The sequence below is a fragment of the Hyperoodon ampullatus genome (genome assembly GCF_949752795.1).
Source record: "Hyperoodon ampullatus genome assembly, chromosome: 1".
Lineage (NCBI taxonomy): Eukaryota > Metazoa > Chordata > Mammalia > Artiodactyla > Ziphiidae > Hyperoodon > Hyperoodon ampullatus.
Window position 1 is genome coordinate 31,909,242 of NC_136914.1, and position 72,089 is coordinate 31,981,330.

General features: G+C 39.1%; 1 protein-coding gene across 1 annotated transcript; it reads right to left on the reverse strand.

The window, feature by feature from the left end:
* Nucleotides 1–20,766: 20,766 nt before the first annotated feature.
* On the reverse strand, nucleotides 20,767–52,321 carry TMEM144 (transmembrane protein 144; the record flags this gene model as incomplete). The annotated part of the gene is made up of 11 exons (XM_079713363.1): nucleotides 20,767–20,850; nucleotides 26,596–26,649; nucleotides 28,605–28,702; nucleotides 30,526–30,645; nucleotides 33,874–33,992; nucleotides 36,431–36,507; nucleotides 38,381–38,462; nucleotides 45,204–45,284; nucleotides 46,923–47,022; nucleotides 49,927–50,049; nucleotides 52,213–52,321. The coding sequence occupies 11 exons, from the start codon at nucleotides 52,319–52,321 to the stop codon at nucleotides 20,767–20,769; spliced, it is 1,047 nt and encodes a 348-aa protein (XP_079569489.1).
* Between the last annotated feature and the right edge of the window lie 19,768 nt (nucleotides 52,322–72,089).

Here is a 72,089-nt window from a genome sequence, read left to right on the forward strand (position 1 = left end):
CTGTTTTTTTTTAAAGTATCAATTACGTGTCTTTGGAAAGAATTTTTTCTCTAAAGTTTCAAATAAACCTCGGTCTTGCTAAGGCATCTTCTTAGTAGCCCATAAGGAAATTACCTCTCATGACACTAGGCTAGGAGAATTCTGCTAGTGGACCAATTAGAAGAACTTGTACCTTTCTCAGGAAATTAGAGTTATAAATATAATACTGGGGCTCTTGCTGCAGTGATGTACTACTATAAGTTTTTTAAGATACTGAAACAAGTGAATGAAGTGATTTGACCTGGAACATCATTGTGAGAGCAGCAGCCAGACTCGGCTTGGGCTCAGATTACCGCGTGGTTCCTGAGACACACCATCACTTCTCTTGTAACTACAGGGGCAGGGGTAGCTGTATTCCACGAGAACCAATATAGTGCCTTTTTCAGGGTACACAGTCCACACGTGTGCTTTCTCTCCAACACAGAGAAATGCTCAGGAACAGTACTGATCTCTAGGTGATTTATGTTTGGAAATTTATTTCATTTGAGGCCAAGGAAGCAGTAACATGGTGACAATAAAACAGTATTACTTGTGATATCTGGTTTGATCTGTGTATTTTAATCAATTTTGAAAGCCACTGTCTTTTCTCTGTGTGGAGGAGGTTTTAGAGTTTGCCATGAGCACAGATTCCTCCAAGAGCTGAATATAATTTTAGACCTTAAAAATTTCAACCTATGGAAATAAATTATCTTCAATACGTTTGTGAAACCTAACTAAATTCACATGTAAATTGCTACAGTGTTTTGACGTCTTTCTTCCCCTTTATTGAATTAAAACTATTTTCTACTAAGTTCCTCCCCCCTCAAAAACCCTGGGGGAATGGAAGTGGCAAGTTTGTATCATGGCTTCATAGCTCTTGATTATAGTGTGTTTTATCATTGAATAGTTATATTAAAATATAATTAGGGCTTCCCTGGTGGTGCAGTGGTTGAGAGTCCACCTGCCAATGCAGGGGACACGGGTTCGTGCCCCTGTCCGGGAAGATCCCACATGGCGCGGAGCAGCTGGGCCTGTGAGCCATGGCCGCTGAGCCTGTGGGTCCAGAGCCTGCGCTCCGCAATGGGAGAGGCCACAGCAGTGAGAGGCCCGCGTACCACAAAAAAAAAAAAAAAAAAATATATATATATATATATATATATATATATATATATATATAATTAAACAATCGGGGTTATGTGAGAAAATATGAGAAACTTTAGCAAAACATGTGCCATCACTTCATAGTAAATACTGCTCTGTAAATCAGAGAGAACTCCCCTCCCCACCACTGCTGCAGTAACAGAGTACAACCCTTCACCCTAGCAGCTTCTGTAATAGGGAAGAACCTTTGGGCTCTATCACAAGTTCATCACTAAAGGGATGATGCCTGGAAGCTTCAGTTATACACAATGGCTGGGGACCCTAACCCTAACCCTAACCCTGCTCCCCAGGTAATGAGCATTAAGTAAATACCTTCCTTTAGCTCCCAGGAAACATCCTGACCAGGCACACCGGTGAATGGCCACAGGAAGGGAGAAATTCACACACCTCCTCCAGAGTCTGGCGGAACCAGGATTCCCCTTTCAGTATAAAAGAGTCCTGAATTCTAAGTCGGGGAAGATGGTCCTTTGGGACACTAGTCCACCATCTTCTCGGTCTGCGGGCTTTGTGAATAAAGCCACAACTCCTTGTCCCAAAGCCTTGTCTCTGGATTTACCGGCCTGTTGTGCAGTGAGCACTACGAGCTTGTGCTCAGTAACACTCCTGTTTCCCAGTGAAGGCAAGACATCTCTTACACTCCTTGCCTTGTGTTTTTGTTCCCTGCAAATTACTGGGGTGCTTGTTTTTTTTGTGAATTGTGCTCCGTGCATTTTTCAGAATCTGTGGGACAGGAACTGATTTCTTTTTTTCTGGAAGGCTCGTTTCACATGGTATACAGTCTACTTCTTTCCATTGCACTCGAGATCAAAAGCAAAACTCGGACCCGGGGGTGCCCAGGTGGCTGCCGTGTCCACGCACGGCGTCGGAGGCCGGGAGCGCAGGTCGCGGGGGCCTGCAGGCTGGGCGGGCCGGAAGGACCCCCTGGCTGCCTGCTCGCTCAGGCCCACGTGGCCCCCGCCTGCACGGGCTGCCTGCTCAGCTGCGTGGACACTAACCTCAGTGGGTGGCCTCAGTGTGGGGTTGTGTTGCAAAGGCTGGAAGAAAAGCCAGACCTGCAACTTTTTAAGCAGTAGGAACAGGGGATCTCTGTAGGAGTTCAGCGTGCCCTTGGCTTCCAAGGTTCTGAAGTTCTGCGTCCATTGGCTGAAAGGCTTCTGTTGAGCCGCACGGGCAACGAGGTAGATTGACATCTGAACCAAGGACCAGCCCTGTTGCGTCTACTGGTAACATCGTGGCGAGGTGACCAAGAGGTTGCAGCCGAGGTCGAGCGCTGTGTTTTGTGTCAAGGGGCAGAGGAATGTGTAAGCTGGCCTGCCCTTTGCGTGATGGAAGTACTACGGTAGAGCGCCTGGACATGACACAGCCATTTAAAATCAGTTGTTGCCCCTTTACCTGAAAAGCGTTAACCGGTTTGGAGATTGTGAGTTGCTTATTAAGATTTTGTTTTAAATACATGTGATGCAGATGTTAACCAGAGAGGTATTTCCCATCCCCCGATACGTCAAGAAGCAAACTGAGTCACAGACAGTTGTTCCTAGGTTGATACTTTTGCAAGTTTCAGCCTCCCTGCAGTTTTCTTCCCCCCTGCCCTTTCTTAGGGTTCCAGGCGCTGTTATCTTACAAAGATACAGCAAGAGGCAAAAAAAAAAATCAATTCTTTCTTGTTCTTTGTGACTCATACACCCTTAAGAGCAGTTACTGCTGTGAGTCTCAAAATTGTACGGAAAGTTTAGGGTAGTCTAGGGTAGGTGTGCAAATTTTAATGAGGTTCCTTCTTGCTACTGTAAACATCTTTTCCGAGTGTCCTTTTGCTCTTTGTCATTTTTTGCAGTGTTTAGACACTCCCTTCTTTAACATCTAAATGTGTTAGATTCTGTACTTAGAAAAGTTGGAGTCTGTGCTGTCTTTGTGCCCGGTGTCTGATAGGTACGTTGCTTAGCAGTTGCCGTGAGGGAGGTTGTGGGCAGAGCATTGACTTCCAGGTGCTTCTTGACACTCCAGTTGGTTTACACACTTACTCTTGAGACGACGGCCCTGGCAGGAGAGGAGTGTGCTTTCAGTATCTCAGTTCAGTAGCCAGGAATTTATTTCGAAATAGGTTGTGTTTATTTCACATAGATCCAAGAAAGCTTAGTTGAAGAGCTAGGGTCATGAATAATGCATCTTTGGGAAAATCAGCTGGTTTCTTTGAAGCAGTCTGCCTTTTTTAAAGTTAGGTGACTTGAGGCTACAGAATGACTTACTAGACAGAATAAAATTCTCTATAGTCAAAAGATAAATGATATGCCCTTGCATTGTTTTTCTGCTGGTGAATATAAAAAAAGATCAAAAGAATAATGTTCAAGTCAGAAGATTGTTCCAAATGAAATTGGTATATTGCTAAAAAGCTCTCAGTTGTCGAGGAGAGAAGGCAAAGCTACTTTGTAGGGAAGTGAGAGTGTTTGCTTATAAAATGATTCTTAGTCCAGGAGTTGAGAAAATAATTTTAAGAAAGTTTCTGCAAGGAAACATTTTAAGTATAGATGTTATGTGAAATTTAGATTCTGATAAGATTTCCCTATTAAACAGCCATAGGGATTAGGGCCTCCCAGAATCCACTGTGAATAGAATTTCATAAGATTAAACCCAGAAGGGACTTTGAAACCATCATTTCAGTTCCAGAATGTTTCACTGATCCGTCCCTTTGGGAGAGGCCTACCTTGTTGACAGGTAGTCTCTCGCATCCCAGGATTAGCGATCGGTGCAGTTCCCGGGCCGAGACCCACCTGGCGCCCTCGGCTTCCTCCTCAGCCCTGCCCGTCGTTCTCTGTGTTTGATTGCCAGCAACTTTTGACTCAAGAAGCTTCCTCTGAGGAGGGAGCTACTATGTTTCCTAAATGCAAATTGTTAAATAAAATATTTTGTGCTCTCAAAAAAAAAAAAAAAAAAAAAAACCTCATATACTTTCCATAAAAAAAGTCCACAAACACCATTCAAAAATGAAGACCTTAAAATGTTTCAACTTTATGAAACTTAGGATATTCAAACTTTTTGAATCAAGATGTTAAATTCTCATAAATATCTGTCAAAACTGTGAAAGGTATACACTTATAGTGACTGCAATACATTCACTCCAATAGCTTTGCTGTAAAAAGTGGAAACAAACTTGGCATTCCCCTTCCAAATTGTTTATATTTACCACAGGATTATTCAACATAAGAATTTCCCTAATATAAAAGTGTTGCATATATCTAAACATCTCTGTTGATACTCACACGTGCATGTGCGTACACACACACACACTTTGGGGGTAGAGAGAGAAGGCCAGGCCAGGCCTTAAGTGCTAGGCAGGTGCTGCAATTATGCGTTAGTTGTCTCATAGCTGTCTCTTTCCTGTGCAGTGGCTTCTGCTGTCACTGTGACCTGGACCTGGCAGGGAGCCATGCAAGGGACACACAGTATCTCTGTGTTGGGATAAAACACCAGTGCAGGTTTTACAGATTTGCAAATTAGGCAAAGCCAGTAAGCTGAAGCTGATAAAATCCTCAGGCCAAAAAATCCCTAGAAATGAAAGTGGTTTCGTAAGGACTATACCATCTTTAGTTTTGATCTTAAAACAACCTGGCTACTTCTCTCAGGCACTTGATGCCCTCAGATTTCAGTACCAGTTGGTGAGTCTTGGTCTTGCTGTTACAGGACTTGACCCCGATTCCAGATCTGCCGTTTATAGTTCACCCACGGTGGACACCAAACCTCTCTGAACTTCAACTTCCTATCTGCAAAATGAGGGCTCTGACTGGACTAGGTTGTCTCTAGAGCTGCTTCTCACTCCATCAGTCTCATTTTCTTACTTTGTAGTGGCCGCCCACGGTGATACATGATCCTGCAGGAACTGCATTGTTCCTTTCTGCTCAGACTCTTTCCTCACCATGAACTCAAGGGTCCCAAACTTTCCTGTCTTTCCTTGATGCCCCTATTCCTTCTCTGTCTTATTCACACTCTCCTTTCCCTTTCTGACTCCTTAAATCTTGGCCTTTCCCACAATTCATGCTATGATCCCTCTTTTTCACTCTATACACTCTCCCCATGTGACTCGTAAGCTTGAGGCTATCACTCTGCGCCGTGGACTCCTCCAACTTTGGAGTGTTTACTTACTGTCCACTGTGCATCTTCCGACTTCATGGCAGCTCCAATCAGCATGTCCAGAACGAACTGACCACCTTCCATTCTAAGCCTCCTCCTACTTGCTAATGCCATCAGCATTTACTGGTCATTCCTGGGTTTAGCCTTCACTTTTCCCCTTCCTTCACCGTTCCTATGCTATCAGTTAACTCTTGAGTATTTCACATTTTCACTGCCCTCGTGCAGAAAATCTCAAATGAACAACTGACCCCCTACCCACTTCAGCTCTCCTTGTCCAGGGTCTTGCTCTGTCGTGCAATTCTGACCATCTCTCTCTAGGGTTTGAAAGCTTCATTGACTTTTCATGGACTAGAGTAGAGTACCCAGTTTGTAGCCTATAAACCTTTGATGATATTTTGATATTTTGGTTAATGTTTGCAGATCTATGCTGGGTGCAAAATTTGATTATAATCTGAAAAAATATCCACTATAGAAAATAGTATGGAGGTTCCTTAAAAAACTAAAAGTAGAGCTACCATATGATTTAGCAATCCTGCTCCTGGGTATATATCTGGAAAAAATAAAAACTCTAATTTGAAAATATACATACACCCCAATAATAGTGCTGTAATAGCAGCACTATTTACAATAACCAAGACATGAAAGCAAGTTAAGTGTCCATGGACAAATGAATATGGGTAAACAAGATGTGTTCTGTATATACAATGGAGTACTACTCAGCCATAAAAAGAATGAAATAATGCCATTTTCAGCAACATGGATGGACCTAGAGAATATTATACTTAGTGAAGTAAGTCAGATAGAGAAAAACAAATACTATATGATATCACTTGTATGTGGAAGCTAGAAAATAATACAAATAAGTTTACATACACAACAGAAACAGACTCATAGACATAGAAAACAAACTTATGGTTACCAAAGGGGAGAGGGAGGGAAGGAGGGACAAATTAGGAGTATGGGATTAACAGATACACACTACTATACATAAAATAGATAAACAAGGATTTACTGCATAGGCACAGGAAATTATATTCAATATCTTGTAATAACCTATAATGGAATATAGTATGAAGAAATACATGTAACTGAATCACTTTGCTTGATACTAACACAATTATTGTAAATCAACTATACTTCAACAAAAATAATAATACATCATACATAATTACATGATTGTTTTTCAAAAGTTTGTAGATGCAGGTTATGACTAGTAATATAAATAATAATTTCCTCAATTGTGGTGAACTTGTGGTAATGTTTGACATTGTGTATTTTCTTTTTTTTTAAATGTTGGGAGTAGGAGTTTACTGATTTGTTTATTCTTTTATTTTTGCTGTGTTGGGTCTTCGTTTCTGTGCGAGGTCTTTCTCTAGTTGTGGCAAACGGGGTCCACTCTTCATCGTGGTGCGTGGGCCTCTCACTATTGCGGGCTCTCTTGTTGTGGAGCACAGGCTCCAGACACGCAGGCTCAGTAGTTATGGCTCACGGGCCTAGTTGCTCCACGGCATGTGGGATCCTCCCAGACCAGGGCTCAAACCCGTGTCCCCTGCATTAGCAGGCAGATTCTCAACCACTGCGCCACCAGGGAAGCCCAGACATGGTGTATTTTCGATGTATGTGAATATTAAAAGCACAGTTACCATCATGTGGAGGCCCTAAATTCATCAATGTTAAAAGGGGGTTCTCACATTTGAAAAAGTTGGAAGCCTTTGACTAAATTCTAAGCTTTCTAGAAATGACTTACAGATCCATGACCAGACCCCTATGCTCCTAGTTACCTCTTCTGCCTCATTTTATAACCACCTACCTGGGACACTTAACTCTTTGTGGTCCCCCATTATGCAACATGGTATTTTTCTTTTATGTGCCTTTACAAATGAAGAAGAAACTGAAGCTTAGAAGGCATAATGTACCAGAGTTTACCCAAATACCAAGTGGTGGAGCTAGAGTTTAACTTGGGTCAGTAAAATGCTAGTCTGTTTATGTCAGTCACTGCATTGCACACCCTTTCTTAAGTGGCGCTGACGTATCTAGAAGAAGTAAGCAGCCTAAAGTCACAACAGATCGTTATTCCTTGTGGCTAACTTTGGCATACATGATTGATGGCCCTTGATCTAGTATAAGAACAACTCAGTTGTTATATATTAAAAAACAAAGAGTTGGGGCTCAGGCCAGGCCTCCCCAAAATATGCCACAATTGCATATGGATTACTTTGAATAGAAGTTTCTGGAGAAGCAGCCAATCCACGAAGAAAATTGACCCTTCTCTGTCTCCCAGAAAAGCAGGAAATAAATCTCCCCTGTGAAAGTTGATCTCCCAGCATCTAGAGGTGGAAGGACATCCTTACTGTCAGAGACAGGGAATTTGGGTGGAGAAGCCTATATAAACAAACCATATTTCTTTTTAAATTTATTACCCCAAGTCCAAACACTGTTTAGATTCTTCACTAATTGAGTGCCCAAAGCCTAAGTTTTTTGTCCTGTCAATTCGTCACAAATGTATTGTTTCTTTGTCTAAAAATGATAAAACCTGCCTGCTTTGGCCACTTCTTAGGTCCCATTTCTACGAGACCTCCATGAGCATGAATTAATACTTGTTTTTTAATTTTTTTTCACCTGTTAATCTGTCTTGTGTTAATTTTCTTATTAGTCTAGCCACAAGAACTCAAGAGGGGTCCAGGGGAAATTTCCCATTCCCTGACAAAAGTAAATATCCATCAGAGAAAGTAGAATACATAAAAAGCCTAAATAATAAACAAGTGCTGAGATTTCATGTCTTAATCCTGTTTAATTTATGCAGCAAAGACATCCTCTTAGAATAACTATTAATTTGATTACTAGTTACGTTTATATTTCCTAAGATAATGAGGTAAGTAAAATCTCTCTCCTAAGATACTTGATTAGGGCACTGAAAGCACACTAATGGGTACTTAATGTTACAGGATGTTAGTTTGCATAATAATGTTTTCGTTTGCATTAATCCCTTGTTTCTCCAAATAACTGTGCTAGGCGGGGTTGGTATTTTATTTTATTTTTTCCACATTTTTATTTTATTTTTTAAACATCTTTATTGGAGTATAACTGCTTTACAATGTTGTATTAGTTTCTGCTTTATAACAAAGTGAATCAGTTATACATATACATCTGTTCCCGTATCCCTTCCCTCTTGCGTCTCCCTCCCTCCCACCCTCCCTATTCCACCCCTCTAGGTGGTCACACAGCACCGAGCTAATCTCCCTGTGCTCTGCGGCTGCTTCCCACTAGCTATCTCTTTTACATTTGGTAGTGTGTATATGTCCATGCCTCTCTCTCACTTCGTCCCAGCTTACCCTTCCCCCTCCCCGTGTCCTCAAGTCCATTCTCTACGTCTGCATCTTTATTCCTGTCCTGCCCCTAGCTTGTTTTGAGTTCTGACAGGTACATCATCTTTCTTTTTCTGTGACTTTGGCATGCATCTGAAATTGCTTCTTCATCCTAGCTGTTGCTGCGTTTGCTTTGTCCCTGCAACCCTGTTAACCCAATTTGGGGTTTGGTCTTTTTCTGAGTTCATCCTGGTCTGATGACTGCTGATGCCATTTTGTCTCTGGGCTCATCCTCTCGTTGTGTGACAAGCCTCTGGAACTTTGCTGTCTCACAGATTGTCTTCAGCACTCTGGCCAATAATGTGGCTTCGTAATAGATGAAGAAACCAAGGCTCAGGGAGGTTAATCAAATGATCTAGTACTACACTACTAATAGGTGGCAGAATCAGGTTTTAAACGTTTGCCTCTCTGATATTGTAAGCAGCTTTTGGCAGGAAAGAGCTCTCTGCAGGAGGCCCCTTGGTCTTGTCACTAACCTTAAACCAGGCACCCCATGCTCTACTCATCTCTGGCCCTAGCACACCTTTCAAAATCTTTTGATCACACAATACCTTGCCTAATTTGCTGGTTGTTTCCATAGATCAAAGAAGTAGAAATGGAGACTAAATCATTAATAGAGGACCAGACCTCTTCCCAGCCTCCCCTTCAGTAATCTCATAAACAAGCTGTGCGAACAAGATAGCATCTAAAGAAAGATCACAAGAAGTCGACAGCCTGTACACAGTGGGGGACGGCAACAGCTGTGACCCCCTATCAGTGATTCACTGAGATCGCTTCCCTTTTTGCTTTTAAAAACCTTCACGGCTGAACAGAATCTTCAGAGTTGTTTTGCAGACAGTGAGTCTACCATCTCCCCAGATTGCCAGCATTCTGATTAAAAGCAACCTTCCTGTCCACCAGCATTTGCCTCTCTCTAGTATTGATTTTTGAGAGGCAAGCAGCCAGACCTGAGTTTGGAATAATACTGAAAATTATAGTCTTGAATATGACTGCACAGGGTTTTTGATACCGACCAGGGTTCTTGGCCTCCCCCAATCAATAGAAATTGATCAGAGGCCAGACAAGAAATTCAGGCAGAGCTATGAGAAGCCCGTGCACCACAACGAAGAGTAGCCCCCGCTTGCTGCAACTAGAGAAAGCCCACGCGCAACAACGAAGACCCAACGCAGCCAAAAATAGATAAATAAATAAAAAATAAATAAAACAAAAGCGTGGATTCTGGAGTCAGAGCAGCTGGGCTTGAATCCTGGCTCTGGCACTTATTAGCTGTATGCCCCTAGGCAAGTGCCTTTTTGTGCCTCAGTTGTTTAATCTGTAGAATGGAGAAACTGAGAGCAGCTATGTTGAAGACTTACTGTGAGGATTGTGTGTTAATATGTGAAAAGCATTGGGACACAGATCTGTACATGGGTAAGCACTGAAGAAGTATTAATTACTATTGTACATGAATATGCTAGATTAACATGGCCACTTGAATTCAAAAACCAACAAAAATATATTGAGTCTATACTACATTTACTGAGCTTGACCCACACTCTGTAGTTTGCCCCGTGATCTTATTTTTTCCCCTCTTGCTTATGGATTTAGTAGGCCAATTACAAAGCCTAGACTGACCCATTCCCTAAGATGGGCAAATGGCTGAGAGCTGTGATGTCAAATATGATAACCACTAGCTATCTGTGGCTATTAAAATTAAAATTTATATTACTGGAAATGGAATAAAATAAAAAATTCAGTTCCTTGGTCACATTAGCCACATTTCAAGAGCTCAATGGTCACATGTTGCTAGTGGCTACCATAAGGAACAGTACAAATATAAGCATCTCCAACTTTGCAGAAAGTTCTTTTGGGTAGTTCTGATAGAGTTTGGTAGTGTGCCAGCTCTCTTGTTCCATTCTAACCTATAGCTAATATAAATAGCTTCTAACTTACAAATGAGATGCACACTGAAAGTTCATTTGCAAGTTGGTGGGAACTTTGACTACAGGTCCCTACGGACCTATTATAGTAAGATTATGGCAACATAAATCCTGTGAAGAGGTCAATGGCTACAAACATAAGGAAATATTCAGGCTCATTGAAAATGGAAATTATGACAATGAGCTTAGGTTTGATTATCCAACTGGAATGATTAAAATAGTGTTCACGTTCAATGCTGGTAAATGTGCAGTGAAGCACGAATTTGTGGGTATATATTTTGGTGAAATTTATCTGTAAAGTAATTTGGCAATACATTTAAAAAATCTTAAAATTGTTTGTACTCTTTGGCCCTATAATTCACTCTCCAGGACTTTAATATAAAAAAATAGAGATACTTCCAAGATCTAGTACAGAGGTTCTCATAACAGGATTAATTATAGTAACAGTTGGAAACAACCCAAGTGTTTTACAACAGGGAGAGGGTTAGGTCAGTTATGACTTGGATATATTGGAATGCTGTATATCCATTAAAATGTTAATGTTAATTAAAATGTTGTTCTTTTACAACATAGGAAATACTCATGTAGAAATAAATGAAAAATAATATTTAATACTGCATAGAATGATTAAATAAAATATCCTTAGGAAACAGTTGAAAATAAACTAAAATGTTAATAGTAATAATCTAAGTTTTATGGGATGGTGTGTGATTTCTTTTTTAATATTCTCTTATACTTTTAAGTTGTCTACAGCAGGGGTCCCAAATACTTGTTTAAAGGCTATGAAAAAGACAATAAATAAGGTTGATTTAATAGGTATATGCTGAATTTAATAGTCTGAGAACAGTTATGACACCTTATTTTCAAACATCATTAAGCATTTATAGAAATAAGATCCTATCTTAGCACACAAAAAATTCTTCAGTATATTTTAATAAATAGAAAGAATATAGATTGCATTAATTATGTGAAAAATAGAAAGTAGAAAAATAAAAATTAAAAATTTTAACCACCTGGACATTTTTAAGTGCTGCCTTAATTATTCTTGTGTAAAGCAGGATACTGAAATTGATAGTACAGAATCCCTAGAAAATGAAAATAAAAACTCTAGATATCAAAAATTATGTGACTTGTCTAAAACCATATTTATAGAAAAATTAATAGGCCTAGGAACTTATACTTACTAAAAGAAGTAAAATAAAACATTGAATTAACCACTTAACTCAGATTAAAAATAAAGAGGATTAAAATGATTACAACAGATATATGAAAGATAAGTAGTAGAATTGATAAATAAAACCAAGAACTGGTACTTTAAAACAATAAAAGTAAGATAGAAAATCACGCAGTAGCACAACCAAAATATTTTAAAAATGTGCAAAGATATTAGATGCTCTTGAATAGGAAGACTCAATATTTGAAATTTATATATTGAATTATTTGAATTGTTATTAAAATATGATTCAATATTTGAATTAAATCTACAAATTCAGATGCTATCCAAGCAAAATACAAACAGATGTCTCATTGCTGTTATTTGTGTTTGCTTGGAACTTGATAAACTTATACTAAATTCATCCAGAAAAGTAAGCATGCAAGAATAGCCTGGAATAACCTGAAAGAGAATAACAACAATAATGGACAAGCTAAACAATTTTAATATATGTTATTAAGGCAGTAACTACAGCACTTCCCTGGTGGCACAGTGGTTAGGAATCTGCCTGCCAATGCAGGGGACACGGGTTCCATTGCTGGTCCGGGAAGATCCCACATGCCGCGGAGCAACTAAGCCCGTGCACCACAACTACTGAGCCTGTGCTCTAGAGCCCGCGAGCCACAACTACTGAGCTCACGTGCCTAGAGCCCGAGCTCCGCAACAAGAGAAGCCCCCACTCACCGCAACTAGAGAAAGCCCGCGCGCAGCAACAAAGACCCAACGCAGCCAAAAATAATATAAATAAATAAATAATATAAATAAATAAATAAATAAAGGAAACTTAAAAAAAAAAAAGACCAGTACATTACAACTCGGTGGTCCTAGCACAAAAAATGATTACAGGACCCACAGATTTATTCAAGTACCTACAGGAATTTTGTATTCATTAAAAACATTTCAGAACACCAGAGAAAAGCAGAATTTTTCAACAAATGGTGCTGGAATAAATACCAAGTTGTTATCCAACCCCTCCGCCTCCAATAAAATGCACAAAATCCTATTGGAATATATTGTGAGTTAATTATATATATTTTTTTATCACCTATTTAAGAACTATGTTATATTTCCATGTGAAAGCTGAAGGTTTTATTACTAAGACAACACCTATATGTGATTTTGGAATTTCAGACCTGAGGTCCTCAATAGGAAGCATCACAAGATGATGTAAATGAAGAGACAGGATTCTAAATGACTTCTGTTGTGTAAATGAAGAGAAATTAAGAAGATTCTGGAAAATATCTCCGTTTCTGATTTGAGCATTTTAGACATGTCCAGCTTTCCTATCTCCGTGGAACTTGTTTCACGGTAATTTTCCACCAGGCACTTCAGAGCTGAAACAGACATCAGGCTCATTTGCTACTGCATTTACGTCAAACAATTCACCTTAGTAAGACATCGTTCTGTACCCAGGAAATAGGAACTGAGAACACGCCTTCCACAAGCCAGTCTACCAGTGATGGGAAGACCCTTAAGAATCCATATTTAGAATCCATCCAGATACAGCGTAGGATTTCTTAATAGCCTATTGGGAAAACATTTCTGCCTCTTGGTTGCAAAAAGTTCTTCAAAAATAGCAGGGCAAATAGTCCCAGGTCTCTGTGACCTAAAATGCCTAATGAAGCTGAAGAATTATTAGAGCATCTTAGAGAAACCTGAGGCAATTCAGCCTGACGATTTAGTAATGACGGTTCTGTCACTGGCTCAGAGAACTACGAGACTTCTAGCTCAGTATTTGCTCAGCATTACTCACAGTGCTGGCAGCATGGGCTGCGAGAATTCTTCTAGGTCCTGAATATTCTAAGGCGACACACTCTTCTGTTTGAACAACTCCAGGTGTGGGTTTATTTTGTGATGTGTTCAACTTCTAGGAAACCAAATGATAAAGTCCAAATAATAAAGCTGAAAAGGCGTGAAAACTTACAGACTGAAAAGCAGACGTCACACTGGGGATTCGACTGATACATGTAAGACATAAGGCAGATAGTAGTTTTCTTTCCTAGTTCAGATTTTTAAAGTCCATTGATGGGGCTTCCCTGGTGGCGCAGTGGTTGAGAGTCCGCCTGCCAATGCAGGGGACACGGGTTCTGCGCTCCGGTCCGAAAGGATCCCACATGCGGCGGAGCGGCTGGGCCCGTGAGCCATGGTCGCTGAGCCTGCGCGTCCGGAGCCTGTGCTCCGCAATGGGAGAGGCCACAACAGTGAGAGGACCCGCGTACTGCAAAAACAAACAAACAAACAAAAAAAAAAAACCCCAAAAACCACACACAAAAACAAACAAAAAATCCATTGATGGCAAATTATAGTCATTTCCAAAGAGAGGTGCATGGCAGGGGTGGGGACGGGGAAGAGTGAGGAAGCCCAAACTTAAAAAAATAAAGTTTACACGTTTTAACATAAAGACTATCACAACTAAGCCTATACTGCCTCCTGGTGGTCAAATATGAAAATGTATTTCTACAGATGAATTAAGTGAATGGTTATTTAGCATACGTCAAAATAACTAAAGGTAGAGCAACCAAGTGCCTCACTTTGTATGAATATCTCATTTTCACTAACTCACCTGACTACATTTCCCCTAGTTATTAAGGTTGAATGGCTCTTTTTTGGAGAGGTCCCAATTCTACACTGTTCTAAACTGTAAGTAGTAAATTGTATTGGATAATACTACTTATATACTTGGGATTTAGGTATTTACATATGTTACAATTTATGCAGAAATAATAAGAAAGAATATTTTCCTCGATCTGTTACACTACTTAATCTTAAAAAGTAGACAATGAATTATTTAATGCCTTAAATAATTTTAGCATGCATATTTATCAGACATATTAAAATGAATATTTTATGAACACAGACATGTACATTATTATCACGGTATATCAGGCTATAGTCTCTTAACCCAGCAATCATACCTAGTGCTCTTGGTGGTCAGATAATTTTTCTGATTGACAATTTTAAATTTCTCAAACTTGAACTTTACTAATTGCACAATAAAAAATATTTCTTTAAAAGCAAAAATATGAAATGCAGAGGAATCAAATGATCTGCCCACAGTTTCACTGCTGGTAGTATGTAGGGGCCCTAACACCATCCAGTGATTTTCTCTCTAGTCTTCAAATTATGATATATTTCCTGTTACTAACAAAAATGTAACGTTTCCTCTGAACCTGTTTTTCATTACAATGTGCTGTTCCTCTTTGCTTTCAGTCGCATTTCAGATGCTAATCCCCTTGGGGTGAGTACTCGGGTGTGGGGCTTTAGACCTCCAGTGAGGTCTTAGTTCCCCGACCAGGGATTGCACTGGAAGCATGGAGTCTTTTTTTCTTTTGCGGGGGGGTGGGGGGGTGGGGCGTATAGTTGCTTTACACTGCTGTGTCAGTTTCTGCTGTACCGCAAAGTGAATCAGTTATACGTATACATATATCCCCTCTTATTTAGATTTCCTTCCCGTTTAGGTCGCCACAGAGTACAGTGTACAGTTCCCTGTGCTCTACAGTAGGTTCTCATTTGTTATCTATTTTATACATAGTAGTGCATATATGTCAATCCCAATCTCCCAATCCATCCCACCCTCCTCTTCCCCTTTGCAGAGTCTTAACCAATGGACCACCAGGGAAGTCCTCAAAAGAATTGTTCTTGGGTGCCTTTCCCCAGCATGTCAGTGGGGTCATTTGTGGGTGTCCACTCTTCACTGGGGCTGTAAGACAGATGAAGAAGCTTCTCTGTAGATGTTTATACACTGAAAACCAGTGGAGAGCTGTCTGCAAGATCAGACAAGGGCAACTCCCCCTTGTTCTTTGCTGGCTTCCGTTCCTCATACAGCAGACATTGTTAGGAGCTGCTGTGAAGCAGCATCAGTTCAGTCCACACAAACCGACCTTCTCTTACCCATGGCCTATCACCCAGCAAATGTCACAAACTGCCTCAATAAAAGTAAACCTCAAAGTTTCCCCAAAGTTTCTTTCTCTTCCTATATCATATTTTGAACCAAATAGAAACACTATTTCGAACATAGTCTTACCATGTTTTTCTCCATCAAAATTTATGGAATTTTATCACTTACTAAAACATTGTATGTATTAAAAAAATTTATTGTGAATGAACTGACCACCAAGCTCATAATGCTGTGACCAGTCAAGTAAATGACAACTTACCCTACTCCTTTGTATTTCAACAACTCTGTGTCAGGTTTCAGCTGAAAGATGCGTTACACACATGGAGAGAATCTATTGAGTTTCCTTTTTCAGACTGTGCACAAATTTCTTAAAAGGCTGAACCATGTTTTTTTACATGCTTCCACATGTTTACTTCTATAGAGAGCTTAATTTGACTTCAATATAAGTGAGTGAAATTTGAATTAATGTCAGATCAGGTATGATCCAGAGGAAAACCTCCTAAGAATTGCATGCTCTTTTGTGTGTTTATAATAAACATGTTTTTACTAGAGTCTCAGGCACATCATAAAAATCTCCACATGGTAGTATCACCAAACAGTGGTTTGTTTGTTTTCATGGGGTCTTGTCAACATGAATTGTGTTAGAGATTTTATACTGGAGAAAGAATCAATCTGCATAATCTGAAGTGAAAATAGACTTGGCCACCAGGCAGAGATGATTCTATGTGTGGAAGTTAAATGGTTTGAGCCAAAAAAGAGAATATGATGCTCAGTCATTATTACTGTTATTTTTTGCCAAAAATTCCACTTAAACAGGATGGTTTCAAACATTTCATTTTTTTCTCCTAAAAATCTTCATAAAATTAAGTGGATACTTATTCTTTTATATCTTCTCTCTTTCCTCTAGGAGTGGAAGACAATATTCTTTTTTATTTTGTAATAACCTAGTACTTTGAAATCTTTTAGATAGCAAGGTATAAGTCACAAATAGAAAAAATTTAAAGCACAAGTGTGGTAAGAATCACCAAGAGTACTTGTAAAAAGTGCAAATTCATACTTCCCAGCCCCAGAGATTATAATCCATTAGGTCATTGTAAGAAACCCAAGAGCAGGTGTTTTTTTTCAACATGTAGAAAATGGAGGTCATCTAGTTTAAGCAGTTTATTATCTTACAGTCCCTCAAAAGAGAACATTATAGGGTGGGGACGGACTCAAAGGGTAGCTAAGAATTCTTCTTAACCACACTATTAATTTAAAATGGTGACTTTCTGGAACATGACACATCATAGACTTAAATATAACAATTCCAAATGTTAATCATTTTTGCTTTAGTTGTTATTTTGAATACACACATATGCTTTCTTCCACTAGGGAGGATAATTGAGAATGCATTAAAATTGTTTTAGATCAGTAAAAATTGTTTGAAAATGGCTAGAAGATGAAAGAAATCAGATATGAAGGGTACATTGTATATGATCCCATTTATATGAAATCTTAGAATAGGCAAAAGTAATCTAGAATGACAGAAAACAGATCACCGGTTAGCTACAAAGAGGCAGAAGGGAACTTTGTGGGTTGCTGGAAATGTTCTGTATCTAGGGTGTAGTGGTGGTTCCATGAGAGTATATTTGCTGAAGCTCATAGCACTGTTCACTTAAAATGGGAGAATTTTATTGGATGCAAATTATACCTCTTAAAGTTGATTAAAATAGACTACAAGGTATTTGTGAGGTTTTTTTTGTTGTTGTTTAATGAGGCCAAATTTCTGCAACAATTCTATTAGTTAGCTCACAGAATCTCCAGCAGGACCATGGAATTGGGCTTGGAGGCTCCATGGTCAGAAAAACCCTTAGATCCTACCACAGGGAGGCTAGGAAAGCGAGTTTCTGGCTTCCACCTTTAGGAGGTGGGACTCCCACACTGGAAAATTTCCCAGCTTTGTCTTGATCTTTGTCTTTTTAGTTTGTTTGTGTGTGTGTGTGTTCATTCTTGCTTTGATATTTTAAACAGTTCCTAGTTTGAATTACTTTAACATTTTAGACATATGCTTCTGAGATTTTCTGCCATTGATTCTTTAACACATATTAAAGAACACATAGATGAATTTATTGCCATAAAAATTAGAGTATTACAGGTAATGCTCAAGGTCACCTTGACTTAGTGTCACCATTTTATTCTCACTATATGAGTTTGGTACATATGTTTTTCTACTATGTTGCATAAATATGAATTCACAGAAAATGTACATATTACTTTGATTTTTTAAAATTTATTTAAATGGTATCATACCATGCACACACCTCTACAACTCACCTTTTTTACTCAATGTGTTTTTCAGAAGCTCTCCCAATATTGATACATACAAGGCTAGTAGGTAGCAACTCTATAAGAACAAATCAATCAGTATAACAGGACTAAAAGGAGGTTTGGTAGCTCAGGGGAAAGTCTGTACTATTAATTCTTTAAAACTCATTAGGGATTTTTGGTAATCAGGCATTTTTCTTCTGATAGTAGAAAATTACCATCATCTGGATGCCAGCTTCATTGGGGGCTATGCCCTCCTAAGGTACTGCCTTCTGAACACAGAGACAGAAAGCCAAGCCAAAATTAATGCATACACAAGAATCTGACCACACTAGACAAGGAAAAAGAAAACCCCCAAACTTTAAGAACCGTGGGCATTAACTTCCTAAGGTAAGCGAAGGGAGTGGAGATTTGGAAATTGCCCATTTAGACTAACCTCTACATAAAAAGTTGTTTGTTTGGTAAGCATTTTGAAAAAGCTTGTTCTCTCCCACACTACTGTACTAACATTATAGGCACTATCTGGTAGCAGAAACTATAGAGTGGTAATAAGATTTTTTTCATTTTTCCTCTGCAATTGCTTTACTTCACATTTAAAATTTTGCATACAAACTGGCAACCTCAGCTAAAGAATAATTCAATGCCATTAATATCAATTTTTAAAATATATTTAAACAAGAAAAATAGCTTCATATCGTGTCAGTTGATTCAAAGATATCAACATTTTAGGTTAAAATTAAAATGAATTTTTGGAAGATGTTACAATCAAATATTTATTTATATTCACACTTCAACAATTAAACAGGGACTCCAGTATCACTTTTAATTTGAGCTCATAGAAAGGCATATGGAGTTGTTTGAGTGTGGATGGTGTTGAGAGGAGTAGCTCTTACAAAGTATTCTCCAATCTACAGACACAGGCTTTCTTTCTCAAACAAGACATATTATAATAGCTAAGAATTAGAGGGACTTCCCTCGTGGTGCAGTGGTTAGGAATCCACCTGCCAGTGCAGGGGACATGGGTTCAAGCCCTGGCCCGGGAAGATACCACATGCCACGGAGCAACTAAGCCCGTGCGCCACAGCTACTGAGCCCGCGTGCCTAGAGCCTGTGCTCCGCAACAAGAGAAGCCACCGCAATAAGAAGCCTGTGCACCGCAGTGAATAGTAGCCCCCGCTTGCCGCAACTAGAGAAAAACCCGCTCAGCAACGAAGACCCATTGCGGCCAAAAGTGAATTTTAAAAAAAGAATTCTATATTTGCCAAGCGCCAGACACTCACGAAAATATTTTACAGATTTTCACTAATTTGAACGTCCCAGTAACCATGTGAGATGGATGTTACAATTATCTCCAGTTTACAGATGGGGAATCTGATACAGGGGGCGCAGGATCTTTATCCAAAGTCACACAATTAAGATGAAGCAGAGGCGGGATTTGAACCCATACAGATTAGCTAGGGAGTCACACACTTTCTGCCTGTCCTAGCGGCAAAGTAAAGTGCTTCTAGGAGAGGGAGTGGGTGAAATTGACACAGCACTCTTCCAGGGTTTTTTTTTTTGTTTTTTGTTTTTTGTTTTCGGTACGCGGGCCTCTCACTGTCGTGGCCTCTCCCGTTGCGGAGCACAGGCTCCGGACGCACAAGCTCAGCGGCCATGGCTCACGGGCCCAGCCGCTCCGCGGCATGTGGGATCTTCCTGGACCGGGGCACGAACCCGTGCCCTCTGCATTGGCAGGCGGACTCTCAACCACTGCGTCACCAGGGAAGCCCTCTTCCAGGTTTTTAAATTCGACTATTTTGAGAGTTTGGGAACCATGGTGATAAACACTGTACTAGCAGTTCCATTTCAGTTTTCTTAAAGAACACTATCATTTTCTGTGATTTTCTTTTACCGCCAGTTAAAACAGGAAGAAAACCACCTGTTACAAGAGGGATTTTAGAAAAGTATATTTCAGGGAAAAAAATTAAATTGTACATCTAAAGGAGTGTGTTGGTCCCTTAAAATTCTCACTCCGATAAGCTAGAATCTCACTTCACCAATTCTAGAATCTCCCCCCAATTTGGAGTAGTACATACATATATGCATGTGTATTCATGTGTGTACTTGTTTATGTATGTATATGTGTTACACACATATTCTCAATGGTGGAAGTTTTTGTTCTCTGTGGATGGATTTTATCTGGAGATAATCAAAAGGCACTTTGAGCTAAGTCAGCTGAGTGATGGAGAACTGGGTAACATTAATTTGAGGTTAAAATAAGTCTGGGCTAAAAATAATGAAATGGCCCTTTTCACATTCTGTTACCAGCTCTGACATTTACTTTTTCTTGCAAAGGCCCCAGATATCTTTGGATTCTAATTCCACTATAAGTCTTCTTCCCACTCCTCCCCTCTAAACATTTTTTATGCCTCTCTTCACTAATGAGGTTCATATGTTGGAAATCTGGACATGTACCAAGTTCTTTGTATACGAAATCCACACTGTTTTCTAGATTATGTACCAGTAAATATATATTGTCGTTAAAGCAGCATCCTTAGATGTAATGCTTCATAAATAGTTCATTAGAAGAATTCCTCATTTTTATGCTCGACTAAAAGTGTTTTCCTTCATTCTCACATTTGTGGGGAAAAAAAAATCATTTACCCGAATCCGGGATGGATGGAGATCCATTTGCTGTATGAACATGAACCCTGCTCTCAGCACAGTCTCTGTGTCCAGGAGAGACGTGTTCTCAAGCACTGCTGCCATCTGCTGGCCTCGTGGTTGTTAGATTTTAGAAAAAGCTGTGCATAAGGCTCCAGCCAAGATGATGCAAAATGCAAGTATCATCAGCAGGTAGTTTTGTCGACCCTAAGTAATAAAAATGAATAACTGTCATTAAGAAAGCCTGAACCAAATATGCAAAAATCAGACTCTCAACGTTGCTGTGGACCTTACCAACCATCTGGTCTACCTCCTGTATGTTTTTTTGCTACCCCTCTGCCTGATCTTCCTGACTCTCTGGAAACCCTGCAGATCCTCCATCATTTAACCATTCAGGAAACACATGTGCGCTCCCACGATGCATCCACACTTGCTGGGGTTAAAATGGTGAACAAAAACTTGCCCCTATTCAGCTACTCACATAATATGGGAGACAGGAATGAATAAAATCATTACAGAAAGGCATGTTAAAAGACAGAGAGAAGCTGACAAGCAAACACCCAAGGCTGTTTGTGTGTTACCAAGGAATCTTAAGGTGGGAGGTTTGAGGTTGAGTTGAGCTTCTTAGTATCAATGAACTGAGCAGGGAAGGAGGGTAGCAGGTAGAGATCCTGGGTGGAAGGAGTGTGTGTGCAGAGCTCTGCTGCAAGAGAAACATGGTACTCGCCAGGGATTAAAAGAAGGTCCGAGAGGATTAAAAAAAGGTCCAAGAGGCTACAGCAGTGAGTTAGGTGGAGCTCGCTGAGGTTGGAAGCTATGGGCCTGAGCACACAGGCCTCTTAGAGGCCATGCTCTACTTTTGGTTTTATTTTTCCAAGCAGTGGGAAAACATCGGAGAAATAGGCAGAGCTGGGTGTGGCAAAAAGATGGGATTTGCATTTTGTAAAGCCCACGCTTTTGCAGATGGTGAACAGATTGGAGGGGGCCAGAATGGATGCAAGGGAACCAATGAGAAGGTGATCGCAGTCTTCCTGGGCAGAAACGATGCAGTGCAGATGGAGAGACAGAGACCAGTCTAAAGGGCAAGGGAAAAACAGAGATGGAGTTTACTCGCCCAGCTATGTTGTCTTAAAGATGGAAGCACGGAGGACCACTTCCCACCGCAGCCAGCCCATCTGTACCTTAACAAAGAAATACTGTCCTGTGCGCAGTAGAAATATTGTATTTCTCATAAGTTCCATCTCTAGGGGTACGGATAGATCAATTCTAATCTCTTTTCCACAAGATAAACCCTCAAACATTGAAAAATAAATGTCTTTTATCCCTGAAGAATCTTTTTCCCTGGTCAATATTTTAGCTTCTTTGACTATCTTTCAAATGGAACGGTTTCAAGCTCCCGCACGGTCCTGGATGTTCCCTTCTGAATGATTGCCAGGCTGTCTATATAGCTCTTTAAATATAGACCCAATACTAGGAGGCAAGTAATATAGGGTCTCAATTACACTGAGATCTCCTGGTAGTCAAATCATATGATACTATTACCAGCTTTTTTTTTTAAGATTAATGACAATTAATATATAGTCAAAAATGTATATCCCCTTCTTTTTCATCTTAAAAAACAGGTGGGTTAAAGTGGGTGATTTTGCGTCTGTTTGATGACCACAGTGGTCTTTGCAAGTTGGGTTGGGCTGGTTGAATTACCTGGTTCACTGTCAGCACCAACCCTACCAGAAGTCACTCTAATTCAAGTTCTACAAGTGAAAGACAGCACAAATCCTTGCCAGACACAGGGCAGCCTATTTACACACACACACACACACACACACACACACACACACACACACACTCCTGTATGAAGGCGTTAAGGGTCCCTGACATTTTTTTCTTAGTCTTAAATATTGCAGCCTTTGCCTAGATACCAGTACTGGTGCAGAGTGGGCGCTCAATAAATATTTGTTCAAAGAATCAATACACTCATCAATACACTCAATACATTTGGCAATTTCCAAATGTGCTTTGTGAATTAGCCAATTGATGCAATCACTGAAATAAGAAAAAACAATATATGGGGCCTCACTTATCAGCAATTTACCACCTACTTATGTGAACGCTTCATAAACTCTCTATTTTATTGTCTATGTAGACAGAAGAACAATGTTCTTAAGGGATAAAAATTTTTCCCTTTTAAGGTTAAGAATCTGTCCAAACTGCCTAGTGTCCTAGATAAAAAGACTGATTATATTTAGGCAAAATAGTTTTCCTTTGTCAAAGGTGAATGTTGACTCTTAGAAAGATCATGCTAACATTCCTTCCCAAGCAAAAAAAGTGTTTAACTTGGATTTCTGAGACAGCTACTAAAATGACAAATCATCTCATTCTTTATCTGGGTGTTGCTACGGACCTGTAAATTGCTGTGGTAACAATCCCCTGCATTGGGATTACTGTGGACACACTGACTAAAATGTGTTGCTAAAAATATAATGTCTGTCTAGTTTAAAATAGCTAAATATAAGATTCTAAAACAAACTTCCCAAAGAAGAACAGATATCAGATATAAAAGAATGTCTCAAGGGCAAAGCAGACAAATCAGAGCCCTGATGTCATTAAAATGAAATAAAATCGTTAAACTTTTTCACACAAAAAGTGCTTGGATCTCCGATTAAGTCCTTATTGCTCCAGGTTGTAGACTTTTAAATATGTGTCTTTGAGGACTGCTTCAAGACATAGCTGATAGGACCTATGAGTCATAAAGATAAACGTTTTGGTTTTGTTTTCCTCTACGGTTTTATCTTCTTTTTAAGAAAAATAATTTTAAAAATTCAGATAGGATTTTGGCATCACTGTCTAGTTGTCTTTGTTAAACTCGTTGGCATGGGAAGTATTTAAAACTTTCCTTTAAAGTTGCTGTCAAGAGGCAACTCAGTATCTGCATTGAATAAGTACGCTGGACACACCTTAAGTTCTGTTTGTAGACAGATTTGTAAGGCTTTTTAAACTAGAGTTAAAAGGTCAGCAAAACTCGCTGTGCTTTCAGCTTTGCCCTCTCTCTATTTTTACTTACATACTTGGCCAAACTTTTGCACCCACTCTCAAATCTGCAGATCAAACACACTGAGATTTTATCTGAATTACACTGAATGTAATTAGAGGTGCTGCCTAAACCACAGTGAGCTGTTCCATCAGGGATATCTGAGTCTCCAATTTGTTCTGATAGTTTTTTATGTTTTGTAGTAAATTTCTGCAGTAAAGGAAAAGATTTTATAAATCCAACACATTTCTTGTTAATTATTTTCTTTTATTTTTATAATTTTTGTAGGTATTAATAGCATTTATTTTCCTCTTTTTAATTGGTTCTTGGTGGCATATTGGAAAGCTATTGATTTAATATTTATCCTATATTTCAGTGCCTTAGTAAATGATCTTATTGGGTCTCAAGATTTTCAGCTGATGCTCTTAAATTTTTAAAGAAGAGAATGTTATATGCAAATGACAATTTTCTCTCCTATATCTAGTCCTCTTATTTCTTAATTTTATCTTATCACACTGGCTAGGATCTCCAGAAAATACTGAATAATAGCAATGATGGAAAATCTATGACTTCCAACTTACAGAGAACTCTTATTTTTTCAGTTCTATTGAGATAGAATTGACAGAGAACTCTTATGTTTCACCTTAGTTACGTATTTGCTATTGTTTTTTGATAGACATCTTGTATCAACTAAAGCTTCCTCCTATTTGTAAGAGGTTTCTACTATTGTAAGAGGTTGTTTTCTTAATTAAAAACTGGTTTTTAATTTTAGTAAATGCCTTTTGAATATATATTGTCACAAAGTTTCTTTCTGTTTATCTAATAGTATAATAAATTGCATTAATTAACTTGCATATTATGAACCATCCTTGCATTCCTGAATTAAACCCTACTTGGTCATGTTTTATCATTTTAAAAAGTTCCTCCTCTATTTGGTCTGAGCTGTTTTTTTCAAAGGTGTCTTAAAAAAACATTTCTTTGAATGTGTTTAGTGTCTTTTTAGAGGACTCTGAAGAATTAACATGAGGCCCAATGGTTAGGGATTCTCTCTCTCAAAGGAGTTCTTGTATCTAGGGAAGAAGATTTTAAATTCAGTATCATTATTACTGTGGTAGTGACTAAAATAATTTTTAAATGTTTCATAATAAATCTATTCTTAGTTTGTGCCTATTTATATCTATAGTTGTAAATAAGCTATGGTTACTTACTTGTTCTTTTCTAAGGCTTCAGAGTGTTATGCTGGATAATACTCAATGCTTAAATAGAAATCATTATCCTTCATGAGGCAGATGAAATATTTGCAAAGAGATTTACAGCATGCCTTGGGCATAGAATTACTTTCTGTGGAAAGCAACCCTAACTAAAATAAGTAAGAAACATGTGCACAAAAGTAACTTATGGGTCTATAAATGTTTTAAATTGTCTTGTAAATTTAAAAACACAAAAATTAAGATTGTGATCCAAGTATCTTCTAAACAAATTTATTACTTCTTCAATCTGAAAATCTTACTTGTATTAACATCTTATGGCTTTCTAGGTCAAAACATTTCATTTGGAATGAATGAAATGATGTTTTAAATGTAAAGCTGAAAAATCATTTTAGGAATTATCCAGTGACATGTTCACTTTATGGCTCCCAGAGATTAGCAACATCAGATCTTCTTAGAAATAGGAATTATTTGCTGCTTATTAAGACAAAAATTATTATATCTATGATGGCTTGACAGTGTCTCTAGTTTATATATTTTTTTAGTAAAAACTATTACAAAATATTGGGCTTCCCTGGTGGCACAGTGGTTGAGAGTCTGCCTGCCGATGCAGGGGATGTGGGTTCGTGTCCCAGCCCATGAAAATCCCACATGCCGCGGAGCGGCTGGGCCCGTGAGCCATGGCCATTGAGCCTGTGCGTCTGGAGCCTGTGCTCCGCAGCGGGAGGGGCCTCAACAGTGAGAGGCCTGCGTACAACAACAACAACAACAACAACAAAAATACTATTCACATAGATTGCTCAACTGAAGACTTTTTCCACAAATAAAGGTAAAGGGGAAAAATCCTAAAACAATATTTAATGAGAATACACACACACATCCTAGAACTATTTGATGAATGCAATTTTAAGTCCACACCATTGGGGGCTTCCCTGTTGGTGCAGTGGTTAGGAATCCACCTGCCAACTCAGGGGATATGGGTTCAAGCCCTGGTCCGGGAAGATCCCACATTCCGTGGAGCAACTAAGCCCGTGTGCCACAACTACTGAGCCCCCGTGCCACAACTACTGAAGCCTGTGCACCTAGAGCCTGTGCTCCACAGCAAGAGAAGCCACCACAATGAGAAGCCCATGCACCACAACGAAGAGTAGCCCCCGCTTGCCACAACTAGAGAAAGCCTGTGCACAGCAGCAAAGACCCAACACAGCCAAATAAATTAAAAAAAAAAAAAGTCAGCACCATTTACACTCGAGAGGGAAGAGGTGATTGTCACCTGTTACCACACTGTTTTCCTGTAAAGTTGGTGGTTAGATATGGAGGACCTTGGGGGGCATGAGAGCCAACAGAAAATCTATTCCCAAATTCCATTTGCCTCAGGGATATTTTAATCTTTGGGATAAAAAATCTTTCATCTTGTTTATCTACCATATTTTACACTAGATAAAATTTCCCCTCTATCATATTTTATTGGATTATTTAACCAAAATCTCTTACAGGAAAATAAAGTCAACTAAAGCATTTTTCCCTGAAGTTGGGGTGGAGAAAAACATGTTCATAATAATTGTCATACCGTTAATATTTTCTTTCCTAGTTAGAGATAATAGCACTTTGAGCATCTGACCTGTCAAATTCATTCGTGTTGCATGCAATTTTCAGAAAATAACACATAGTATTAAATACCCTTCTCAACCGGACCTACACGTTTCGTGTACATACCTGTATTTCCTTAAACATGAAGACACCCCACATTGCAGCTATAAATCCTGGACCCTTAAATAAAAATAAGAATTTTATTTAAATTGGTTATTTTTCTGTGACTGTACTCTACACAAATACAGTAAGGTGGAGAGCTGACCTGACACTTTCCTCAAATAAACTTCTATTGTAAAAACAATATAACAATATTGTCAGGAAAAACTATTCATAATCTCAATCTGAGCTCACTATTGAGTTAAACTAAGTAGCGTTAGGTGAAAAAATGAGACTTTTTTCCTTTTTTTTTCCTCTATGGTTTTCATTTTTATTTGATGATGCTATAATATTTTATGCCATACAATGTGTTTCTTTAATGTGATTTATAATAAAATATTTTAATAATCAAATAGTTTGTTTTTTCTAGTGAACTACTTCCTTAGGATCTAGAAGTGGGCTTAAGAGGAAAAAGTGTATGAATAAACTTATAACTTCCTTTGGCATTAGATAATATCATAACTAAAGAAATTTCAGTATGTTCTTTTGGACCTGAAAAATAATGTGCATAGGGCTTCCCTGGTGGCGCAGTGGTTGACAGTCCGCCTGCCGATGCAGGGGACACGGGTTCGTGCCCTGGTTCAGGAAGATCCCACATGCCGCGGAGCGGCTGGGCCCGTGAGCCATGGCCGCCGAGCCTGCGCGTCCGGAGCCTGTGCTCCGCAACGGGAGAGGCCACAACAGTGAGAGGCCCACGTACCGCAAAAAAAAAAAAAAAAAAAAAAAAAAAAAGAATTCCTTATAACTTGCTCAATTTTGATAACATTTTCCCTCAATAGAAATTAAGAATGTCAAAATGTGAGCCCTTTAAACTAATAAAAACCTAACCTATTAAAATAGTTCACTTTAGTGTACCACTAAATTCAAATACAAAATAAAGCCAACGGTTTTATGAACACAGAACTGACAAGATATGCTGTTTGAAACCCAGAATTTAAATTAAAATTTAAGGATGTTTCAAACTTTTATGCAATTGTATTTTAGACCAGACAATGTGTTTAAAAATATCAGTTTTGTAGGCTTGCACAGGTGTGCTGCTAAAATGTTTTAGGCAAATTTTGTTTATGATGATGATTTAGGAAGCAGGGAGGCAGGTAAACAACTTAACAATCTAAGATACTAGAGTAGAAATAAGAGCTCAACGTTAAAGCAATTAATTCGTGTGTGTGTGTGTGTGTGTGTGTGTGTGTGTCTCGGTCCTGGTACCATAAGGAACCTGAAACATTCTAGGATTCTATACTAAAGGCAAAATGTAGCCCTGCATACAAGAAACTCTCTCCTGAGAAGCCCTGAGATGTCCACGTAGCCATGTTCTTTCAGACGACTCTGTCAGCTATTGCCTCAATTTTCTCATCTTCAAAATGGGGACAAGCTTGACAATATCTGTCCTGCCTATGTCAAAAGAAACATTTTTGTTTTTCTGTTACCTATGTGCTACATGATTGGCACCTAAAAAAATCAGATGAAGCAAACTGCATTACGAATGCATGGTAAATGGCACCATCCAGAGACAATACTTTGCTTCAGCACGTTCTGAAAGCCTTCCTTAAAATATTGACGAGCCCTATGAATGGGGGCTGAAATACTTTCTGTCTCACAAGGCTGTCATGAGACTCAAGTGTGATATTACACACAAAAGCATTTTTTACATCTATAAACTGTTATATAGAGATGAATATTGTTATCAATAGCAAATTACAATATATCCCAAATGAAATTAGGTAAACCGACCAAACAAAAACTGCAAGGGTATCAAAGATGAACAAACCTGCTAAAATGAGGTTAGTAATATTCCCTTAGAGATCAAGGACATGAGATTAGAGGGTATCAGTTTATCTACATGAATCTGTTATACTAATTATACTCCTGAAAAATTAAACTCCATGACAGGCTTCAGTAATTCACTAAGAATGCTTGAGAAAAATTAGATTTACGTTTGAAAAACAAAAATTTTCAAAAGCAGTTCAGCTACTTACAGCAGTGATGATTGGAAAACTGACCACAGCACTGAGGGAGTGGTTCGCTATGAACCAACAGCAGGTAGCAATGGCCCAGAGTATTCCAGACAGGAATCCTGAAACACACACACACCACACGTTTACCAACCACCTCCCCTCCTGAAAAATCCACACTCCAGGTAGAGCGGGAATGTTAAAGTTCTCAGATCAACACACTCCTATCAACACTGATGGCCAACATGGGTTTTTTAGCCATGTTTTAGGACCATTTTGGAAACCAAATGATTTCTCTTTTCTTGACTGCTGTGGGTATAAAGATCACCTTTTACCTTATTGACATGAAATCAAGTACCCAAAATAGTAGTTGAGGTAAAGATTGGGTAATGGAGGGGGACCCAGGGAAGATACTGGGTCTGAACATATTCTGCAAACACCATTTACTCTAAACCATGACCATAAAAATCTGTGAAATTCAGAATGATGCTTAGCTAAGGGGAAAAAGACTCCTAGAATTTGAATAAAAATATCAGCTAAAATTTTTGATACTTTAGCTAGGCATTCAGTAAATATTCTACCATTTTCTAAAACGGTATAGTGGTACAGTGGTACTCTTTGGCTTAAATGAATCAGGCACTCAAAGTGAATCTCGGACATATGCTTTATTTTGTTCTTTAAAAAATTTTACTTGTGGATCTATATTCCATATCGAATTATAGCAAACTCTTAAATAAGTGAGAAATTATAACTTTTTAATATATATTCAATTTTTTTACCAGTGCCTAACTGATTAAATCCAAAAGCATGTGCATTTAACATAACTTTTTTTTTTTTTAACACACACAAACGCGAACACACATTTTTAATTTATTTATTTTTGCTGCGTTGGGTCTTGGTTTCTGCGCGAGGGCCTTCTCTAGTTGCGGCAAGCGGGGGCCACTCCTCATTGCGGTGCGCGGGCCTCTCACTATCGCGGCCTCTCTTGCCGCGGAGCACAGGCTCCAGACGCGCAGGCTCAGTAGTTGTGGCTCACGGGCCTAGTTGCTCCGCAGCATGTGGGATGCCCCCAGACCAGGGCTATGAACCCGTGTCCCCTGCATTAGCAGGCAGACTCTCAACCACTGCGCCACCAGGGAAGCCCCTAACATAACTTTTTAAAAATTTAAAATAATTTCCCCTAAATTTTTGGAGAAAATGTTTATTTTCCCAAGTGACTGGAGATTTGTATTTGTTGACACTTTAAAAATATATACTGGACTTCCCTGGTGGTGCAGTGGTTAAGAATTCGCCTGCCAATGCAGGGGACATGGGTTTGATCCCCGGTCCAGGAAGATCCCACATGCTGTGGAGCAACTAAGTCTGTGCACCACAACTACTGAAGCCCACGTGCCTAGAACCTGTGCTCTGCAACAAAAGAAGCCACCAAAATGAGAAGCCCATGAACCTCAACGAAGAGTAGCCCCCAATCACTGCAAACAGAGAGAGCCCGAGGGCAGCATCAAAGTCCCAACACAGCCATAAATAAATAGATAGATAGATAGATAGTTAGATAGATAGATGGATAAATAAAAATATAGAGAGAGCCCCAGGACTCTGACTTTTAATATACATCCTTAGTTGGTGAAGAAGAAATACTAAAGTCTGATCCTCAGTACACAAGATGTTTCAGCAGAGGAAATAATCTTAGATTCATTGTTCAAGTTCTAGGTTCTGTAATAATGACTTGGCATTTCAAACCCAGTTTCATGGTTTTTAAATCCTTCATATTTGGTGGTGAACTGGGCCAAAGTCACTGAGGGAATGAACACCTATGCACACAGACACACAAAAACGGACACACACAGAGAATGGCTTGGTTTCCAGAAGATGATTATTCAAGCTAAATGAATAGGGCATGATACTTTCACAGAGTAAGAAGAGTTTCTGTCATTAATATTCTTACCTGGCAAGACTGCTTTGGGATATAGTTTAGGATTATTTTTCATGGCTATACAGTAGGCCAGAAAGTAGACTGTACTTGCAAGGAAGATGCCGCTGAAGTGTGCAAAAACGTAGTCTAAATCTGGAAATACAGGTTAGAAAACTCTCAAGCATATCAGTTTAGTCATTTCAAATACATCTGGAGTTCTAAGAATAAAACAAACTCACTCAAATCAACCTTAAATGTAAAGGAAGCATTAATTCTATTTTATCATCTACATGTTATTTGTTTATTTGTTTGTTTTTTGCGGTAAGCGGGCCTCTCACCGTTGTGGCCTCTCCCGTTGCGGAGCACAGGCTCCGGACGCGCAGGCTCAGCAGCCATGACTCACGGGCCCAGCCGCTCCGCGGCATGTGGGATCTTCCCGGACCGGGGCACGAACCCGTGTCCCCTGCATCGGCAGGCGGACTCTCAACCACTGCGCCACCAGGGAAGCCCACTACATGTTATTTATATAGAATTTTAATTAACATATTTAAAATAGTAAGAAGTTAGTTACTATAATCAAATCTAAAAGACTGGCTTTTATGATTATCTTGGAAAGCTAAATAAGAAATAACAAACATTATGTGAATATAATATTAATATCTCCTTTTTTTAAATTTAAAAAAATTGTTTTTAACATCTTTTTTGGAGTATAATTGCTTTACAATGGTGTGTTAGTTTCTGCTTTATAACAAAGAACATATCTCCTTTTTTAAGAACAGGTATCAGACCTAATTTTACTGATGGCTATAGCCATTGTAGCAAATCTCCAAGTAGACTGTAGTTGGGGGATGGTGTGTAAAAAAATTTTAGAAGTGCTAATTTTATATGGTGTATTGATCAATCTGGAGACAAGCTTCCAGGTTGCAGATGGCAGCTACCCAGGCAGCTATACAGAAGGATATTCAGGAAGTTATTCCAAAGAGGATTTTATTTGTTTTCTATAAACCTAATTACACGGGGGAGTTAATAACACAGATGGTGGCCCAATATCTGAGAAACCCAACTCCACTGACTATTTAAAGCAGAGGGTCCTTTGGCCAAACAGATGGGTGTAATGCAGGTTCTTGGCTGGGAAGTTCACCCTGGGCTCAATGTTTCTCTCAACTAAATTTGGAGAAAGATGAGTGGCCTTGTTTAGCCAGAAAATCTTGAAAGTCAAAGGGTTTGTCTCTTCTTCTAAAGTCTTAAATCCTACTTCTGAGCCATATCACAGCACATCCACCCAAAGACCATCAGAAAAGGCAGCATAATCTAGCGATTAAAACACTGACAACCTGGTGGGACTCATCAATCCACCACTTGCTAATTTGGAGACTTGAGTAAGTTACCTACTCTCTCTCTGTTTTAATTTTCTCAATTATAAAACCGGAATTATAATGGTATCCAACCAGTAAGGTTGCTAGGAGGATCACTTGAGTTATTACTGTAACTAGAACAGTGCCCAGCACAGAGCATATACCATTTATGTGATTGTTAAATAAGTGACATTAAAAAAATATGCCCCCTTGAATTATTTTTGAATCAATTGAAATAAAGTGTATCTCTATCAGATGACATTTGAGTTGTCATAAGTTCTTGTCCCTAAGAACTGATTGTACTATTTATGGGAAGAGATTGTTGAGGACATTGTTTATTATGTCCCAGTACCAAGAACAACTGTACTCCTGAACAATTAGTTGTTTTTATCTTGTGTTTGCTGAATTCTGGGACTGATCTGATTTCCTTTGTGGCTGTAAGAAATCTTAGAGCCAGATTATGACTCATCACTAGCAAGTGTACAAGTGTAGCACAGTTTTTCTACTCTTTCATGGCTCTTTTCTTTTGTCACTCTTTTTTCCTTCTCTCTTAATTTATCCTATGCTATTCTATTTTTATTAGTTTTTATCCTTTAAAATGAAAAGAATAAAAATACAAAAGGTGTTTGTATAAAATCTTTAAAAAAAGTCAGAAATTAATAAAAGTTTGAGTACTGTTCGTGGGGCTGAATATAAAAAGGAAGAAACAGACCATGGTAGTCACTCAAAGTCTATCTGCTCATTTAGAGTTCAAAAACCGGCTTCTCCATCAATCTTTCCCTCATGACTTGCCCTCCAGAAGTCTCCCTTATCGGATCACAGATGACATTCATTTTCTGTGCCATGGATGTAGAACTGTCTTAACCACGATATCATTCTTTTATTGTTTTGTGGGTGTAAGCCACGTTTCAGTATAATCACAGGATCCTGAATTAGATACTCTCACCTCCTTTGGAGCCTGCAGAAGGCTGTTGCACACTATGTGGAAGTGACGTCTTGAGAGATTAATTCTAGCGCTAGAAACTGAGATAATTTGGAAGCATTACATTGGGCCTTTCAATGCGTTACTCTGTGCTCAAAAAATAATATACTAAGCAGGCCATATTTTGACCTTTATTTGATTTTAAAGTACTATGTGCTACACTTCAGTTTTTTGTTTTTTGTTTTTATTTAAAGAGGGGAAGAATACATATTTTCCTAGAGATCATCAAACTGGAAAATAATCTCCAAATCTTGCAGTAAAGCCAGAAACCATGTGTTAAGATCCAAGTAGCTGAAATGAATCCTGACTAAAATTGATTCTATTTGTATGTTAAAGATCACATGAAAATATTCAAACAGTCTTTTATTTTATTTTTTTTAGTTTCCTGTGCCCTTCTAACTCACCACTTACAATGACAACGTAAGATCAAATCTGATGAAATGAAATTTTATTTTAAGGTGCGACGAGAAAATCTAAACATCAAATTCTCTCTGTGTCTGTCTGGGCTTCCTTCTTCCCTAATGTGAGGTGTGCATCTGCATTACCCTTTAACTGGAGCTTCTCAAAATGGGAGTGCTTGCTTGACCATAACGATCAATTTCTTTTTTGCTTCTGATGCTACCAATGTATAATAACTTCTTAAAAGAAGAGTGTTCTTTCCCAGCTCTGTGGAAGGTCATGGTGACCTGCTGCTCCTTTGTAGCTTCTTACCTGGACTATGTATCCTTGGTGAACTTTATGTAAAATATCAGTATGTCATTTTGATGTACGAACCTTTGTCTAGAAAAAGTATATGACAATGCGTTTGCCTTTTAACAGGCGGAAGGGTTCTCAGAGCTTTCTGAGAGTCTGTCTCCTGGGTTATAATCCTCAGTTTGGCTCAGATAAAATTCCCTTTTTTCGCTTCTTAACTTGACTGTTAATTGAATTTTCATCGACAAATCTATGTACCAATATCTACCACAGTCCCATTCTTTTTATACTCTTAACTAGAAACATGGGTATTGAGTTTATTTATAAAGTAAAATAACTTTTTCCTCTCACCGTTCTGACTTGCCCCTGCATATATGCTATCATTTCTCTTGCTGTGGTCCTTGATGTAAATGATGGGCACAAATGTAGATCCATAGAGTATTCCAGATATTACCGCGAGGCTGCAGCCCCTTAAAAACAAATAAATCACTATGCATCTGGGCCCAAAGCAATGTTTCTGCCAAACGCACACATGCAATCATATCAAAAGCATGCTTCAAAATGGAAATCACAAGGCATTATGTAGCAATCACCCATCTATCTCAAGTGGGGTGACAAGCAAAAGCCCCAGGAGTGCCCTGCAGGGTCAAGGTACCTGATGCCACCTTACTGTGATGCAGCTTCAGTCCTCCACCATCTAATGGTGGAAGGACATGATTTACAGATGCTGCAATGGATTATCATGATAAATTGTCATTACGTAGGTGAGAATATTGCCATCATATTCTACAGGTGACATAAATAAACCTGGCTCTCTCATTAAATTATGCAGTATTTGTAGGCTGACACCGTGCCCGATGCTTCTTTTGTAAACCCTTTGTGACGATAGCACAGATAATAATAATGACTAGAATAGACTAAGGGCCAAACACACGTTTGTTCAAAACAGCTACTGAGATCCCAGACTCGCCTATGTCTTAGGCATGGTCAAGGGGAAGTGCTGAGTTAATAACATAATTTAAGAAACCTTTTTTTTTTTTTCTTTTTTTCTTTTTGCGGTACGCGGGCCTCTCACCGTTGTGGCCCCTCCCGTTGCGGAGCACAGGCTCCGGACGTGCAGGCTCAGCGGCCATGGCTCACGGGCCTCGCTGCTCCGCAGCATGTGGGATCCTCCCGGTCCAGGGCACGAACCCGTGTCCTCTGCATCGGCAGGCGGACTCTCAACCACTGCGCCACCAGGGAAGCCCTAAGAAACCTTTTTTTTTTTTTTTTTTTTTTTTGCTGTGCCGACGACCTGTGGGAGCGTAGTTCCCAGACCAGGGATTGAACCCGGGCCCCCTGCAGTGAAAGTGCCAAGTCCTAACCCTGGACTGCCAGGGAATTCCCTAACAAAATAATTCGAATATTTCAGATAAAACATCACTTTCTGTAAGAAGAAAATGTTTTGCCTTAAGCACTAGGGTCACGTTGATCCCTCAGACTTGGGCCATATCTGCATGAAGCAAGCGTTTCCAATGGTTTTGGTGGGGAGGTGATTAATATTTTGGAACAATCCCTTTGGCTTAATACAAAGGACAATGGCATGAAACAGGAAAGAGTTTTAGGCAAAAACCATACCTTTCCAAGCTTGAAAACAAATGCTTAGGGACTTCCCTGATGGTCCAGTGGTTAAGACTCCATGCTTCCACTACAGGAGGCATGGGTTCGATCCCTGGTTGGGGAACTAAGATCCCACATGCCGCGGGGTGCGGCCCCCCCAAAAAAAGAAGTCTATTTTAGTGGTGTTTTAAGGAATATGAGACTGTAGGCACTCACATGGCCAGTGAGCTCTGTTCATGATGGAAACCCCTGCATCTTGGGGAGGCCTAGACCACCTGGTCCTGGAGGAGGGTCCCAAATGCAGACCAGACTAATAGACTAGGCTGGCCAATGAGACAACTGAAAACATTCTTCTTAACAAATATTCCCTTAACAAAGGCAATGCTTTGTGAAAAATATTTTGTTTGATAGATCTATTTTGTTCCAAAGCAAAAATAGCAACATATTTATTTCTTCCAAAGTGTGTGGGTTAGTTCATTCTTTCATTCATTCCAGTTATTCAAATATTTACTGAGCATCTATTATGTGCCCAGTACTGCCTCTTTCCCACTGTGAGGTCATTGTATATACTAACAGAGGACATGCCTTCTATTCTTGAGGTGTCACTACAGAAAGTCTAAAACAGCTCTCAACTGAAAAATGCAAACTACATACTATTACATATCCATATTTCTTTTATAAAATATACAAAATTTTCATACATAAAGCATAAACATTCTCATATTTCTTTGCCAGCCCCCAAAACCCTAAAATATAAGGGCTGTCATTGAGCCTAACTCTCCTGGTCTTGATACAAAGAATTGGGGGTGGGCACTAGGACCTACACTGACACAAAATATTCTACTATATTTGACAATAAATATCTTGGGATTATAAAACTGTCTGACACACGAGTGGAGGTATTTCCAGTGGAGAGCAACCTGGGTAATGTAATGGAGACGTGGACCTAATTCAATTGGGATGGCTGGGAGCATACTGGCCATTATACTCTGTGACTGATAGTTTTACTTTACTTTTCTTTTTTTTTTTTGTAACTTTACTTTTACTTTAGGCATGAAAGTCCTGTAAAATGAGATTGCTTTTGTCAGCTAATTATTGGCTAGAGACACTGCAGTGGCTTAGGAATTCCTTGGAGCACTGAGACCAAGGCCCTCTGTACCTTAAAATTCAGCAAGCGACTAGAAAGTCTCTCTACCATGGAGCTAGGAGGTCAAAGCTTGTGTTACCATTTTTGTCTTGAACTCAGATGAATATTACTTCACTCTTGCTTTAACCAAATATAAAGCAGAATAAGAGAACCTCTTCTTACACTAAGCGGTTTTGCACTGTAGAAAGTTTATCCACCCAGGAATAATCAGGATCGGGATCTGGAGTTTTGTTAATCACCTATTGAAAACATTGGCAAAAATCAAAAGGAAAACAGCATTCAATGGATAACCACACTGGTGACAAGAAGATTTTCAGTGTTTTTCTCTTCTCTCTCAAACACACTTTAAAATATGACCATGTCACCCTGTATACTGATTCTGTGGGCATCTCTAGACTCAAATGTTTCTGATTCTGTTTCTCTTTCACTCAGAATGGTCTGGCAGTGGGCAACTTCTCTGTTTAAATGTTTTTCACAGTTTATTAAATGGCTATTTTGATACAGCTGTCAAAACTAACAAAATTTATTAATGCTTGCATTCTATTTGCAAATTTTAATAACTTGTAAAGAAATTAGAACTTAGATTCTTCTACTATGGAATACTTAAGATCAATAGGCATATTTTTATCCAGATTCTTTAACTAAATTAGCTAACAAAACATTTCCAGCCTTGTTTTAAGATTAGCTAATATTCTAAGTCAGGAAAAGTTATGAGCAAATTCATAATATTTCTACTATTGAATGTAACCATCTTTGTCTCTTAGTTGAAGTTTACTTGATGCCATACTCCTAATGCTTTCATAAGAGATGAGAAACTGTTGTACATTTGAATTCTTCGTTATGTGCTAAATCAAGCTTTCCTTTGGCAACCATGCTTTCTCACCCCACGAGCAGCTCGTGATGTATCCAGCATCGTAACCAATACATTTTATGTATCTTTAAACTTAAGTTTGCTTACATACTTCCATCTTGATGGAAAAAGCTAAGGCCATTAGCCTGCTCTGTAGCTTTTACCAAGTTGCATTTATCTTCCTTTCTTCCCCCTTTGTTTGCAGGGAAGTTGGTTAGGAGGTATCTGGGTCCCTAAAGTGGGCAAGGAATACCAGCCACCTTCTCCCCGTCTCACTCCTTCATTCTCTCTGAAACATCTCCCTGATCAGAGAGGCCTACGGATCAATACATCTCTTTCCTCTAACACCTAAGCTTCTTATTATTTGACTTTAGTGTCAATTTAACTAAGGTTTCTGTCACCTTAGTTGATAAGAGTTTTGATAGGGGAAGAAGGAAGGGGAAGAAATGATTCATTTTGAAGTAAGAAGTAGAGGCAGCGCCTTTCAGGGAGGCAGCGCCTCAGTGTGTGGGTGGGAGGTGGGATTTCAAGGGCGGCAGCCAGCACTGGGCCCTCGGCAGGTGCACGAGACACTCAGCTTCAGTGGGGCTGGAGTCTGTGCTCATGGCCATGGCGGTTTGCCCTGGAACCACTTCTGTGTACAGAGCCACTGGCCCTAGTGCTGTGGGCTGTCTTGTAAAGGTTGCCCCTGTTTAACCTAGACATGCTATTCCAGACTAATTTATGTTCTTCAGGGTCAAAACAGTGACTCCTTACATATTTCCTGTCTTCACCTTTGAGTGGAATGGGATACAGCAGAAAAGAGAAATAGAAGAAAGTCAAGTCTAATTCCCACTTTCGTGTGATTTGATTTACCCTTTCACTGGCTTTGTCTTATCTGTGGCCCCTGCCCTCCCCCAGTCCTACTTTAAAGCCTCCTTCCTCCCCCTTTCTAAAGTCACTTTCATGTTCCTCTTCAGTATTCAGCATTCCCGTACTGCGGAAATCCTTAAGTTATTCCAAAATATGGGCTTGTGTGCACATCTCCTAGTAGGGATCTACCGTTAATAAAAATAAGTAGACCTCTGTGTTTGTTGAGCATCTTTACTGTGGAAATATTGATTGCTACATAGACCTAGCCATAATAAATATGCTAAAATATTTCAGATAGCCCTGATTTAAAAAAATACCCCATTACCCTCTTATCTGCGTTCAAATCCATGCATTTTCCTTTTGTCTTAACTATATGTTTCAGATCAAGGTGGTTCTCATTCTCTACTCACATGCTCTGTTATTAATGGCGTGGTGTCCACAGAATATGTGTTAGTTGGTATTTTGCTTTTGATGAACAAAAATATGAAAGCGCTGCAAAGAAAAGAAATTTTAGTGACATTTATCACAACCCTGGTTCACATTAAGTTGTCCGAATTTTAAGGGAAAACACAGCTTAAATGAAGTCTTAATGATACGATGATTACTTCCAAACTGCCTCTTCAGGGGTCCTGCCATTTCTCCAGCACAGCCATTCTCTTTGACATCTCTCCTTTTCCTTAATTACAATAGCTTAAAAGCTAGACTCATAAGCTTCCCTCCTAAATCAGATCTTTCTCCTGATTTTCTTATTTCAGTCAATGGCCCCATCTTTCTTTTTATTCATGCTTAACCCTGGAATCACATGGTAAAAAACACAAATGGAAACACCTTGAAATAATATATCTCACCTCTTCTATTGACAAACCCCTCAAAGCTTAACATCCTCAACTGGACAAACTCGAGGAGATAAGTACAACTGGTGTGAGTGCAGAACTGTGTGACCCCTGCAGAGGACACCCTGAGGCCATGTACCAAAGGCATAGGTGTGTCCACTCCTGACCCTACCAGTCCTGCTCTGGGACCTCTAACACAAGCACAGCCACACTCAGGTGAGCCGACCTTCATGATCATCCAGTGGAATATGACACAGCCATGAAAAAGGAATGAGGATGCCCTCTGTGCTCTGATATGGAAAGACCTCCAGAGTATATTTTAAGAGATAAAAACACATGCTTAAGCCTAATGCCTTTTTGCCCTTTAACCTCTCTCTCCCAAGGCACTGACTATTCATGTCCAGTATCTTTGTAACAAATGCCTCACTGACCTTGACTTTTGAACCACGCCAAATCGCTAAAATGTGTTAAAATATTAAATTAACTGAAGGAAACTGACAACTTTGGTATACTTTTGATATTCCTTTTTAAAAACATTTGCATGGTTCAAAAGTTAAAGCAATATAAGAAGTTTTCAAAGCACACATGAGACTGAAATAGTATAGGTAGCTGAGTGCAGACTAGTGAACCCAGATATGCTATCTTTTGTACAAAAATTTAAAATGTCAAGTTAGCTTCCTTAGTTCAGTCTCTTGGCTGCTTTATAAACTTGAATGGTTCCATATTCCCTTCCATAGGAAATTCAAGTTTCGCTTTGATTTTTACTGCTCTCTGCTTCATGCCCCATTCAACCTTTCTCAACATAATCCCCCCAAGGACTTCTTTCCTTGACCAGCCCCTGCTCCAAGCTTGTACGTCGTGCTTGTGAGCCTTCCTTAGCTGGACACACTGTGTCCTCACCTCTTACCCAAACTAGAGGAGACGTGAAGTGCTGACTGTGAGAAGGGAGCCCCACCCCCGGCCGGTCCTCCCCTATCTTCCTCTTCTCTGAATTCCCGAAACACTGAGAATCGTCATCACACGGTCCAGACCATCTGCCACAGGTCCATGTAATCTTTTTTCTCTAAAGACTTTCCAATTCAATAGAAGATAGGAACCACATTTTCCATCTGCTTCAAGGTCCTCGAAGTACCTGACACTCAGTAAAATTGAATGCATAAAACCTGATCATATGTGTCTATCTTAATTGTTAAATAGGCATGTGTGTGCTCTCATATACATGTTAATTCACAAAGCTAACATTAGACACTGCAACTGCATTTTCTTCTCAAAGTTACCATGAAAACCCTCTACTTTGTATAGACCCATCTATTTTTCTAATAGCAATAGAGGATGATATGTTAGAAATATACTTGAAGGACACAGAGAAAAGCCCTAGAGTGCTTCTTCAAACAACTGTGTGACCCTCCAACAAATCACTTAATCTCTCTGACCCTCAACTTTTTTCATCTAAAAAATGGGGAGGGACTTCCCTGGTGGCACAGCAGTTGAGAATCGCCCACCAATGCAGTGGACACGGGTTCAAGCCTTGGTCTGGGAAGCTCCCACATGCCAAAGAGCAACTAAATCCATGCACCACAACTACTGAAGCCCATGTGCCACAACTACTGAGCCCACGAGCCACAACTTCTGAAGCCTGCGCACCTAGAGCCCGGGCTCTGCAACAGGAGAAGCCACCACAATGAGAAGCCTGCGCACCACAATGAAGAGTTGCCCCTGTTCACCACAACTAGAGAAAGCCCGCACGCAGCCAAAAGATTTTTTTAAATAAATAAAATTAAAAATGGAGATATACCCGCTTTACAGAACTGTGATGAGAATTAAATAGTAATGGCTACAAAATTCTCGGGGTACTTTTTGGCACATGATAAAAATCTCAAAATATGCTAGTCAGTTGAGAAGTTTAACTACAAATTGGATGGGAGATGGGGTGCTGAGCATGAGGAAGAAATGAAGACTAAGGAATCAGTGGTCTGAGCCTGTGTACTAGACATAAAATGGGTAAGTCAGAAAGAAGACTCCAGCTCATTTAGGTCAAGAGGGAATCTGGTGGCACTAAGTTAGGACAAGGTAATGAGATGTATCTTATGGATATGAACATAAAGCCAAATAGATCACAAGGTCTTCTGGGCTACAGACTTGAAGAACTTGGTACAGTGTGTCAAACACAAAGTTCCATGATCGAGTCTGTGAATGCTTTCAAAAGCATGGGAAACTTTAAAAATAAATCAATATGTTATACGCAAGGGTACTTCTCTATACTTTCAACCTTTCTAATTTCCCTAGATTTGCAACCCTATACACATTACTATTAGTAAAACTCACGTGTGTGTTTACACTGACAACTGATTTCAACAGCATCTATTATATGTCAAGCACCGTGCAGCGAAGTCTGATAGTGATGGTGGGAGAAATGGTGCACAAAGAAAATAACAGACTTTGTCCTTCAGGATCTCATAGTTTAAGGATAAAGAGGGTTGTCTGAATAATACAACACAGACCCTGAGAATGTGGGTAATAGAAGAAGTGCAAAATACAATGGGAGTTTAGGGGCGACTCATTCTATTGATAATTAGGAAGAAGAAGATCAAGAAAACATCATATAGAATGGGAAATCTTAACTGATATTTCAGGAAGGCAGAGGAAAGGGCTTTTGGGGCTGAAGGAAGTGTCGGGTATGATAAGTAATCCTGGGTCAGTGAACTGACAACTCACGGCGAAACTGTGCTAGGAAGAAGTGTTGAATCTCTAACTGTGGAGGACATGCTGGATTAAGGAGACAGATTTACTCTGAATCCAGTGGGGAGCCTTCAGGGGTTCCTAAATAGAAGAGTGATGTCCTGATTTGAGAGCAGATACAAGCAAGTCATACTAGCAACAGAAAAGAATGGAACTAGGGAACTGAGATGTGAGATTTTTCCAACTGTATACAGGTGGGTAGGTAGTATGGGACCAAGGGAAAGGAGAGGAGGAACCTGTGAAAGATTCAGAAAGAATTTTACAGGATTTGATACAGGGTTGGGTACAAAGGAAAAAAATTCAAGATGCCTGAGGTTCTGAATTTGAATGACTGTGGCTAATACCATCTACGGAGAGAAGGAACGCAGGAAGAGGGACCAGTTTTCAGGGAAGGCTAAAGTAAGAAAAGTAATTCTGATTGGGAAATGTTGAAGGCAAATAGAAAGGAACCACCGGCCCAGGGTTTGTGCAGGGCTGACCTTGTGCCTGACCTGGCAGGGTCCCCTTCCACAGGTAGCCCCACCTGAGATGGAGTAGGAGGCACCCGGGGGACATGCATGTCGAGATGTTTTGCCTGGTCCACAGTTCTATGTAAGGACTGTGGCTCTGAAGAAAGTTAACCGCTAGAATCAAAGATCTGGGTTTCTTCACAACACAACTCTACAGAGGAAGCAAGTTAAGGAAGTAGAGAAAAGAATGGAGAGTAGATTCAAGGATAATTCAAAGCCTTTTTTTAAAATTTTAATTTATTTATTTTTGGCTGCATTGGGTCTTCATTGCTGCACGCTGGCTTTCTCTAGTTGTGGCGAGCGGGGGTTCTCTTCGTTGTGGTGCATGGGCTTCTCACTGCGGTGGCTTCTCTTGTTGCGGAGCACGGGCTCTAGGCATGCAGGCTTCAGTAGTTGTGGCACACAGGCTCAGTAGTTGTGGCTCCTGGGCTCAGTAGTTGTAGCATGTGTACTCAGTAGTTGTGGCACATGGGCTCAGTAGTTATGGCTCGAGGGCTCTAGAGTGCAGGCTCTGTAGTTGTGGCACATGCGCTTATTTGCTCCGAGACATGTGGGCTCTTCCCAGACCAGGGCTCGAACCAGTGTCCCCTGCATTGGCAGGTGGACTCTTAACCACTGTGACACCAGGGAAGTCCTCAAAGCCTTTTTTTAATTGAAAAGGAAATCTGTCTTCTTGTGAACTCCGACTCCTGGATCTTCACTGAAACATGTCTAAGAGAGTGTCCTGGACTTTGTTTCTTGGCATCCGCTCCACTTCCACCCTGAACCATGGGGACTAGGAGACTGAAAATTACATTTGCCCAAACTGTGCCTCATCTCGGCTTTGCCAGCAGTGGGGGTGGGGTGGGGCCAGGTATCATCTTGCCTTGGGTGGCTGCAAGGATGTCAGCAGCTCAGGGCAGACATATTTCTCCCCACAGTGCCAGCTGGAGTGGGTGCCCTGGGGCTTTGGGTGATGCCGCCTTCTCCCTTTGCTCTTTTGGGATTTATAACACTTTTTGTCAACAATTCCCTGTGCTAAATCCTCTGCTGTTTAAGATGCCTGGGGTGGTCTTGGATATGGAGACTGACTGATACTTACCCTGGATAACACGTAGGGAAGACGTAAGGCTAGACATGACCTTAGCAACGCTTTACCATTGACTGTACAGAGGATGGGAGCAGTTGTTTCCATTTTAAAAAGAAAAGCAACATCCTAAACCAATGTAACCAGATTCCAAGTTTCCTTATACTGGCTATGAAACTCCAAGTCATTTCAATGAATTCCCTTCAGAACAAACGGATTTAACGGAGTTAAAATGGAAAGGTTCAAGAAATTCCTTGGTTAAAAATATTAACAAACATAAACTTCAGTTAAATAGAGTCGAGAGACCAGAATGGGGAGCTCACAGGCCCTGTGATCATAGCAGAGCCCAACAGGAAAGAGGCAGACCTCTCTTCCTTCCTGGCCAGGCCTCAGCCAATGCACAGCCATGGACTCCTTGTTTACTATAACCCTCCCAACTTCCCTGTGTCCTCTATAAAGGCGTTCTCCTTCCCTTGATGTGAGGGACTTGTACTGGCTCGCCATGGTTACAGACCCCGAACTGCAATTCTCTGCTGATCCTGAATAAACCCATTTTTGCTGGGGACAATCTGGCCATCTATTTGTTTCAGGTCAACAAAAGAAACTTAGAAGAGAGGCAGGATGCACCACAGAAGAGATCACTGCATTTTCCTGCCTCAGACCAAGATCTAGACTAAGTTGGGTGACTCCCAGGCACGCTAGCTAGTTAACTGTTGAGTTGGACAACATAGGCCCAAAGGGGTAACAGTAACCAAACATGAAATAGTTATTAATTAAAAGAGTGACTATTGTAATTAAAATTACCTACCATATAGAGCATTAGCCATGTATCTAGCACTATACATAGCACTGAACATATTATTTAATCCTCAAAATATCCTATGAGGCTGGTGCAATTATTATCCCCACTTTATCCCCAGATGAAGAAACCAGGGTTTAGAGAAATTAAGTGATTTGCCCAAGGTCACACAAGTAGAAGTGATAGAACGTGAATAATTTGTAATTTTAGAGAACGTACACTTTCTAAAGGAAGAAGGAACATGGAGAAAAACAAAGCCTGATGGACTGGATAAATTGGCCTCAAATTATCATTAAGTCAAGATGAAGGCATTCTACATTCCAATTTTGGGTTGTAAAGAAATGTTTTTTTTGAGAGAGCTCTTCAAAGCTCGAATGCTATGTGAATTGTACAAAATATACAAAATTGCCTCTAACCAAAAATGTCAAGAATCTGCTATTTTAGAATAATCAATGTTATTTCCTCTCCGATTGGCCTGGAAGAACTCTCTAAGGCAACACTTCAGCGACAAAGGGATTGTTCCTGAATGTGGCTGGAGAAAAGCCATCAACCGCAGGAGGAAGGGAAATACAGTGTTCTTTCCCTGAAGAATAAAAAAGTACTAAAATCTTCGCAGGCAATACTATCCATTATGAGAGGTGCTGACAGGAAATACAGATGGACTCTAGAGAGGAAAAGGGACCGAATCTAAGGTGACCTAATTCTGTGATGGTTTTATGGACTGAACACTGCCATTCAGACAGTGAATATAACTAGACGTCCCCAAACAGGTATTTACATGAGTGTGTGTTGTCACAGGTGAGAGAGTGGTTAACTGAGGGGGTTGAGAAGAGCTGAGTGACGTGACAGGAAAGTGGGAACTGAGTGGCAAAGAATACATGAGTAATAAGAGAGAATCAGTGGCTATTTCAGAGCATCAGGAAGCCAGAATAACATTGACTTATAGCATTTTCTAGTTCGCAAAATACTTTAATTCTATTTGATCCTGATTTATGAGCTATGTCTTATGATTTTTCTGAATATTACAGATAATGAAAATGAGCTTCACAGCAGCTAAAAGGTTTCCCAAGGTCTCAGAGTTTTGACCACTGAGGCTGGGGCCCCTGACCCCAGAGCTGATACTTTCTGTCCTCTGAAACCATGCCTGTCAATGTAAATAAAGAATCTGAGAAAAAATCATGTTGATTGGTGAGACGTGGGTGTAAAGCAATGTAAACACATCAGGATCTTTAACAAGTGTTCTGAGTGTTGGGAAGAAAAGTTAAATCATAAGAAATGGCCATGTACCTTACTACTGACAGCCCGGCTCCGATGTAATTGAGCAGTGGTTTTGACACCTCTTCTGCATCCATTCCAAACCAGCCAAACCTGGAAATTGAAAGAGTCATATCAAAGCAGATACTGTTGATTATGTGTTCATCACAGTGTTTAAGGCCATTGACTCGGGGTCAGATTCCTGGATTGAAATCCTAGGTCCCTCACCTACTACCTGTGACTTGGGTAAATTAACTATCTTTATTGTGCCTCAATTTCCCATGTTTAAAACTGGTACAATTATACCTACAATTATACCTCACGTACAGGTTTCTTAAGATTAAATGAGCTAGTATATGTAAAAGTACTTGTCTAAAAGAAAAGTCCCTTTCTCACTAAGACTAAGGAAGAAGGAAGAAAAAATAGATTAAGTGGATAATTGAATGCTGATGAGTTGACTGCTACTTTGTATAATATTTGAAATAGACTTCAGTAACTGCTTCGGCAAAGATCCCTGCTCTTTGGCATCCCTTTAAATTCTTTTTTTTTTTTCCATGTCTTGAGGTTGTAGTGATCATCACCGACAATCACTGTGAACCACCCAGGGCCAGAGAAAGGAGGCAAGGACAGGAAAAAGAAAATAGCACTTGTAAAAAGCAGGGTGGGGATGAGGAAAGGACAGGAAAGAATGTACTGGAAGTTAGTTGGCTTTGTTATAACTGAGCTTGTTGTAGTGTTTTGAGTGGGAAGAGGGGCCCAGAAAGCAAGGTTAGAGTAAAAGCCCCCTTTTTATTTATTTTCCCAAACTCAACTTGAATGCTCATCTTAATGCTGACTGAGGGTGGTGCAGTCCAAGAGGATCTTCTCAGATGATGAAGCTGTTCCCAGGCTGCACCGGACAATAGGACAGCTTCCGCCAGATACGGCGATGGAGCACTTGACACGTGGCCAGTGCAGCTGAGGAACTCGATGCTTAACTTTATCACATTTTAATTAATTTAAATGTAAATACATGTGGCCACATGTGGCTTGTGGTGACCCTATCTGGACAGCTCAGCTCTAGAGCTGGGGGTTGGCAAACTTTCCCTTAAAGGGGCAGAGGGTAAATATTTTAGGCTTTGCGGGCTGGGTGGCCTCTTGCAACTACTCACCTCTACCATTCTAGGGAACAAGCAGTCACAGACACTCCTTAAACGGATGTGTGTGGCTGTGTTCCAATATCACTTTATTTACAAAAATGGCTGGGAAGCTGGACCAGGGTTTGCTGACACTGGCTCAGACCCTAGAGGGAAGAATATGGGCTTTAGAACCAGCAGGCCTGGGTTTGAATCTGGCTGATTAGCTCTGTGAACTTCAGCAAGTTCCTCATCTTCTTTGTGTGTCAGTTCTCTTATAAGATAGCACTTACCTCATGTAGTTGTGAAAATGAGATGGGAATAATGTATATAATATGTCCAGCAAATTGCCACACATAGAAAGGGAACATAAATATCAGTGTCCTTTCTCTCTCCCTACTTTTTTCCCTAGAGACAACTCTTTACTTTATCTTGATCAGGGTGTTAGATCACTTCTTTAGAACTTAAGGGAAATAGTAATTCAAGGTAGCATATGTTATGTGTATGCCTTACCAGTAGTGACCTCTGTGAAGGTAGGAACTAAGCATTATTCCTCTCAGCTAGTCCTATTCTTAGCACTGGCCTTACACAGAGTGTGAGTGCAGAGAATCATAGTTGAAACTTTGCTTTGTGTTACCTTGAGCTTGCCCAGCCGATTAAGGCATTAAATGATCCCCAGATTAAGATTCCAAGGCCCAAACCAATGGTTTTGATAATTGGGACAACCGCAATGTTTCCTGTAGATGAAATATACAGAAGAAAGGTGTTATTTCCAATACAGAAAACAAGTTTATCAATTGAATTAATTTTTATTTTAATTTCAACTGAAGCTCATGGGAGGGTTCCCTTTTCTCCACATCTTCGCCAGCATTTATTGTTTGCAGGTTTTTTGATGATGGCCATTCTGACCAGTGTAAGGTGATACCTCATTGTAGTTTTGATTTGCATTTACAATAGCCATGGAAGCAACCTAAATGTCCATCAACAGAGGAATGGATAAAGAAGATGTGGTACGTATATACAATGGAATATTTCTCTGCCATAAAAAGGAATGAAATAATGCCATTTGCACCAAAGTGGATGGGCCTAGAGATGATCATACTAAGTGAAGTAAGTCAGACAAAGACAAATATCATATGATATTGCTTACATGTGGAACCTAAAAGAGGGCTACAAGTAAACTTATCTGCAAAACAGAAATAGAGTTACAGATGTAGAAAATAAATTTATGGTTATCAGGCGGTAAGAGGGATGGAGGGACAAATTGGAAGAGTGGAATTGACACATACACACTACTATATATAAAATAGATTAATAAGGACATACTGTACAGCACAGGGAGCTCTACTCAATACTCTGTAATGACCTATATGGGAAAAGAATCTTAAAAAAGAGTGGTTATATGTATATGTATAACTGATTCACTTTGCTGTACAGCAGAAACTAACACAACATTGTAAATCAACTACACCCCAATAAAAATTTTAAAAAATAAAACAAAATAAAGATTTAATAAAAATGAAAAAAAAAGCTTATGGGATTTGGACAAACTTAGTAAAGTGCAATTCATCATTTAAAAAATAAAACAGCCACATGTTTTGGCATTTAAACTCATGATTATGACTGCTAAAAGAGCCAGGCTTAGGGCAAAATCCTACAGAGAAAATGTTGAATTAGCTCCATGCCTAACTGCACCAATGCTCTTCATCCTTAGTGTCGGTCTCTGTTTTATGTGTTTTTGCAGAAGCTGGTCAATGATAAAATCAGTAGTGACAATCCCCTATGACTCGAACCAGGGCCAACCACTGGCAGATGTCCCTGTCCCAGTACGGCCCCAGACTTTGCTCTCCCATGCTCACCAACTTGTCTTCTGGATTCCTGCACCGAGTGCTTCATGCTCAGGACTAAACTCATGGTTGGTCTTTCCAGTTCTTGATTGGCTGTCTGGTCTCAGTCAATCTCCTCTGGAAAGGTTCCCTCTCTTGGTTTCCAAGATCTCTTCATCTCCCAGGTCCCTCCTGTTTCTCTCTTTCTCTGGTTGCTCTTTCTCATCACACCTTCTGGATTTAGATGCCCTCTGAATATTTTCCCTAGAACACACCCTTCCTCTTGCTATATTCTTCTTTGGGTACTTGACTAGTTTCATGGTTTCAGCTATCAGCTAGAGTCACATGCTTCCAGTGCTAGCCTGGACCTTCTCCAGAGTTTTAGTGCCAATAAGAAATTTCCGGGGCTTCCCTGGTGGCTCAGTGGTTAAGAATCCAACTGCCAATGCAGGGGACACAGGTTCGAGCCCTGGTCCGGGAAGATCCCACATGCCACGGAGCAGCTAAGCCCGTGAACCACAACTACTGAGCCTGCGCTCTGTAGCCCGTGAGCCACAGCTACTGAAGCCCACATGCCTAGAGCCTGTGCTCTGCAACAAGAGAAGCCACAGCAATGAGAAGCCTGCGCACCGCAACGAAGAGTAGCTCCTGCTCGCCGCAACTAGAGAAAGCCTGCACGCACCAACGAAGACCCAACAGAGCCAAAAATAAATAAATTTATAAAAAGAAAAAAAAAAAGAAATTTCCAAAACCAGGAACTTTCAGCTCAAAAGGTCCCAGTTGAACTCAATATTTTCCCTTTCGGACACGTTCTTTTCCCTGTTTTCCTCATCCAAGTCAATGACACCATCACTCTCCTAATCACTTACGAGAAAATCCCTACATCACCATTGGGTCCTCCCTTTCCTCTGCTCCCCACATCCAATCAGCTACTGTAACCTACAGCATCCCTGATCTGCAGGATGAATGGTTGCTTTCTCTGTTCCCCTCTCCCATTAGACGTGACAATCATAAGCATACTAAGGTATAAGTGAGCTATAATAATCACAACTGTAGTGGAAATTTAAAAGTTAACTCTTTTGTCCTCCAACTCATCATCTTCACTAAAACACTTAATTCTGTAGAGATTCAAATTAAGTAGTTACTCAATACATTTTTAACGTTTAAAAATTTATTTGCTTTTAATCAAATTGCCTCTAGAGAGCCTTGATACTTGGGCCTCTCTTTGTTAAAGAGAAGAAAACTCTCCTGGGGTGTATTTATATTAATAGAAGAAAAACATTCCTGATTGGTCAAGCAAAGGTGTAAATTCTAGTTATATAACTTCAGGGAACAGTGAGAAGGCAACAGAGGGAAGATTTTTGTTTGCTTTTGTTTTTCTGCCAGTGCTTTTGAAATGATAATATGTCTGTGTTTGTCTACTTTTAAGGACAAGTTCTAAAAATGATAGTAGTAGAAACAACTGTTTAATAAATATTTTCTGACAAACATAATGGGAAAGAAAGAAAGAAAGACCAGAGCACTTAAACTAATATATGAGTTATGCTTGAACAGATAGCGAGTGAAACATTTTTCCTATAATAATTTTATATAATTATATATATAATATATAGTAATAATTTTACTATCACAATTATCTACCAGGAACTAAGAAATAAATCATTAAAAGGAAAGAGTCAGGAATCTACCAAAAATATTTATGGAGCATATAAATGAAAGAAACTAAATTGTTCATTTAGTTTCCTTCTATTATGAACCAGATTTATTTTGATCATAGCATAAAATGATTAAAGAATAAATTATATCAAATATTACCTGTTGCCCAAATGCAGCCCCCAACCATTGCAAAAGGCCAAAACTTAGGGCAATGTAATATCAGGTTGACCACCAAGGCAACCAACCATATGGCAGCACAAAGTACCCACTGGAGAAACATTCCTGAAAAAAAAAAATTGGTGTCATTGGTTCAAACCTATCTAAGGAAATTAGTGCGCTTAGGAATATCAATGAATTATTATAGTAATGGTCACAATTTATTGCATGCCTATATGCCAGGCACTTTACATGTTTCTTATATTTCTTGTAACTACTATGCATCATAATTAACCCTAATTCAAAGACAGAAAATGAATCTGAGATGAAGCAACTTGTCCAAATAGCTCACAGTTTGTAAAACTGGAATTTAAACTTAACTTGACTCCAAAGCTTGCTCTACACTGTGCATTCCGGCTTAACAGGGAGCAAAAATTTTCTACCAAAGAATGTTGGCAAGACCAAGACTATATATTTTTATTCAGATGCTATACTTAGTGCCATTCTTCACCAAAGACATGGCATTAAGCACTTCACAATAGCATGATAGTAATTTAAACCTTTGGGGATCATATGCGCCATTTTGGGATAAACATAAAGTCCTTTGTGGCCATATGTAGGTCTCATGCACTTGGAGTTGAGTGTCTGCAATGAGTGAGGCATTCCAGACCTGAGAATTAGCCTTCTAGGTCAGGGCTACTCCCCTTCCTATGCTCTGGGCTACCATCTGCCAGTTACTTGAATGTCACATGGTGATATGAGGTGTATCTGTACTTTTCTGAGGCTTAGAAGGAGGGTTTAGGGATTAAAAGGTTACAGAAAACATCGACATTGGAAAAAATACTAAGGTAGTTATGTGTATGCCTTACCAGTAGTGACCTCTGTAGCACTGTAGCTACAGTGGTCACTACTGTAGTGACCTCTGTAGCACTTTTGACTCTATTGGAAAATTTTGCCTATTTCTATTCAGTCTCACGGTGGAGGAGAGAAAAAAAGGCTGTTAACCTCTAAGACAAAAAAAGTAAGAACAGAGAGATGAAAGGGAACTTCATTTTACAAATGAGAAACTGAGAACAAAAGAGTGGATAAGGTTTGCCTGGGATCACACGGTTCTTGTAGAACACCCAAAAGTCAGGTCCTCTAACCCTTAGTATGCTTTTTGTTATTTTTTTAGCACTTTTCATTCCTGTTCTAACTCCAAAGGGAAGAAGAAGGCAGGCTCTGGAGGGAAAGGATTTGTAACTCTATTGTCTTAGTGGTATAAAGACATAAGAAAAAAGCCTGAGATAAAGTTGAAAAAAAAAAAAAGACATAAATTGGAGTGAAAACACAATGCTTCCCACCAGGCTTTCACCATAACATCCCCAATTTCTCCTCCTGGCTTTAACAGGAAAGGCAGGTAGATAAAAAAAACTACTGCTTCTCCTGCCCTAAAATTCACATTACAGTCAGTTCTACCATAATGTGACATGTGTGTTCCTAAACATCACTGTACTGTGTAAAATCATGTGATAAAACCTGCAGAGCTTAGAGGGAAAATGGGGCTAAGGACACAACACTCAGAAACTTCATCAACCACTTATTAAGAAAAGATAGGAGCCTAAAAAAATGGTAGTGCAGTTTTACACTGGTTAAGTGGTTAAGACATTCACAAATGCTGCAATAAATATGGAACTTTACCTTAAAAAAGATCTGAAGTTGGCTTATGCAAATGGATGTCAGAAGTGTTGTAGCTTGTGAATTATTGGGAAGGTGGTGAATGAGGGTTTGAACACCAGATGTCTATGGGTGTGGTGTAACAGACCTGGTGGTTGTGTGAAGGGGTGTGTGTGAGCATATTTTGTGCATTACTATGCATCTTTGTTCATCTGGGTGCAGTTTTCTGTGTTCACCTAATGTTTGTCAGAGTCAAAACTGCTCATAGGCAAACACAGATTTCGTGTTATGTGCAAATTGTTTTCTATTATATGATTTGTGTTGGCAATTTGTGTGTGCAAAACAAGTGTTATCAGTAGAGCTAACTTCCTTCTTTTCTAAACACAACAGATATGGCTAAAAGACTTTCCCCATCCTAGCTTTATGAGGAAACACAATCTTAAGGTTATCCTATACTAACTAGCAGTCAGATAACATGGCATGGGCATTGTCAAATGAATTTTTTTAAGCTCTATTCATTTGGCTTCAGGTGCAGCAAAATTCATTTTTATAGCCATCATTTAAAAAAGACCGAAAAAGTGAACTTCACATTTAAAATTAATTTAAGACTAACAATGAAGGAAACATAACTACCATCTCCAGTCTCATATTTTTTAAGTGGTACAAAGTTTGAGCCAAACAAAACGATGGCTACAATAGAGGATATGAAACCAGTGGTGAGGTCTGTTCCATTATTGCTCATGGCTCTGGTCCTGCCCGAGAGCAAGCTGGTTCACTTTCAACTTGATGTACTTTTCAAGAGCTTCTGAAATAAAAGGAATAAAAATGAAACAATTAAAAAGTTGTGAATCTGTGAGCAAACTGTGATCAATACATGATACTTATTGAGTTTTTCAAAAGTATGGTAAGAGTCCTTCCAGATAAAAAGTTAGGACATTATGAAATTATGTATTACATTCACACCCTATGTTCATTCATTCATTTTTTCATTTATTTTGTCAACAAATATTTTTTGATCACTGACCTACAAAACAAACAAAAAAAAACCAAGCAAAATTTGTCTTCAGAGCTTGAAAACCTAACTTCTTCCAAGACCTGGATACAATTTGTATGATATTGTAAAGAAATTCTTCTGTGTGGGTAGACTGTATAATGAAGATTTGTGGACCAGGATCCTGTTCAGTTCAATTGGTTGTTGTGACAAGTAAATGACAGAGCACAGGTGAAGACTTTGAGAACTATCAGTGCCTTTTGAACACAAGCTGTTCTACTATTTAACACAAGCTTAAGGGCACATTTAAGTTGTATTGTTGCTACATACTCAGGATCCCCTAGAGGTAAAGGCACTTTTCTTCAACAGTAGCACCACCTCGGTGTGTATTAGTTTAAATAGTTCATGAAATTATATTTGTGACTTTTAAAAAAACTGAACACATAGAAGAATCTCCCAAAGATCTCTTTTTTTTTTCTTTGCGGTTTGCAGGCCTCTCACTGTTGTCGCCTCTCCCATTGCGGAGCACAGGCTCCAGACACACAGGCTCAGCGGCCATGGCTCACGGGCCCAGCCGCTCCGCGGAATGTGGGATCTTCCCAGGCCGGGGCATGAACCCGTGTCCCCTGCATCGGCAGGCGGACTCTCAACCACTGCGGCACCAGGGAAGCCCCTAAAGATCTCTTTAACAATCTCTTGAAGGTGGCCAAGATGGTGGAGAAGGAAGACCCTGAGCCTACCTCCTTCCAAAATCACAACTATTTACAAAGAAACTATCAATGAAAGTGACCTGAAGGCTAGCAGAAAAGATCTTCTACAACTAAAGGTATAAAGAAGGAACCACAGGGGATGGGAGGAGGGGTGAAGACACAGTAGAGTTGAGACCGACACCCATGGGTAAGTGACCACAAACAGTAGGATAATCACAATTGCAGAGATTTTCCCAAGAAGCGAGGAGTCTAAGTCCCACATTGGGCTCCCCAGACTGGGGATCCTGCACAGAGAAGATGAGTCCCCAGAACTTCTAGCTTTGAAGGCCAGTGAGACTTGCATTTGGGAAAATCAGAGGTCTGTAGGAAACAGAGCTTCTGCTCTTAGAGGGTGCACACAAAAGCTCACACACTCCAAGACCCAGGGCAAAGGCAGTAATATGAAAGGAGCCTGGGTCAGACTTCTTGCTGATCTTGGAGAGTTGCCTGGAGAGGCGGGAGGCAAGCAATTCTCACCCTGAGGTCACAGATGTTGGCAACGGCCATTTTCAGGAGCTCATGCTGCCACTAGGGCACTGGTGCTAGCAAGCACCATTTTGAAGTCCTCCCACTAGCCTATTAGCACAGGAATCTGGCCTCACCAAAAGGCCAGTTGTCATCAGTCCTGCCCAAGTCATCAGTGATGCCCAAGGCTAAGCAGCCAGCAATGCAGAGACTAGCCCAACCCACTAGCAAGCCAGCAGAAACCATAGGTAGACCCCCCTAGTCCCCAGTAACCACAGAACCTGGTCCTGCCTATCAGCAGGCCAAGACTAGCTCTAGGACTCCCTGGCTTGCAGCTAGCCACCCTAGGACTTGATTCTGCATTAGGGGGTCATGGAGCTAGTGTTAGACCACTAGTACAGCATGTGAGATTTTGCATTCTCTCTTTAAGAGCGGAGTCTCTGTTTCCACACTGGGCTGGCACTAGACACATGACCCCCTGGTGTACTTCAGCCAGCTGCATCAAGAGATGGCCTCACTAACCAGTGAGTGGGCACCAGCCTTGGGACAACATAGTCCCCATAACCAGCCATCCTGGGACTTGGCCCCTTCCATCAGTGGCCAGCAGCCTCTGCACTAGGCAGGGCCTGGCAATCAACAGGGCTGAGGGCCAGCAACACCTACCAGTGTACCCACAGTAGTTGGCCTTAACACAACAAAAGGGCTCACGCAGACCATATAAGAAGCACCCCTAGAGAATACATCTCTGGTGAACAGCGGGGAGTGTACTGCTGGGATGAATAGGATGTCTACTACTTAAGGCCACTTCTCCAAGATCAGAAAATATAACCAGCCTATCTAATACAGAGAAGAACAAAAACAAAGAACCAGAAAAATGCGGTGACAAAGGAATATTTTCAAAATGAAAAAACAAGATAAAAGTCCACAAGAAATGCTAAGTGAAGTGAAGGTAAGCAATTTACCCAATAAAGAGTTTAAGTAATGATCAGAGAGATGCTCAACAAACTTGGGGAAAGAATGGATGAAACAGTGGGAATTTTAACAATGAGTTAGAAAATACAAAGAAGAACCAAAGAGAGGTGCAGAACACAATAACTGAAATAAAAAATACACTAGAAAAAAATAACAGTAGATTAGATAATATAGAGGAAGAGATCATCAAACTGGAAGAAAAAACAGTGGAAGTCACCCAAGCTAAACAGAAAAAAGAATTAAAAAAAAATAAGGATAGCTTAAGAAACCCCTGAGACAACATCAAACATACTAACATTCACATTAAGGGGTATAGGATTGAGAAGGGAGATAAAAGGGGGAGAAAACATATTTTAAAAAATAATAGCTGATACACCATACTAAAAAATTGAAGAATAAAAACCATATGATCATCTCAAAAGATGCAGAAAAAGCTTTTGACAAAATTCAACCCCCAATTATGATAAAAACTCTCCAGAAAGTGGGCATAGAGGGAACCTACCTCAACATACTAAAGACCATATATGACTAACCCACAGCCAATATCATTCTCAATGGTGAAAAACTGAAAGCATTTCCTCTAAGATCAGGAACAAGACAAGGGTGCCCACTCTCACCACTATAATTCAACATAGTTTTGGAAGTGCTAGCCACAGCAATCAGAGAAGAAAAAGAAATAAAAGGAATCCAAATCACAAAGGAAGAAATAAAATTGCCACTGTTTGCAGATGACATGATACTATACATAGAAAATCCTAAAGATGCCACCAGAAAACTATTAGAGTTAATCAATGAATCTGGTAAAGTTGCAGGATATAAAATTAATATACAGAAATCTCTTGCATTGTTATACACTAACAACAAAAGAAAACAAAGAAAAATTAAGTAAACAATCCCATTTACTATCGTGTAAAAAGAATAAAATACCTAGGAAAAAAACTACCTAAGGAGGCAAAAATACCCATATTCAGCAAACTATAAGATACTGATGAAAGAAATCAAAGATGACACAAGCAAATTGAGAGATATACCATGTTTTCTTGGATTGGAAGAATGAATATTGTGAAAATGACTATGCTACCCAAAACAATCTACAGATTCAATGCAATCCATATCAAATTACCAATGGCATTTTTCACAGAATTAGAAGAAAAAAATTTTTACTTTATATGGAAACACAAAAGACTCCAAACAGCCAAAACAATATTGAGAAAGAAACACAGAGCTGGAGAAATCAGGCTCCCTGACTTCAGACTACACTACAAAGCTACAGTAATCAAGACAGGATGGTACTGGTACAAAAACAGAAATATAGAAGAGTGGAACAGGATAGAAAGCCCAGAGATAAACCCACACACCTATCATCACCTTATCTTTGATAAAGGAGGCAAGAATATACAATGGAGAAAAGACAGTCTCTTCAATAATTGGTGCTGGGAAAACTGGACAGCTACATGTCAAAGAATGAAATTAGAACACTCCATAACACCATACACGAAAATAAACTAAAAATGGATTAAAGACCTAAATGTAAGGCCAGACAGTATAAATCTCTTAGAGGAAAACATAGGCAGAACACTCTTTGACATAAATCACAGCAGGATCTTTTTGACCTGCCTCATAGGGTAAGGAAAATAAAAACAAAGATAAAAAAATGGGACCTAATTAAACTTAAAAGCTTTTGCACAGCAAAGGAAACCATAAATGAGACAAAAGGGCAGCCCTCAAAATGGGAGAAAATATTTGCAAATGAAGCAACTAACAAAGGATTAATCTCAAAAATATACAAGCAGCTCATGCAGCTCAATATAAAAAAAACAAGCAACCCAATCAAAAAATGGACAGAAGACCTAAATAGACATTCCTCCAAAGAAGACATACAGGTGGCCAAGAGTCACATGAAAAGATGCTTGACATCACTAATTATTTGAGAAATGAAAATCAAAACTACAATGAGGTATCACCTCACACTGGTCAGAATCCCCATCAAAAAAATCTACAAACAATAAATGCTGGAGAGGGTATGGAGAAAAGGGAACTCTCCTGCATTGTTGGTGGGAATGTAAATTGGTGCAGTCACTATGGAGAACAGTATGGAGTTTCCTTAAAAAACTAAAGATAGAGCTACCATATGATCCAGCAATCCCAGCATATACCCAGGGAAAACCATAATTCAAAAAGATACATGCACCCCAGTGTTCACTGCAGCACTGTTTACAATAGCCAGAACATGGAAGCAACCTAAACGTCCATCAATGGATGAATGGATAAAGAAGATGTGGTACATATATACAATGGAAAATTACTCAGCCATTAAAAAGAATGAAATAATGCCATTTGCAGCAACATGGATGGACTTGGAGATTATCATACTAAGTGAAGTAAGTCAGACAGAGAAAGACAAAAATCATATGATATCACTTACAAGTGGAATCTAAAAAAAAAAAAGTGATACAAATGACCTTATTTACAAAACAGAAACAGATTCACAGACTTAGAGAATGAACTTATGGTTACCAGGTGGGATTGGTGGGTGTGGGGAGGGATAGACTGAGAGTTTGAGATTAACATGTACACACTGCTGTATTTAAAATAGATAACAAACAAGGACCTACTGTAAAAAATAAGTTAAAAATAATAATAATAGCTGAAATATTCCATAATCTCAGGAAAGAAACATACATTCAGATGCAATAAGCAAGAAAGTCCCAGACAAGATAAAATCAAAGAGGTCCACAAAATGGCAAAAATTAAAGATAGAGAGAATATTAAAAGCAGCAAAGTAAAAGCAACTAGTTACATACAAGAGCACTCCCACTTCAGCAGAAACTTTGCAGGCCACAAGGGAGTGGCATGATATATGTAAAGTGATTAAAGGAAAAAACCTACAACCAAGAATACTCTACCTGTTGAGGATATCGTTCAGATCTGAAGGAGAGATAAAGAGTTTTACAGACAAGCAAAAGCTTAAAGAGTTCAGCACCACCAAATCAGTGTTACAGGAAAGGTGAAAGGGAATTCTCTGAGTGGAAAAGAAAAGACTACAACTAGATATGAAAATTATGAAAGGAAAAATCTCACTGGTAAAGATGAATATACAGTAAAGGTAGTAGATCAACAACTTACCAAGCTAATAGAAAGGTTAACAGACAAAAGTAGTAAAATCATCTATATCAACATAAGTAGTTAAGGGATACAGAAGACAAAATGATGTAAGATATGACGTCAAAAACAGTAAACATCTGGTGGGGATTAAAATGCAGGGTTATTCAAATGTATTCAAACTTGAGAGATCATCAACTTAAAAAAAATCACACATACACACACACACACATATATATGGGTTGCTATATATAAATTTCATGGTTACCAAAAAACAAAAATCTATAATAGATGCACACACAAAAAAAAAATAGAAAGGAATTTAAACATAATACTAAAGGTAGTCATTAAATCACAAGGGAAGAGAGCAAAAGAAAAGAAAAAGGAGCAAAAAAGAACTGAAAAACAATCCCAAAACAATTTTTAAAATGGTAATAAGTACATACGTAATCATTAATTACTTTAAATGTAAATGGAATAAATCCTTCAATCAGAAAACACAGAGTGGCTGAATGGATTAAAAAAACAAGACCTATCTATATGCTGTCTACTAAAGACTCACTTCTGATCTTAAGCCACACCCAGACTGAATGTGAGGGGATGGAAAAAGGAATTCTATGCAAATGGAGGTCAAAAGAAAGCTGGAGTAGCAATACTCAAATCGGATAAAATAGGCTTTAAAATAAAGACTGTAACAAGAGACAAAGACAGACATTACACATTGATAAATGGATCAATACAATAAGAAGATACTGGGTGTAAATACATATGCATCTAACACAGGAGCACCTAAATACATGGGAAGGGATTTTTAACACTCCACTTACATCAATCAACAGATCTTCCAGACAGAAAATCAATGAGGAAACACAAGCTTTAAATGACACATTAGGTAAAATGGATTTAGATAGATAAATATATGGAGAGATATTTATAGAACATTCCATCCAAAAGCAGCAGAATACACATTCTTTTCAAGTGTGCAATGGAGCATTCTCCAGGGCAGATCACATACTGGGCCACAAAATAAGTCACATTAAATTTAAAAAACTGAAATCATATCAAGTATCTTTTCAAACCACAATGCTCTGAGATTGCAGAAATCAACCACAAGTAAAAAACTGCAAAAAACACTAACACCAGGAAGTTAAACAGTATGTTACTAAACAACAAATAGGTCACTGAAGAAATTAAGAGGAAATCAAAACATACCTGGAGACAAATGAAAATTAAAACACACGGATCCCAAATCCATGGGATATAGCAAAAGCAGTTCTAAAAGGGAAGTTTATAGCAATACAAACTTACCTCAGGAAACAAGAAAAATCTCAAATAAACAACCTAACCTTAAACCTAAGGGAACTAGAAAAAGAAAAACAAACAAAACCCAAAGTTGTATAAGGAAAGAAATCATAAATATAAGAGCAGAAATAAATGAAACAGAGACTAAAAAAAAAAAAAAACAATCAAACTAAGATTTTGATCACTGAAACTAGGAGCTTGTTCTTTGAAAAGATAAACAAAATTGATAAACCTTTAGTCAGAGTCATCAAGAAAAAAAAGGTCCAAATAAATTAATCAGAAATGAAACAGTAGTTATAACTGACACCACAGAAATACAAAGGATCATAAGATATTACTACAAGCAATTATATACCAATAAAATAAACAAGTTAGAAGAAATAGACAAATTTCTAGAAATGTACAATATCCCAAGATTGAATCAAAAAGAAATAGAAAATATGAACAGACCAATTATCAAAATGAAATTTACTCAGTTAAAAAAAAAGCCAACAAACAAAAATCCAGGACCAGATGGCTTCACAGATGAATTCTCCCAAAGATTTAAAAAGAATTAATGCTTATCCTTCTCAAACTATTCCAAAAAATTGCAGAGCAAGGAATGCTCTGTACTCTTTCTATGAGGTCAGCATCACTTTGATTTCAAAACCATACAAAGACACCACAAAAAAAGAAAATTAGAGGCTAACATCCCTGATGAACATAGATACAAAAATACTCAACAAAATATTAGCAAACCGAATTCAAAAATACATTAAAAGGATCACATATCCTGATCAAGTAGGATTTATTCCAGGGATGCAGGGATAGTTCAATATCTGCAAATCAATCAGTGTGATACACCACATAACAAATTGAATAATAAAAACCATATAATCATCTCAATAGATGAAGAAAAAACTTCTGAGAAAATTTAATATCCATTTATGATAAAAACTCTCAACAAAGTAGATAGAGAGGGAACCTACCTCAACATAATAAAGGCAATATATGACAAACCCACAGCAAAAATCATACTCAATGGTGAAAAGCTGAAAGCATTTCCTCTAAGATCAGGAACAAGACAAGGATGTCCACTCTCATCACTCTTATTGAATACAGTATTGGAAGTCTTAGCCATGGCAATGTGGACAAAAAAAGAAATAAGAGGAATCCAAATTGGAAAGAAAGAAGTGAAACTGTCACTGTTTGCAGATGCCATGATACTACATATAGAAAATCCTAAAAATGAATCAAAAAATCATTAGAACTAGTAAATGAATTCAGTGAAGTTGCAGGACACAAAATAAATATACAAAATCTGTTGTGTTTCTGTACACTAAGAATGAACTATCAGAGAGAGAAATTAATAAAACAATCCCATTTACAATAGCATCAAAAAGAATAAAATATCTAGGAATAAATTTAACCAAGGAGGTAAAAGACCTGAACTTGAAAAACTGTAAGACACTGATGAAATTGAAGATGATACAAACAAGTGGAAAAATATACCATGCTCATAGATCAAAAGAATTAATATCGTTAAAATGACCATACTACCCAAGGCAATCTATAGATTTCCTGCAATTCCCATCAAAACAGCAATGGCATTTTTCACAGAACTAGAACAAATAATTCTAAAATTTGTATGGTAACTCAAAAGACCCCAAAGAGACAAAACAATCTTGAGAAAGAAGAAAAAAGCTTGAGTTATCATGCTCCCTGATTTCATACTTCTAAGCTACAGTAATCAAAACAATATGGTACTGGCACAAAAACAGAAACATAGATCAATGGAAAAGAATAGAGAGCCCGGAAATAAACCTACACACATATGGTCAATTAATCTATGACAAAGGAAGCAAGAATATACAATGGGGAAATAAAGCCTCTTTGATAAACGGTGTTGGGTAAACTGGACAGCTACATGAAAAAGAGTCAAACTGGACTGCTTTCTCATACCATGTACAAAAATAAACTCAAAATGGATTAAGGACTTAAATGTGAGGCCTGAAACCATAAAATTCCTAGAAGAAAACATAGGCAGTTCACTCATTGACACTGGCCTTAGCAATATTTTTTGGAACCTGTCTCTCCAGACAAGGGAAACAAAAGCAAAAATAAAAAACAAATGGGGGACTTCCCTGGTGGTGCAGTGGTTAAGAATCCGCCTGCTAACGCAGGGGACACGGGTTCGACCTCTGGTCTGGGAAGATCCCACATGCCGCGGAGCAGCTAAGCCTGTGCACCACAACTACTGAGCCTCTGCTCTAGAGCCTGCAAGCCACAACTACTGAGCCCATGTGCCGCAACTACTGAAGCCCGCACACCTAGAGCCCGTGCTCCATAACAAGAGGAACCACCGCATTGAGAAGCCTGCACACCACAACGAAGAGTAGCCCCTGTTCGCCGCAACAAGAGAAAGCCCGCACACAGCAACAAGGACCCAACGCAGCCAAAAATAAACAGCTAAATAAATAAACAAATCTTGAAAAAACAAAAACAAATGGGACTACTCTAACTAAAAACCTTTTGCACAGCATGGGAACTACCAATCAAATGAAAAGGCTGCCTACTAAATCAGAGAAGATATTTGCAAATGATATACCTCATAATAGGTTAATATCCAAAAAATACAAAGGACTCATAAAACTCAATATCAAAAAACAAATAACCTAATTAAAAAATGGGCAGAGGATATGAATAGACATTTTTCCAAAGAAGACACACCCTTGGCCAACAGATACATGAAAAGATTCTCAACAGCACTAAACATCAGAGAAATGCAAATCAAACCACAATGATATATCACCTCACACCTGTCAGAATAGCCATCATCAAAAAGTCTACAAATCACAAATGCTGGAGAGGGTATGGAGAAAGGGAACCCTCCTACACAGTTGGTGTGAATGTAAACTGGTGTAAATGTAAACTGGTGCGAATGTAAATTGGTGCAGCCACTATGGAGAACAGTATGGAGGTTCCTCAAAAAAACTAAAAATAGAACTGCCATACCATCCAGAAAATCCACTTCTTGGTATCATTCTGAAGAAAAACTAAAACACTGATTCAAAATGATATATGCACACCTCTATTCATTACAGCATTATTTACAACAGTCAAGATATGGAAGCATCCTAAGTGCCCAGCAACAGATGAATGGATAAAGAAGATGTGATATATATATATATATATATACATACATACACACACACACACGCACACACACACACACAACATGGAATATTACTCAGCCATAAAAATAAGGAAATCTTGCCATTTGTGAAAACATGGATGGACCTAGAAGGTACTATGCTAAGTGACATAAATCATATGGAGAAAAATAAATACCATACGATTTCACTAATATATGGACTCTGAAAAACAAAACAAAAGAACAAACATAAAAAAGAACAGACTCATAGATACAGAGAACAAATAGGTGGTCACCAGAGGGCAACAGGGTCGGGGGGTGAGTGAAATAGGTGAGGGAGTTAAGAGGAACAAACTTCCAGTTACAAAATAAATGAGTCCCAGGCATAAAGATGAAATGTACAGTATGGGGAAAATTGTTAATTATATTGTAATAGCTTTGTATGGTGACAGATGGTAACTAGACTTATTGTAGGATCTTTTTGTAATGCATAGAAATATCGAGTCACTGTATTGTGCACCTGGAAATAACAGAGTGATGTAGGTCAACTATACCTCAATTGAAAAAAAAAATAGGTAGACACTGGGAGGAAATGTGTCAAAATGCTAAAATAGTTATCTCTGGAGGGTGGGGATTATGGGAGATTGCAAATTTTTACGTTATGCTTTTATGTGTTTCTGGTAGTCTGCAGTGAACATGTATTGCTCGTAATATGAAAACAAAGCAATAAATGTCATTAAAAATGAAATTAAAAAAAACATATCTCTTAAATCCCTTCCAGATTAAGGCTCTTGAAAAATAGCTTCAGGACTCCCAGACAGTACAAGGTCAGCAGTTGTGTCTTGTGCAATACTATCAACCAGCCAGCAGAACAAAGGGGAACAGCTAGTCAGGTATTTGTGCAATCCGGTAGACACTGGTCACATATGGGTAACTAAATTTTCATTAAAATTTAGTAAAAGAAAAAAACTCAGTTCCTTAGCTAAGTTAACTACATTTCAAGTGCTCAATAGCCACATATAATCAGCAGCTACCATCCTGGACAGAGCAGATTATATGTAGAACACGCCTATCATTGTAGAAAATTCTACTGGACGACACTGCTATGCTTATTAAAAAGTTCTAGTTTCCTAAAGGACCAAAACCCAAATGGCTAAGAACCAGACATTTTTCATAAGATAACATTTGGAAAAGGGTATTGAACATAATTCACTTTTTTAATTGTACAAGCTACATGAGAAAAAAATAACACAGTCATTTTTAACACAGGAGGTTACCAGAGTCATGCCCCAATACCATTTTGAAATCATTGTGCACATTGACCTTTTGATTCATTCACTTCTCTATATAAATCTTCTGGAATGGAATTTAAAATAATCCAGTGGTTTTATTCCCCCAAATTTAATATTATAGTGATAACCTCTTGTGGATATGTACTGAACAAAGTACATCTGAAATTACCTTTCCTTATTATTTTATTTTACAATGATAAATTTTTACATTTAAGGTGTTTCTTTTTTTTTTTCACGTATTGTTCCTTATGTGTTCTTTGCAGAGAATTATCAAATATACCACTATCTACAATATATCTTCTTTGGTATTATTAAACATAGTTTAACCCAAAACAGGAATAACTTCAAATTGATGAATAAATTTTAGCAAAAAAGATATCTATTTAAAATTTTGTGTGTTTTCTTAAAATAAAACTAAATGCTGTTAAGACAATATCCTCCATGGGACCGTAGTTGAGGAAGAGATGCTAAGACATTTAAACACTGACACAGTAACACTACTTCAATAAAAATAATAATAGTCTTACTATTAGATGCAAAGAAAGTGTCAGCCCTGTGGCTTCCCTCAATGGCTTACGTGGGTTTTGCTCAAGGGTCAAGCTGGTGGATTGTTGCTAAAATACCAGAGCTGCAATAGGTCAGAGGGGCAGGAGGTATCCAGGAAGAATATCACAGGACTAAGGACACGTGATTAAGTCCAGCTAAGAAACTTATTTTGTTTCCATTTTAACTAAAATCAGCTAAGCGAAAAAAACCCTTTATAAGCATATTGTGAAGAGAATGCCTACCCTTAAAAAAATAGCAACATGAGCAAAACGATGTCTCTACTGTAGAATACTGACAACCGTAAACCTCTCAGATTTCCTTGAAAGAATAATCTGGTGTGCTAATCACAGTGCATACACTGCATTTTGACTGCTGAGTGAACTTCAACCAGTGTTACTTAGTTATTACCTGCAGATAAATGAAGTTTATTGCATGCCTCTCTGGTACATTTCAGAAAGCATGTGATCTAATTTCATTGTGGGTTGGCAATGTTTACTATCTTTAAGGAAGAATCTACCTCATCCTAAATCAATGAAGTTCTGTGGAAAGGAAAAAAATCACTCTAGCACACACTAGACCCAGTTTTTAAAAATGCAAACCTGTTGAGTTAACAAGGCTCAAACTACTTTTGAATAATATTTAAATTAACTTAATATGCTTTAGAATAAAGTAGTTTTCACGTTTAAGTATATGCTGATATATTGTTAAACTATATTCATTTATTTTTGTTCTGGTACTTTTGTTTCATTGAATAGTACTTCTCCCTTAAATCTCTCGTAGTAATTTAAACTTTTTCCTGTAAACCTCTCTCTATGGAGACCTTTTAGTTAGCATTTAGTACGTGCTGATCAATATTGCTTGCTCCACTTCACCTAAGATTCGGTTTTAGTTTCATGTTAATTTCCTCAAATCCCCTGGCAAACTCCTCTGGTGTCTTGGCTAAAATTAGCAGTGCTTGAATCTACTTATTCTGAGCCTTGGTTTTTTTTTCAATCAGGAGCACGTTTTGAAAAATGATCAGACACTCCCCTGCAAAGCTGCTTGGGTTTCCTTGAGTTGCGGTCCTCGCCGCGCCCAGGGCCGGGGCTGAAATTCCCTGGGCTCTGCACTCGCGCGGCCGCCTCCCCCGCGCCGGCGCCCAGCCTGCACCCGCCTGATTCCCTCTGCGCCGGGCACCCGGCCAGCCTGGACTTACTGCGGGACCCTTACCTGTGCACCTGCAGGAGGGGAGGGCGGGACTCCGGCACCCACGTTCCCGCACTAGTCCGGGCGCCGTTCCTTACCGCCGAGACGGTGATCGACGCACCTGGCAGGGGGAGGAGGTGGGGGAAGGCTTAACAAAGGAGACCCGGGACCTGCCCGGAGCGGCAGGTTGGAAAACACCTTCTTCCAGCTGCTGGGCAGCGCACGGTCATGTGACTCCATGTGAAGTCACCAGGCCCTCTGTCAATCAACCAGCAAACTAAAGAGGCTTTTGTGTATTTTAAGAGATGATTGCTTAGGGAACTCAGCGTGTCACCCTCTCCAGATGTCCCAGAGCTTGGTATGATTTGTACCGTTTATGGATAAAAGGACAAGGAATTTCACACAGTCGTTAGAGATTATCTAAAGCTGAATTTTTTTTTCATGGAACGTCAAGAAATTCATCTGAACCACTAATGTCACCAATTATCTCTTGCGACATCACAAAATTTCACTTGTAATCACTAATCCTTTATAAACGCCCCTAGACCTTTTATCTGTATATTTATTTGGTCTATTCTGAGGGTCGAGCGAGGACAGGTCTTCTAGATGCTCAAGCCTGACTGCCCGTAACAGTCTCCAGGGGAGAGTTTCTGTCTTGTTTCATTTTTTAGATACTAATACCTGAACCCCACACCAGACCAATTGAAATAGAATCTCTAGGGGTGTGGCTGGGACACTGTTCTCTTTTAAAACCTCCTCCAGGTGAGTCTAATGTGAAGCCAAGATTGAGAATCCCATTCTAGACCAGCAGTTGTGACATTTTACTGGTAAGAATTACCTGGAGAATGGATCAATAAGCAGATTCCTGACATCTTGACATCTTGATTTAGATTTTGAGAAACATTGCTCTAGCCCTCCACCATCTGATATGTGGCCACTAGCAGCTTACAGCTATTTAAATTTAAATTGGGATTAAAAATTCAGTAGTTCACTTGTACTTTTCAAGTGCTCAACAATCACTTGCAGATGATAGACTATCTCTATCCTGCAGAAAGGTCTAGTGCATAGTACCATCCTAGACTGTCAGCCCTGGGGGTGCAGCTGTGACTTATGCAGAGTCCACCCTCATGAAGATTCCAGAATAGCAAGGGACAAAGATATGAACACGTAGGTTCAGAAAGAGGAAGTGCTGGGTTCTGTCCTGTCTAAGAGTTCAAGGAAGGCCTCTATGAGGAAGTGACATTGCACACTGAGACATTTCAGTGGTTGGTAATGGTTGTGGAGTTACCACGAGAAAACATAAGGACAATCCAAAGGCAAAGGAAATCCTGGAAGGAAGTCCTGCTTTAAATATTATTCACATTCATAAGCTATAGTGTATTTAAGCAGGTGAGAAGGTAAAGTGTCATGTCATTTAAAGAATTAAAGAAGCTAAGGCTTTTCACTTAAGGGAGAAGCTTAATTTAGCAGTTCAGAAAAATTGTAAAGAAATAACTTCCTCTTTCACATATCCATACCCACAGACCCACAGATACACACATATACAAACTCTCTCTTCCAAAAATATGGAGCCTAAATACAACCTAGCACTGCTTCATTTGTGATTGCAAGAGACCTCAGTGAATGATCATGTGGTTAGTTCTTGCTCCAGATTCATACTGAGAAACTGAGACTCCCACTGTTGTGAATTCCCTAAAATCTAAATGGGAGCTTGGGTCTGAGTCAGGCTTGAGGACATTTATTCTGGAATATCCCAGGGTAGGGCTTTTTATATCAGGCCACAGAGTCAACTGAAATGTGGACGATCCTCTCTTACATGGAAGTTTTCCTTTCACACTGTTTCAGGTGCATTAATGACTGAACACACACGTCTGTGTTGCAGGAGTCTTGGCAGGGTCTAGAAGATGTGGGTTAGCTTCACCTACTGGCCCTTTGTCTTTGGGAAAGTTATTTAATCTCCTTCAGCCTCAGTTTTCTTGTAGGTTAAATGCCAATAATAAGATCTGTGTACCTTGTGAAATAAAAATTTGTATTTAATGGCAAGACAAGAAAAATTTAAACATAAAAAAGCCTTCTCTGACCTTTGGCCCCCTCTCTCCCGCCACTATGCATTGTGTATCTGCATTATGCATCGGCCAGACCTCCCCCATTTGTAGGAATACCTGCTCAACCACAACGAGCAACATTCTCCCAGCATTAACAAGACAACTCCTTAAAAGACAACATTCCTGGGCTTCCCTGGTGGTGCAGTGGTTGAGAGTCCACCTGCCGATGCAGGGGACATGGGTTCGTGCCCCGGTCCGGGAGGATCCCACGTGCCGTGGAGCGGCTGGGCCCGTGAGCCGTGGCAACTGGGCCTGCGCGTCCGGAGCCTGTGTTCCGCAGTGGGAGAGGCCGCAACAGTGGGAGGCCCGCGTACCACAAAAAAAAAAAAAAAAAAAAAAAGACAACATTCCTTCCTGGTCTTGTAGGGGATCACATGACCTACCACGATGCCGATTAGATCTGGATCATGTAAACTGCCAGTAATATGTCATTTGATGTACAGCCCTCTGTCTGAAGAAACTTAAATAACTGCCTTGACTTCTAATGGGCACAATAGTTCTTAGAGCTTTCTGAGATGCTCTTCCTGAGTTATAATCCTCAAAACTGGCTTGAATAAAATTTTCCATTTCTTTCTTAGATCGACTCATTTTTCATTGGCACCCTTTCATGTCGTCAAAAGATATAATGGATATAAAATATTATTATTAGGACTTCAGGTTTCCACTCTGACGTATGAAGATCTTGGAAACTGTCACTGCTGCCATCACAGCAAGAAAAAAGCTGAACCAACTGAAAATCAACAATTCTTCTTACATCTACCAGAGAATTCAGGACAAATCATCTCCCTGAAAACTGAAGAAATAGGTGAATGCAGACTATCCCAGCTGACTAGGAACAAGAGCCAGTAATGGGTGGGGACACTTAAGCAGTAATCTGTGAATAGCTGGAGACTGAGTGTGGACCTAATTGAGAATGGAAAACTCTGGGGCAGCAGGACCCAGCCTTAGGGGAGCACACACACTTTCAAGAGTTTTACCTTCAGGAGCCCACAAGGCTCTCCTGTGAAGATCAGAGAATAATTCTCTCTTGCCTCTGGCAAGGGGAGGGAAAAAGCAATCATTTTGAAATATACCCAAAGCTTCCTTTTCCTGAAACAAAGGCTAGCCCTCAAGGGAAACTTCAATATTAGAGCTCCATCTGACCTCCAGGGAGAACAATTAGATACCTTGTGCCTCTTCTAACCTGTCTCACATGAGAGAAAAAAGAACTGCTGGTTCCCACTTGGACATTTGAAGGTGCTGGAAGTTGTCATGCCTGTCATCACAACAAGAAAAATGCTGAACAACTATTTTGAAGGTCATAGCCTGGGGATTCCTGCCGGATAAAAAGGAAGATTTAATCATAAGATTATAGAATGCCTCTCCTTCCCAATACCTTATGATCTATTAAAAGTTCTCCAGTACAGTAACAGTGGATTACAACTGAGAGAGCTGCAGGACACAGACACCATTCAGAAAGAAGTTTCTAAGTAAACCCAAAGACACGAGAGCAGACAGAACAAAGGATGTTAAAGGAAAGTGAAACCTCTGACACAGCAAACATGTTAACATAAAACCTCACACTAAAGACCTGCTTACCTCAGTTCCTATTATCTGATACATCATGTGTGGTTTGTAAAGAATTAGAATGCTTGCTAAAAGGCAAGAAAAAACACAGTCTGAAGAGATAAAGCAAGCATCAGACTCTGATATGGTAGAGGTTTTGGAATGATCAGACTGGGAATTTAAAGTACTTAAAATAATTAATATGATAAGAGCTCTACCCCAGAAAGTTTATAACTTGCAAGAACAGATGTGTAATATAAGCAGAGAGATGAAAATTCTAAGAATCAGAAGAAGCTGCTGGAAAACAAAAACAATACAAACTCACACACATGAGCTTGAAGATATGTCAATAGAAACATCTCAAATTTAAGTGTAAAGAGAAAAAAGATTTTTTTTTTGAAAAAGGAACAATATTTGAGAACTATGAAAAAATTACAAAAAAGTGTAAAATATAAATAATGGGAATACCAGACAGTAAAGAGAGGAAGGAGAAGAATTATTTGAAGTAATAGTGGCTGAGAATTTTCCAGAATTGATGGCAGATACCAAACCGGAGACTCAAGAAGCTCAGAAAACACCAAACAGGATAAATACAAAAATATCTACATGTAAGTATATCATATTCAAGTTGTAGAATATCAGACAAAAAAAGTATTGAAAGAAGCTGGAAGAAAAATTATACCTTAACCTATGGCAAAGCAAGAATAGAATTACATCAGACTTCTTTCTTCAGAAAACATGCAACCAAGAAGAGTGGAATGAAGTATTTATAGTGCTGAAAGAAAAATCCACCAATGTAGAATTCCGTATCCAGTGTTATTATCCATTTTTTTTTTTTTTTTGCAGTACGCGGGCCTCTCACTGTTGTGGCCTCTCCTGTTGTGGAGCACAGTCTCCGGACACGCAGGCTCAGCGGCCATGGGTCATGGGCCTAGCCGCTCTGCGGCATGTGTGATCTTCCCGGACCGGGGCATGAACCTGTGTCCCCCGCATCGGCAGGCAGACTCTCAATCACTGCGCCACCAGGGAAGCCCCAGTGTAATTATCCTTTGAAAGTGGAGAGGAGATAGACTTTCTCAGACAATAAAAACTGAGGAAATTTTTCATGAGTAGACCTGCCTTGGAAGAAATGTTAAAAGAAGTTTTTCATAGAGAAGAAAAATGATATAGTCAGAAACTTGGATCTACATGAAGAAAGGAAGAACTTGAGAAAAGGAATAAATTAAAGTAAAAATAAGACCTTATTTTTTATTCTTAATTCATCTAATAGATAACTTCAAAATAATAATAGCAACAATAAGTTGGGTGATTATAGCTTGTGGGTAAGTGAAATGAATGACAGCAATGTTATAAGGGACAGGAGGGAGGAACTGGGAATAGTTTATTATAAAGAACATGCATTACCTGTGAAGAGGTATAGTGTTATTTGAAAGTGGATTTAGAATAGTTATAAATGTTTACTGCATATTCTAGGGCAACCCTTAAAATATTTTAAAAAGTATAATTAATATGCTAAAAGAGGAGAGAAAATAGAATCATATAAATCCCTGATTAAAACCAGAAAAAGGGAGGGAAGACAAAAAAAGAAAACAAAGCAGAAGGGCAACAAATAGAAAAAAGTATATGGTACATATTAATCCACCTCTATCAATAATCACTTTAAATGTGAATTGTCTAAATACACCAATTAAAAGATAAAGACTAACAGAGTGAATAAAATATAGGACCCAATTATATGTTGTTTACAAGAAACCCACTTTAATTATAAAGACACATTAAAAATGGAGAAACATGCACAGCGCTAACACTAATTAGAAGAAAGCTGGAATGGCCATTTTAATTTCAGACAAAGCAGACTTCAGAACAAGGAAATTTTCAGGGATACATAATGATAAAGGGTCAACTCACCAAGAAGACATGACAATCCTGTGTTTGAACCTCACAACCGAACATCAAAGTACATGAGGCAAAACCAGATAAAACTGCAGGGAGAAAGAGACATAAATGCACTATTACACTTGCAGTTTCAGCACCCCTCTATTGGTAATGGACAGATCCAGCAGGCATGAAATCAGTGGGGATATAGTTGAATTGAATAGCGCCATTATCATCTGGATCTAAAAGACAGTTGTGTATTTCATCCAATCACAAGAGACAACACATAAAACACGAACCTCACATAGAAGCTCAGTAAGCTCAAATAAAATGTTAACCAGAATAGGCTACATTCTAGGCTGTACAACACATCTTAACACATTTAAAAGAATATGTGTCACACAAAGCATGCTCTCAGACCACAATGAAATTAAACTAGAAATAAATAACAGAAAGATATCTAGCTGGAAAATCCCCAAATATTGGAAATTACACAACATGCCTCTAAAAAACTAAGGCATCAAAGAACAGTTTTCAAAATAAAATTTATATTGAGCTAAAATGAAAATACTGCTTATCAAGCTTATGGGAAGCAGTGAAAGCAGTGCACAGAAGGAAATTTATAGTATTTAATACATATACTAGAAAAGAAAGATCTAAAATCAGTAATCTCTTTTCCCATAATAGGAGACTAGAAACAGAAGAGCAAATTAAATGCAAAGTAAGCAGAAGAAAGAAAAAAAGTAGAAATCAATGAAATTCAAAACAGCAGAACAATAGAGAAAATAAAGGAAACATCTGTTTATTTGAAAAGAGCAATAAAATGTCTAAATCTCTAGCTAGGCTAACTGAAGAAAAAAGATACAAATTACTATTATTAGAAATGAAAGCGAGGCCATCACTACTTATCCCACGGATGTTGAAAGGGTAATAAAGGAATATTATGAACAGCGCTATGCTCACACACTTGATAAACTAGATGAATTGGACCAATCCCTAAAAAGACACAATGTGACAAAACTCATCTAAAGAGGAGCACACAGTCTTCATAGGCTTATATTAAATAAATTGAATCAGTAATTAATAAGCTTTCAAAACAGAAAGCACCAGGCCCAGATAAGTTCACAAGTGAATTCTACCGACATTTAGGAAAGAAATGTATACCAATTATCTACACTCTTGAAGAAAAAAGAAACAAAAAAACCCACTTCTTAACTCATTCTATGAGGCCAGCACTATCCTAATAAT